This window comes from Oncorhynchus mykiss, chromosome 12, assembly GCF_013265735.2.
Source record: "Oncorhynchus mykiss isolate Arlee chromosome 12, USDA_OmykA_1.1, whole genome shotgun sequence".
Taxonomy (NCBI): Eukaryota; Metazoa; Chordata; class Actinopteri; order Salmoniformes; family Salmonidae; genus Oncorhynchus; species Oncorhynchus mykiss.
This window is the reverse complement of record NC_048576.1, coordinates 26,741,169-26,799,522: the sequence shown is the minus strand read 5'-3', so window position 1 is coordinate 26,799,522 and position 58,354 is coordinate 26,741,169. Positions and strand designations below refer to the sequence as shown.

The window sequence follows — 58,354 nt, the reverse complement described above, 5'->3', positions numbered from 1 at the left end:
TGTATCATTGACATCGAAGTCTCCCTTTTCTCAAATTCTGACAAAGAAAATCCCTCTTAGAAAAAAATACTAAAAGGACATTTTGGAGTAACTTTACACAGTATTCTCTTGCCCTGCATTTGAGTTATAGTTGTTTTTCTGTGATGTGGATATGACCACGCTAGTCCCCTTACGCTCAACTTATTAACCATTCTTATCACGCTTTCAACGTTTTTGAGAAAAGGTGGAAAGTTGATTTATTTTACTTTTCATGCTGATACATCTGGGCATGTTTCTTGATAAATCTGTACAACACAGAATGCATACAAGGGAAAAAGAAAAGCTGACAATTAGTTTAAGACAGGACATTGAAGAGCATATTTGTTTTATACAATAAGACAATTAACATAAAAACATCAATACAGCTGTTGCTGTTAAATTTTTTGTTGACAGACAGGATCAAGCAGGTAAGAGACACACAAGACAAGGAATGTTTCTTTGTCCAAATTTTCACAGAAATCAAATGGGAGTGAAGACAAAATGTTAAGATGAGCCAAAAACCTCTGGGAATTCTAATGACGAGCTCTTACCTGCGCTGTCAATCATTCACAAAATATTCTGAGACAGAAATCATTGAAGACAATTTTTTTTAATGCTATACATATTAGCTTTTCATAAACCTCCCTTCACAATATAATGCTTTCTTAAAATGACACAGTATTCTCCATTGTGAGGTCATCTGCTATGGTGCAAGCCACAAACAGGTATAACAGTTGCTAGTACTATGTAGCAATGTGTACCCACACTCCGTACAATGTACAGTAGCTGCCAATGTAATTACCACGTAAATGATGGCCTTAGTGACACTACATACGAAGTAGGACCAAAAGAAACATTCATGTTGGAGTGTTGTATGAATGACAGTACCCACATGGAAATAGAGAGATGCCAACAAACGGTTTCAAAAAACAAAACAAAAAAAAACTATTGCAAACATTTGAACTGCTGATCATTCAAAATAAACCAGTGGTTATTTGGATTCCACAATCTAAAATAATTTAGTTAAGAGTCCTTAAAGCTGAGCTCCGCATTAGGTGAAACAGCGCCACTGGTCGCCCCCAGGCGCATTCGTTACATGTTTTGTTTATGAAGAAGAGGACATAAAAAAATGTATTACATACTCTGCTGTTCTATTGCATGTGCAATGATGTCCTAGAAAATAAATGAAACATGTTTGAAGTAACATCTTCGTTGGACGTGGCAGTATCACCGCTACGTATTCCAGCTTTAAGGATTCTTAAGAACATGGGAATGGTGAAATACATCTAACTAGATCTAACAAAGACACAGCATTCTGTAGTGTGACAGTGTGGATAATTATTTGTTACTTATCATTGTTATCATGGTTGGTATAGTAGGACTAACCTCAAGCTTAACCAAATGTATTATGGTATTCAGCACATTAGAATTTCCGTGGTCTGTTTTCATTCATCAAAGTGCATCATGAACAGAAGGAGTAGATAGTAATGCATATAACTCAACCTTTCTTAGAACCTATACCTTTTGTTATCAGTTTTGATTTAAGATGCTAGTTAACAATATTGTGCTACCGCTGAGCCACTTGGGGTGCTTTAATTTCAACCTGGTACAATAGGGTACATTATAGAATATGTGAATTCCAAATGGTATCAGGTAGCTACAGTAGGTTTTTTTTTTTTTTTTTGCAATTTGAAATTTAATGTGAAACGTGTCATAATATTGTGTGTCAAATACCTGGATACTGGAACTAGCCACTTGGACCAGGATTAATTTAGTTAACACATTATATAGAGTTGATCCCATATAATATCGATCCAGATGCCAAAAGCTAAAAGCTACGGATCAGACGGAGACATATAAAGGCATCCTATCTAGACCGGAGCTCCTTTATCACAAGTTAAACAACATGTTAATTTGGTCCCTTATAACAACAAGCAGGAGGATGTCCACTGACAGGACAAAAGTGCTGTCATTCCGAGAGCGCGCCTCCATTCCACAACAGGACAGTGTGTCCAGATACTCACTGCAGTTCCACAGGAGTAGAGGCCATGGTAACAGACTAATCAACTTAAACTCTAAGGGAAAATAAAGATTGGTTTTGATTACAAAGTGCAAAGCAAATAGTTTTTGTAAAATCTATTTAAAGATTTAAGGGCCAAATAAGTTCATAAAAGCTGAGCAAGGCCTATTTCAAACCATAACGTGCATCTGAAATACAGTTTCAGGTACATGTATGACGCTGAGCTATTATCTCAACTACCTCTAAATCACCTCTGCAGCATCTCACTCAAACCATTACCCTCCCTCTGTCTGCCTGTTCCCAAAATGGAGCAGGTGGGGGAGAGAAAGAAACTATAGGGACATCATACCTCTTCTTTCACATTGAGCAAAGTAGATGCTGGAGGTGAGACCGATGAGCTACATGAGGGAAGCAGAACAACACATTACACATGAAATATGCAACAAAGTCAGATGCAAATACCATTTTAAAAATACATTTGTATTTCTCCAGTTACAGTTTGCAAGCACAACTATTGTCTACATTAACCTGTTAGCTTGAAAGCTTCTACTTCATTATTCTGTATGTGCTTTACTGTCTGGCTTGAAATGCTCTTATAATTGATGGAAGTTTATCATTATAGTACATAACAGCATACAATAATTTACTAGATTTGAATCAAACAGTCAATGAGGCTACAAATAATTTGACATTTGAGGTTGGCCTCTATGCTTAATTTGAGACAAAACAACAGCTGTGCAGTGTGTGCTCCACTTCTTTATTTAGTCTGAAACTCAAGGAGGCTCTTTCAAGGTTTTACTCAGAGTTACCAGGTTACACCTGACACCAGGAAGCCACAATATCACTGCATGTAACATCAACTCAATCCCTTGTTTAAAGCTTTTAGTGGGAAAAAATGTATGCCTGTGACAGGTATCACAAGCGCATCACGTCAGTCATACAAGCATGGACATTGTCTGATGATCAAGATTGGTTTCAATATTCACTTGAGCTACTTCAAAAAAACATCTCAGCTCCTGTTCAATTGTAAATCGTCAAACAACCTGAGATCAGTGACAGGGACTACTTACATTTTTAAGAGCAGGATACTTTCAATAGTTCATAATTAAAGTGAACTGATCGATTTATTTCTCAGCCATCACAGGGAAGCATTATGTTTAAACAACTTGGCTTTGCAGCATGTTGAGGCCTTGCCTACCCTGACTGTATCCACTGCCACATCATCTAACATGCATATCTCACTGATTTCTTCTATATAAGCATTTCATGGGGCAAAGGGGCGTGTGGAGATAAGAGTTTCGTTTTGAACCTACCTTCCAAATTTCCTTGAAGCATTCTCAAAAAACTTGGCTTTGGAAGCAACGCTGGAGAAAGAGAAAGACAGGGATCACCTGGGATGAATTTGAGGCATGTTGGGCTTTACAGCACACCAAACACTCTTTTGGAGTACAACGACAAAACTTTATGGGCAACATTTTCTGCCCACTAAATAGCCCTGGCAATGTGAAAATGGCATGTTACTTAGGATGTTACAAAACAGTAGTATTTAAAATAGACAGGATGGCCTTGTAATACAAAAGGAGTTTGGAACAGTGCAGCTTGTGATCTCATCTGTTGTGCACACAGTTTACTTGAGATGCACGCACATTATTGCCATTATCTAATTAGCTACATTTTTCCTTCTCCTTCCTTTGTACTTTTATTTTATTATGTTATGATGTCAAGCACTTTGTTACTCATATTGAAAAGCGGTCTAAAAAAAATTAAGTGCTTATTACTGTAAAAGAGAGCTTTTGAGATGCACCAGAGTGCAAGTATTATGACTAACACTTTTCCATTTGTGCATTTTGTTGGTGTTTAGCAGGCAGAAAGAAAAGAAAATCACCCTAAATATACACTGAGTATACTAAACATTGGGAACACCGTACTAATATTGAGCACCACCCATTTTGCCCTCCGAATTGCCTCAATTCGTTGAGGCATGGACTCCGCAAGGTGTCGAAAGCTTTCCACCGGGATGCTGGCCCATGTTGACTCCAATGCTTCCCACAGTTATGCCAAGTTGGCTGGATGTCCTTTGGGTTGTGGACCATTCTTGATATACACGGGAAACTGTTGAGCGTTAAAAAAAAAAACAGCAGCATTGCAGTTCTTGACACAAACCGGTGCACCTGACACCTACTACCATACCCCGTTCAAAGATGCTTAAATATTTTGTCTTGCCCATTCACCCTCTGAATGGCACACATACACAATCCATGTCCCAATTGTCTCTAGGCTTAACAATCCTTATTTAACCAGTCTCCTCCCCTTAATCTACCCTGACTGAAGTGGATTTAACAAGAGACATCAATAAAGCATCATAGTTTTCACCGGGTTAGTCTGTCATGGAATAGCAGGTGTTCTTAACGTTTTGTATACTCAGTGTATTATGGCATCGCACTGCATACCCCTTGTAAAACAACAGGAGCAGGCATGTACAGAGTACACGACTGGTCATTGGGGAGTAGCAAATTGTAAGTTATTTTGTTGCTACAATGTGATAAATGGACACTGAAATGGGGAACACAGTGGGGAACATCTGAACACACTAGTGAAAGAGTAAAATCTTTGATCTAAATGCAGCCAATGGAATTAGTATGTTGTGAAGGGTTCAAAACAGTACATTTAATAAGAGACTTACAAGGACTGGAGAAAGACCAAAAGGAAACTCAAGGCTAAACACAGCATTTTGTGATTGTTCTCTTGATTAAGATTTTAATCAGTCTGGATGGAATGTCTGGGTCTGGCTGAGTTCTAAGGTCTACTCACTACGACGCCGGGGTGTCCTCGCTGGGGGTTGCAGTGGGGCTCTTGTGGGGTGCAGGGTATCGGCTAGGGGGGTCAGGGGGTCTGGTTGGAGGTCTGCAGATGGCAGGCTTCTCAGCTGGAGACCTCGTTTTGATCACACCGTCATTTTCTGCTGCAATGCAAGGAACGAAAACCTTAGCGTCCATAACAGAACCAAGAGCTAACACAATGAAATCCACTTTCAACCTTCTTTCTCATTGAACATGATATCAGTACCACAGAGCAGCTAGGTACTGTACTGCTGCACTATTGTTAAGCGAAGTATAAAATGCAGTCTAAAATTCATAGCATGTTTGTATAGGCTACAGGTTGTTCCGCTACCTTCTCGAATGACCGCAACACTTCGAGGTGGTCTCCTGCCTTGGAAGGACTGCGCTCGGTTCACAGTGACTCCCGTCTCTCCATTGGCTGTTGCATCTGGCCTCTGACCTCCATCCGGTAGCTTAGCAACCAGTTTGACGATGTTAGAGTCTGAGTGTCTGTCCTGGCGGATGGATGGCCTGGGCAGGAGGGCCTGCCTCTGAGGAGGTTCCCGAGGGAGCCGTGGAGGGGCAGTTATGGGTTTGGTCCTTTGGAGAGGTGTAGGGCTCGTTGGGGTGTCCCCACCAGCCTCCACTCCCTCTGGTCTGCTACCATTCTGATCATCTGTGAGACAAACACAGGAACATTTTCAAATCAACATACAAAGAGAGTACACATTCAGCCCAGGCATATCCCTGGTTTACCTTCTTGTGGTTGGGTTTAGTGCAGAGGTTGTCATTTTAACTGATTTTGAACTTGATATCATTACTTCTCCTGAGCTCCTACCTACCACGAGTAGTATACTTATACTTACAGAATGTTATGTCTATACATGTAGTATGAGTGATCATAGCATATTTTAATAGCATACCTATTAGAACATTTATAAAACCAATAAAAAAAAATTAACCATTATAAAAATAAATGAAACATTCTTTATATGATTTTATTTGTTTATATGGATCCTATTAGCTTTTGCAGAAACCTCTGCTACTCTTCCTGGGGTTCCTAGAGTATTATAAAAGCAAGTCTAATGTTGGCATTTGGGAGGATGCATTGGCAGAAAGCACAAACCCTTTACAGTTAAATACATTTGTGGATTAATAGTCTAAGCTGGAGAAAAATATGGTTTTAAGAAAAGTGAATTGTGTATCACAATGATCTATTAATCTTGGATAATAAACAGTCAGACTACTAGGTTGCATTCTTTTATCTAGAGTCATGATGTTGGCCAGGTTTCCAGTGGTACATACACTATTCAAATGCTGTGAGGGATTTAGACAGGTGGTAGTTTGTCGTCAAGCAAATCGGAGCTGGTTATTTGGTAACTCCAAGCAGGAACCAAGAAGAGTGATAAATAAAATACCACACAATGAGGGGAGGACACGCTGCAAGTGTTCCACATCTTTCCATACCACAGTAAATGAAAGGCATGACTCACACAGACATTTAACAAAGTTACAAGAGATATAAATGACATGATTTAGCCTGAAGCAATAACTTCCATTCAGTGATCACGGCCTAAGCAAGACCTCCAATTGCCTTTCTTTAAGCACAGTTAACAAAAACAATTAATGGTTCAACTTGGCTGAGGAGGTCGTAGTAAGCCAACATCTGGATTTGCCATTGGCCACTATGCAACAAATGTAATGCTTATTGTTTCCGAATCAACAAAATGGCTTGATAAAACGTCCCACCAAAAGGCTTGCGATTAATGTAAAGATCAAACATTTAGAAAGAAAAGTAAAAGCACTATTCTATTTTAGCAATTCACAACGAGTACTTAAGATTCACACTTGCAGTAATACAGTGCCCAGAATAAACATCAGCCACCTACTGTATAAATCACCTTACCCATACCAAGTGTACACTGTAATAATCCTAATATAATTATTTGCATTCACAGGACAAGGGATGGTAATGATAATAACGGTGATGGTGATAATGAGATTGATGATTAAATCAGAGGCTGATAATTACTCTCAATGTTCTGGAGCTGGCCATAATTAACTGCTGGGTAAACGCGGGGCGTGCGCTTGGAGATGGTGATTGGTTGCCGTTTCCTTGGGGTAATCCTTGGAGGCGGCATGGGTGGGGCTGTGGAACTCTCCTCTGGCGCAGTGCAGAAGATCTGTAATCACCCCAGCACGTCCAAAATGACTTACATTATATAGACATTCAACTTGAGAATATACATTTAATAAAATCTAGAATGTAGTGTACATGGAATACTTGAATGTTTATGACGCCACAGTGCATTAAATAACAATCACATGACCCCCTAATGACATTTTTCAAATTCACCTTGGTGTAGTCCTCAATTAGAATCTCAACAACAATGTTCTGGAACTTTATATCCAACATGGCTGCCACAGTCTCTTCCTCTGCCCTCATGAGGGTGGGGCCAAAGATCACGCCCATGTTGGAGGGAGTCATCAGGTTGTCTCCACTGTTGCTGCAGACACTGCCAACAGGAATCCAGACGGGTTCGTAAACATAATTCTCTAAAGACATCTCCAACAAGAACAAACACCTCTCAAATAGGGGATAGGGAAGTTAATGCCAGTTAATGTCAATTTATAAATTGCACAACTACTATTAATGCATTAAATAAAAGTATTATTTTAGGAAGATTGGACAGCTATTACACTATGCATAGATGCATGAGTCTCAGTCAGATACTTTACCCATCTGAACAGATGCCACTTAATCCCTTCACTGACGCACATGCAACACAACACCACAAATGCAATTACAAAACAAGAAAAGGCCTAAATAAGCATAACTTGTATAACTTCATCAGTTAGGAGGCACACAGAGACTGAAGCACAACAGTGGCATGTCATATCAGGTTAGCTCTTACTTCACCAGGTGTTCGATCAGTAGGCTTAACATTTCTCGATTCTTCTCTGGGAGTTTGTATGTTAGGGAGTGGATTGCACCCAGTCGATCATCTAGACTATCTGATTCTAAGAAACAAGATACATTTATTTTTTACATGAGCAATAACTGACACATAAGTTAGATTGAGACCTATTATGTTAAGAGCAATGTGAATGTATTCATTGGTAATTAACACAATCCGTTACACACACACACACACACCACACAACCAGTCAAACGTTTGGACACACCTACTCTTCAAGGGTTTTTCTTTATTTTTACCTATTTCTACATTGTAGAATAGTAGTGAAGACAAATAACACCTATGGAATCATGCAGTAACCAAAAAGTGTTAAACAAATCAAAATCTATTTTATATTTGAGATTCTTCAAATAGCCACCCTTTGCCTTGATGACAGCTTTGCACACACTTGGCATTCTCTCAACCAGCTTCATGAAGTAGTCACCTGGAATGCATTTCAATTAAAAGGTGTGCCTGGTTAAAAGTTAATTTGTGGAATTTCTTTCCTTCTCAATGCGTTTCAGCCAATCAGTTGTATTATAACAAGGAAGTAGGAGTAGTAAACAGAAGATACCCCTATTTTGTAAAAGACCAAGTCCATATTATGGCAATAACAGCTCAAATAAGCAAAGAGAAATGACAGTCCATCATTCATTTAAGACATGAAGGCCAGTCAATACGGAAAATGTCAAGTACTTTGAAAGTTTCTTCAAGAGCACTCGCAAAAACCATCAAGCGTTATGATGAAACTGGCTCTCACGTGGACCGCCACAGGAAAGGAAGACCCAGACTTACCTCTGCTGCAGAGGATAAGTTCATTGGAGTTATCAGCCTCAGAAATTGCAACCCAAATAAATGCTTCAGAGTTCAAGTAACAGACATCTCAACATCAACTGTTCAGAGGAGGCTATGTGAATTAGGCCTTCATGGTCAAATTGTTGCAAAGAATCCACTACTAAAAGGACACCAATAAGAAGAAGACTAGCTTGGGCCAAGAAACACGAGCAATGTTCTTGGTCTGGAGTCCAAATTGGAGATTTTTGTTTCAACCGCCGTGTCTTTCTGAGACGCGGTATGGGTGAACGGATGATCTCTGCATGTTTGGTTTCCACTGTGAAGCATGGAGGTGGTGGTGTTATGGTGTGGGGGTGCTTTGCTGGTGACACTGATTTATTTAGAATTCAAGGCACACTTAACCAGCATGGCTACCACAGCATTCTACAGTGATACGCCATCCCATCTGGTTTGGGCTTAGTGAGACTATCATTTGTTTTTCAACAGGACAATGACCCAACACACCTCCAGACTGTGTACAGTATGGGCAATTTTAACAAGAAGGAGAGTGATGGAGTGCTGCATCAGATGACCTGGCCTCCACAATCCCTGACCTCAACCAAATTGGTTTGGGATGGTTTGGGATGAGTCGGACCACAAAGTGAAGGAAAAGCAGCCAACAAGTGCTCTGCATATGTGGGAAGTCCTTCAAGACTGTTGGAAAATCATTCCAGGTGAAGCTGGTTGAGAGAATGGCAAGTGTGTGCAAAGCTGCCATCAATATAAAATATATTTTGATTTGGTTAACACTTTTTTGGTTTATATGCATAGACATTGTGCATGAGAAAGTTCATCAGCAAAGCCCAATCCTCATCCCAGTCAAAACATTTCAGGTGTCGAATGCAGAACCCGCTGCTACATTGCTGTGTAATGTGAACCTCAAGAAGTTAAAAGATCGGGCTCCTGGGGCATGGGAGCTTATTTCAGTTAAGAGGTTTAGAACTGGTGTATAACATGCTTTTACAATGGTTTTACCATTTAATTATGGCATGTTCAAACGCAATCTGGAGTTTTTCACACCCACTATGATACTGTGGATCCAGTCTGGAGAAACGGACCAAAATAAAATTACATTAGGAGGCAAGGGACTAGGATCCCCCGCAGGAGAACTGAATAAAATATCCAGAGGTAGGAACTTTAATTGACTGGATCTAATAAAAGAAAATGCCTGATGCTATTATATCCTTTTTCTTTGTTATTGCTTTTTTCACAGGGAACACACAGATAGTGTGTATTTTTTATTTTTTTAAATGTATAAAGAAAATAGGGATTTTACTTTAAATTTACTGTACTGAACAGAGAGAATGTTTTTTTTCCCCCTTCCCTTTTATAGCTGTAACCCAGCCTGTTGAACTTGAGAGTGAACTCAGTCTGATGGAGAACAAATGCACAATTAACTGTAGAAAGACCACTTGGAAGACATAAAACAAGATGTGGAAGTAAACCACCTGTTGCTCAGCTCCCAAAGCCAACCTTAAATGTAATTTTACATTTTAGTCATATCCAGAGTGACAGTAGTGAGCGCATACATTTTTATATTTTATTTGTACTGGTCCCCTGTGGTAATCGAACCCACAACGAGCACTGCTCTACTAACTGAGCTACACGTTACTTCTAATGACTTGTACGATACCCAAACAGTGTTCGACAAAGACATGCCCTCGCATGAGAAGGAAATGTAAATGTGCCATGAGACTATCCTAAAGATCTAGAAATCTGACCTACTACTGTACATGTTCTGATGACAGTTTAGTGGACTGGTGCAGCTTTTCTTTTTAAAGTGTGTAAGCAAATAAAGTGTGCAAATAAAATGTTGATCTTGAGGTGAGTCTGAGTAATTGTCTTTATATCAGTAAGTGTGAAAACACATCTTACTTGCTGCTAAGATGAGGTCCCTGTTGAGACCGTAGGTCATCAGAGGCTCTGTTAAACTCCTGTGGATGAACACACGCGATCAGGTAAACAAGTACAGTACAAATACTCCAACACTCACGTCATACCCTAAAACAGCCTTTTTAATAACTGCTACTGAATTGTTGCTCATGCACTTTCAGCATCAACAAGTGCTACAGTACTCATTCTGAATGAATTTAAGAGTCCACTGACAAATGTCTCCTTATCAAAATGTTCCTTCCTAGTCTGAAATTAGACTTAACAATGCAGTGTTAAAGCACGAGTGACCAAAGGCCTAATGTAAGCCTTCAAGCAGCTGCCTGGCCTCCTCAAAGTGTGGGGAGACAACCTGTGAGTAAATCATTATGAGGGGTATTGGGGGAGGATAAAAACCTGGCCTTGAAGACAAGAGGCCTTGAAGACAAGAGGCCTTGTCACTGAGCACTTTAAGCAGCAAACAATTATACTAGGCTCATGGAGCAGAGAGAAACCTCTCATCCTTTGCCAGCATAGATGATTACAACTTTAATATGTAGTATATCTAATCACAGCACATAACTTATTTCAAAACATGGCATTATATTTTCTCATAAAACATAGAATATACAGTCTGGAAATGGCAGAGCGCTGTTTCGCCCTCTTTAAATGTCTCTAATTTAGAAGCTGAGTGCTAATTGGCATCAGACAAAGCTTGGTCTAACATCATTCTATAGAACATGTTGTTCCAGAGCAACTGGCTCTTGTATGTCACCTGCTAGATGATTTAAGACAGAGGTGTCAAACTCATTTCATGGAGGGTTTAGTGTCTGCAGGTTTTTTTTTTCCCTTTCAATTAAGACCTAGACAACCAGCTGAGGGGAGTTTTCCACTAATTAGTGACCTTAATTCATCAATCAAGAATAAAGGAGGAGCCCACAGACACTCGGCCCTCCGTGGAATGAGTTTGACAAGATTTAATAGGACGGGAACACACCGGAGATAAAACTTCATGGCACTTGTGATGGTTTTAATGTCCCAGTCGCTGCTGTGGAAATCCACATCCCCTGGGCATTTCTGGTCTACAGGAAGAGGAGAAAGACAATTAAAAACAAACAAGAAAACACAATTCTGAAGAGTGACAACAAGTACAGGTTAAACTCAAATAAAGCATACTATTTAATAGCAAACAAACCTGATAAAACACCTTGCAGCCCTCCCAAAACAAATAAACAGCAAACCAGTTATAATTTCCCAAAAATAAGGATCAATGCTTTAATTAGAAACACTATTCATAACAATTTTAAACACTTCTACAAAAATCTGAATTAAACAGTTGGACTGATCCTACAGCCTTCTTAGACTCAATAACTTTGAAACAATCAGCAGCAGCAAGAAAAATATTACAAATTTAAATCCCCCAAGAAGAAATATTGGACACTTAAAACATTAGCGCGGAGAAAAGCACAATGGGCATCTTTCCTATGTCATTTTATTTGATATTCTGGGACAAAGTAGTGCCCCTATTTACTCAAATGACAACACACGTCACTCAATTCAGCGCTTCTGAGTTTCATGTATCAAACAGTTATTTCAGTTATATTAAAACCAAGAAAATATGGAGTCCCGTCAGATTACAGACCCATAAATGTAATAAATTGGGACAAAATAATAACAATAGTCATAAGCAACAGAATGGCAGAAGTATTACCAGACTTGATACATATTAAGCCAACATGGTTTATTAGAAATATAGACTTACAAATGAAAATATGTTTCAGTATAATACAGTACTCTAAAAAACAAGATGTATCAATAATGGCTGTTGATAGCGAAAAGGCTTTTCAGTCGAGTGGCCTTCTCTATTCAAAACTTTGGAAGCCTTCAACTTTCCACCTGAAATAATACATTTCATAAAAATATCCTGTATCCTTCCACTTTTTTTCTCTCTGCTCCATGAGCCCCCACCCACCAAGAATTACATGTTAAAAATCACCACTGGGTACGAGACTGGGATGTCCTCTCTCCCCCCTCATGTTTGCACTGACAATACGTGAAAATAGTCTGGGATTAGCATGCGCATCTCCCATATGTAACCATTGTTCCTCTTTAGTGCATTTAACAATATGTCGCAAGTAAAAGCCTTTGGTGACGAGTTGATACAATCTCAGGATATAAAATTAAACGTGAAAATTTAATTTATGGCAACAGGAAAAATACAACTTAATTTATGATCTACAGCAATCCTTTAAGTGGACCACAAAACATGTAAATACTTAGGATATTTAAGTGATAATAAAACAAATATATTAAGGTACTAGATCTAATTCAATTGAACAATCTCCCCATAAATTTAACAAGTAGAATAAACCTCTTTAGAATGGCCTGGCTCCCAAAGTTTGTATGTTTATTCTCAGTAATACCAATTTCCCCACTAAACCACAGCCTAGTGGTTAGTACTAGTAACCGGAAGGTTGCAAGTTCAAACCTCCGAGCTGACAAGGTACAAATTTGTCGTTCTGCCCCTGAACAGGCAGTTAACCCACTGTTCCTAGGCCGTCAGTGAAAATAAGAATTTGTTCTTAACTGACTTGCCTAGTTAAATACAGTGGGGAGAACAAGTATTTGATAACCTGCAAAATCGGTAGTGTTTCCTACTTACAAAGAATGTAGAGGTCTGTAATTTGTATCATAGGTACACTTCAACTGTGAGAGACGGAATCTAAACCAAAAATCCAGAAAATCACATTGTATGATTTTTAAGTAATTAATTTGCATTTTATTGCATGACATAAGTATTTGATCACCTACCAACCAGTAAGAATTCCGGCTCTCACAGACCTGTTAGTTTTTCTTTAAGAAGCCCTTGTCACGCCCTTGTTGAAGTATTTTGTGTTTATCTTTATTTATTTGGTCAGGCCAGGGTGTGGCATGGGTTTTTGTATGTGGTGTGTATGTATGGGGATTGTAGCTAGTGGGGTGTTCTAGTTAAGTCTATGGCTGTCTGAAGTGGTTCTCAATCAGAGGCAGGTGTTTATCGTTGTCTCTGATTGGGAACCATATTTAGGCAGCCATATTCTTTGAGTTTGTCGTGGGTGATTGTCCTTAGTGTCCTGATGTCCTTGTTCTGTGTTAGTTTACACAAGTATAGGCTGTTTCGGTTTTCGTTACGTTTATTGTTTTGGTAGTGTTTGTGTTTAGTGTGTTTCTTCATTAAACATGGATCGCAATAGACACGCTGCATTTTGGTCCGACTCTCCTTCTTACCAAGAAAACCGTGACAGAATCACCCACCACAAAAGAACCAAGCAGCGTGTCAACAGGCAGGAGCAGCCCAAAGAGGAGATGAGTAATAAGGATTTCTGGACATGGGAGGAAATCCTCGACGGGAGAGGACCCTGGGCTAAACCAGGGGAGTGTAGCCGCCCAATGGTGCAGCAGGAGAAGAGGCAACAGGAGCAGCCCAAAGAGGAGTACAGTATGGACTATACTTCTTGGGAAGAGATAGACAGGTGGGCGGTCGACCCAGGGAGAGTGCCGGAGCCCGCCTGGGATTCGCTGGAGCAGTGCGAGGAAGGTTATCGGAGAATGGAGATGGCGAAGCGAGCACGGCGGCGCGCAAGGAAGCCCGGGAGTCAGCCCCAAAAATGTCTTGGGGGGGGGGGGGGGCTAACAGGGAGTATGGCTACGCTAGGTAGGAGACCTGGGCAGACTCCCTGTGCTTACCGGGGGGCTAGAGAGACCGGACAGGCACCGTGTTATGCAGTGGTGCGCACGGTGTCTCCAGTGCGGGTGCATAGCCCGGTGCGGTATATTCCAGCTCCGCGTGTCGGCCGGGCTAGATTGAGCGTCGAGCCTAATGCCATGAAGCCGGCTCTACGCATCTGGTCCCCAGTGCGTCTCCTTGGGCCGGCTTACATGGCACCAGCCTTGCGCTCGGTGTCTCCGGTTCGCCTGCATAGCCCAGTGCGGGCTATTCCACCTCGCTGCACTAGCAGGGCGACCGAGAGTATTCAACCAGGTAAGGTTGGGCAGGCTCGGTGCTCAAGAGCTCCAGGCTTCCTGTGCGTTCCTCGGCCCAGTACCACCAGTGCCAGCACCACGCATCAGGCCTACAGTGCGCCTCGCCTGTCCAGCGCTGCCGGAGCCTTCCTCCTCTCCAGCGCTGTCGGAGTCTCCCGCCTGTTTAGCGCTGCCAGAGCTTTCCGCCTCTACAGCGCTGCCGGAGTCTCCCGCCTGTTCAGAACTGCCAGTCTGCAAGGAGCTGCCAGTCTGCAAGGAGCTGCCAGTCTGCAAGGAGCTGCCAGTCTGCAAGGAGCTGCCAGTCTGCAAGGAGCTGCCAGTCTGCATAGAGCTGCCAGTCTGCATAGAGCTGCCAGTCCGCAAGGAGCTGCCAGTCTGCAAGGAGCTGCCAGTCTGCAAGGAGCCGCCAGAGCTGCCAGTCTGCAGGATGCCGCCAAAGCTGCCAGTCTGCAAGGAGCCGCCAGAGCTGCCAATCTGCATGGAGCCGCCAGAGCTGCCAGTCTGCAGGATGCCTCCAAAGCTGCCAGTCTGCATAGAGCTGCCAGTCTGCAAGGAGCTGCCAGTCTGCAAGGAGCTGCCAGTCTGCAAGGAGCTGCCAGTCTGCAAGGAGCTGCCAGTCTGCATGGAGCTGCCAGTCTGCATAGAGCTGCCAGTCTGCAAGGAGCTGCCAGTCTGCAAGGAGCTGCCAGTCTGCAAGGAGCTGCCAGTCTGCAAGGAGCTGCCAGTCTGCAAGGAGCTGCCAGTCTGCAAGGAGCTGCCAGTCTGCAAGGAGCTGCCAGTCTGCAAGGAGCCGCCAGAGCTGCCAGTCTGCAAGGAGCCGCCAGAGCTGCCAATCTGCATGGAGCCGCCAGAGCTGCCAGTCTGCAGGATGCCTCCAAAGCTGCCAGTCTGCAGGATGCCTCCAAAGCTGCCAGTCTGCATAGAGCTGCCAGTCTGCAAGGAGCTGCCAGTCTGCAAGGAGCTGCCAGTCTGCAAGGAGCTTCCAGTCTGCAAGGAGCTTCCAGTCTGCAAGGAGCTGCCAGTCTGCATGGAGCTGCCAGTCTGCATAGAGCTGCCAGTCCGCAAGGAGCTGCCAGTCTGCAAGGAGCTGCCAGTCTGCAAGGAGCTGCCAGTCTGCAAGGAGCTGCCAGTCTGCAAGGAGCCGCCAGAGCTGCCAGTCTGCAGGATGCCGCCAAAGCTGCCAGTCTGCAAGGAGCCGCCAGAGCTGCCAATCTGCATGGAGCCGCCAGAGCCGCCAGTCTGCATGGAGCAGCCAGAGCCGCCAGTTAGCATGGAGCAGCCAGGGCTGCCAGTTAGCATGGAGCAGCCAGGGCCGCCAGTTAGCATGGAGCAGCCAGGGCCGCCAGTTAGCATGGAGCAGCCAGGGCCGCCAGTCAGCATGGAGCAGCCAGGGCCACCAGTCAGCATGGAGCAGCCAGGGCCGCCAGTCAGCATGGAGCAGCCAGAACCGCCAGTCAGCATGGAGCAGCCAGAGCAGCCAGACTCTTCCAGATCTGCCAGTCAGCCAGACTCTTCCAGATCTGCCAGTCAGCCAGACTCTTCCAGATCTGCCAGTCAGCCAGACTCTTCCAGATCTGCCAGTCAGCCAGACTCTTCCAGATCTGCCAGTCAGCATGGAGCAGCCAGAGCAGCCAGTCAGCATGGAGCAGCCAGAACTGCCAGTCAGCCAGACTCTTCCAGATCTGCCGATCTGCCAGTCGACCAGACTCTTCCAGATCTGCCGATCTGCCAGTCGACCAGACTCTTCCAGATCCGCCAGTCGACCAGACTCTTCCAGATCCGCCAGTCGACCAGACTCTTCCAGATCCGCCAGTCGACCAGACTCTTCCAGATCCGCCAGTCGACCAGACTCTTCCAGATCCGCCAGTCGACCAGACTCTTCCAGATCCGCCAGTCGACCAGACTCTTCCAGATCCGCCAGTCGACCAGACTCTTCCAGATCCGCCAGTCGACCAGACTCTTCCAGATCCGCCAGTCGACCAGACTCTTCCAGATCCGCCAGTCGACCAGACTCTTCCAGATCCGCCAGTCGACCAGACTCTTCCAGATCCGCCAGTCGACCAGACTCTTCCAGATCCGCCAGTCGACCAGACTCTTCCAGATCCGCCAGTCGACCAGACTCTTCCAGATCCGCCAGTCGACCAGACTCTTCCAGATCCGCCAGTCGACCAGACTCTTCCAGATCCGCCAGTCGACCAGACTCTTCCAGATCCGCCAGTCGACCAGACTCTTCCAGATCCGCCAGTCGACCAGACTCTTCCAGATCCGCCAGTCGACCAGACTCTTCCAGATCCGCCAGTCGACCAGACTCTTCCAGATCCGCCAGTCGACCAGACTCTTCCAGATCCGCCAGTCGACCAGACTCTTCCAGATCCGCCAGTCGACCAGACTCTTCCAGATCCGCCAGTCGACCAGACTCTTCCAGATCCGCCAGTCGACCAGACTCTTCCAGATCCGCCAGTCGACCAGACTCTTCCAGATCCGCCAGTCGACCAGACTCTTCCAGATCCGCCAGTCGACCAGGATCCGCCAGTCGGCCAGGATCTGCCAGATCTGCCAGTCAGCCAGGATCTGCCAGTCAGCCAGGATCTGCCGAAATCACCAGCCAGCCAGGATCTGGTAGATTCATCAACCTGCCTGAGCTTCCTCTCACTCCTGAGCTTCCTCTCACTCCTGAGCTTCCTCTCACACCTGAGCTTCCTCTCAGTCCCGATCTGCTCCTCAGTCCCGATCTGCTCCTCAGTCCAGTGGGGTTCTGGGTGAGGCCATGGTCGGCGGCGAGGGTGGACTATCCAAGGACACGAGGAGAAGGGACTAAGACATTGATTGAGTGGGGTCCACGTCCTGCGCCGCAACCATGGACAGACGCCCACCCGGACCCTCCCTATTGTTTTGAGGTGCGTTCGGGAGTCCGCACCTTAGGGTGGGGGTTCTGTCACGCCCTGGTTGAAGTATTTTGTGTTTCTTTATTTATTTGGTCAGGCCAGGGTGTGGCATGGGTTTTTGTATGTGGTGTGTATGTATGGGGATTGTAGCTAGTGGGGTGTTCTAGTTAAGTCTATGGCTGTCTGAAGTGGTTCTCAATCAGAGTCAGGTGTTTATCGTTGTCTCTGATTGGGAACCATATTTAGGCAGCCATATTCTTTGAGTTTGTCGTGGGTGATTGTCCTTAGTGTCCTGATGTCCTTGTTCTGTGTTAGTTTACACAAGTATAGGCTGTTTCGGTTTTCGTTACGTTTATTGTTTTGGTAGTGTTTGTGTTTAGTGTGTTTCTTCATTAAACATGGATCGCAATAGACACGCTGCATTTTGGTCCGACTCTCCTTCTCACCAAGAAAACCGTGACAGCCCTCCTGTTCTCCACTCATTACCTGTATTAACTGCACCTGTTTGAACTCGTTACTTCCAACCTCTCCACAATGGCCAAGACCAGAGAGCTGTGTAAGGACATCAGGGATAAAATTGTAGACCTGCACAAGGCTGGGATGGGCTACAGGACAATAGGCAAGCAGCTTGAGAAGGCAACAACTGTTGGCGCAATTATTAGAAAATGGAAAAAGTTCAAGATGACTGTCAATCACCCTCGGTCTGGGGCTCCATGCAAGATCTCACCTCGTGGGGCATCAATGATCATGAAGCAGGTGAGGGATCAGCCCAGAACTACACAGCAGGCCCCTTCAGGCCCCAATGACCTGAAGAGAGCTGGGACCACAGTCTCAAAGAAAACCATTAGTAACACACTACGCCGTCAAGGATTAAAATCCTGCAGCGCACGCAAGGTCCCCCTGCTCAAGCCAGCGCGTGTCCAGGCCCATCTGAAGTTTGCCAATGACCATCTGGATGATCCAGAGGAGGAATGGGAGAAGGTCATGTGGTCTGATGAGACAAAAATAGAGCTTTTCGGTCTAAACTCCACAAGCTGTGTTTGGAGGAAGAAGAAGGATGAGTACAACCCCAAGAACACCATCCCAACCGTGAAGCATGAAGGTGGAAACATCATTCTTTGGGGATGCTTTTCTGCAAAGGGGACAGGACGACTGCACCGTATTGAGGGGAGAATTGATGGGGCCATGTATCGCGAGATCTTGGCCAACAACCTCCTTCCCTCAGTAAGAGCATTGAAGATGGGTCGTGGCTGGGTCTTCCAGCATGACAACGACCCGAAACACACAGCCAGGGAAACAAAGCAGTGGCTCCATAAGAAGCATCTCAAGGTCCTGGAGTGACCTAGCCAGTCTCCAGAACTGAACAGGAAAGAAAATCTTTGGAGGGAGCTGAAAGTCCGTATTGCCCAGTGACAGCCCCGAAACCTGAAGGATCTGGAGAAGGTCTGTATGGAGGAGTGGGCCAAAATCCCTGCTGCAGTGTGCGCAAACCTGGTAAAGAACTACAGGAAACGTATGATCTCTGTAATTGCTTTTCTGATGTATCAAATACTTATGTCATGCAATACAATGCAAATTAATTACTTACAAATCATACAATGTGATTTTCTGGATTTTTGTTTTAGATTCCATCTCTCACAGTTTAAGTGTACTGTTGATAAAAATGACAGACCTCTACATGCTTTGTAAGTAGGAAAACCTGCAAAATCGGCAGTGTGTCAAATACTTGTTCTCCCCACTGTAGGTAAAATAAAATATAAAATAAAGTAAATATAAAATGCCAGTGTCTTTTGCACTGTTTCCACGCATGGTGATATCTAGATTAAAAAATAAATGTTATATCCGGTCACAGTCATCTGCCGTAGGGGCAAGGGAATTACTCAAACTACTTCATAAATATGCATTTGGTGCTTTTTAATATTGCTTCAAAATCTGCTGTGTGTTTGCCTGGCTACCCAAAATACTTGCTCCGCCCAAACGCTACGCCACACCCACGGACGTTACTTTGTTCTCCGCAATGAGTCTGGATCAGTGTAGCTCCCCGACAACTTCTAGAATGCAAACACATTCTAACCGTTCTGATTGGTCCAAGAAAAACTGCTGAGTTGGGCCAGAGTCAGAACACACATGGGTAAAGCAGATTTAAAAAAAATTGTCATTGGCTTTGATACTCTGATTAGTTAGAAATTATCCAATCACAAAGGTCTTTGTTTTGCACAACCACCATCTCAGAATGATGTAAAAAAAAAAAAAAAAAAAAAAAAAAAAGAAGCAGAATAATTCAGTTTGAGTTCTCAGGCAAGCTGTGTGTGCCAGTAAAACAGGGAAATGTAACAGTTTAATCTCTGTATTGTGCTTCAAACAGCCCCTCTGTTTCATGCATTCTTCAATCCCATCTATCTATCTATCTATCTATCTATCGAGAGAGGGAGAGAGAGAGAGAGAGAGAACATGTTGACTGGGTAATTTCCTCACCAAAGAAAGCATTTAAAAGCTTCTGCACTTGGATGTTACTCCCAACAGTTCTGTATACTCCTTCTTGTGTGAGTCCTGTAAAAGAGAGAAGGAGAGAGTGGGTGGGGTTTAGGTAAAAGGAAAGAAAAGGGGGAGTTTCCTCCAGAGAAATTCAGAGCAGTGGAAATGTACAAGCTGTTCCTCAGTGCAGGCCTGTATCAACTGGAGTGAAAATAAGGACGTAGCAGACAACGCCTTCACAATGCTAGCCTACTTCCCAGCCTCTTCCAAATGAATGATTTGCTTCACTGCTCCAGTGGATGGCTGGAGTTTATGTTATTATACGATGCCTGTATAATTTAATGTATGCCATTTAGCAGACGCTTTTATCTAAAGAGACTTACAATCATGCGTTAACACATTTAATGCATGGTTGGCCCCGGGAATCGAACCCACAATCCTGGCTTTGGAAGCGCCATGCTCGACCACCTAAACCATACAAAATCAAAGTGCCGGTGCCTCACCAAACTCGTAAATAAATTGGACGAGTGAATTAGGGAGGGCTGAAGTGAGAAAGCCTATGGAATCTAAAGAATTTGAGCTGCTTGAGAGATAGGAGCAGTTGAATGTGCCCACACATTTAACCGTTTTCTGATGCCACATGGTAATATACTCTCTCTGGAGTAATACTTTTGTTGCCTACATACTGGTATGATTCTTAAAAAACTATGTATAGTACTAGTGCGTTGTTATTAGTTATATTGCTGTAAACAAAGCAAAACAGCAAATGTAGTATGGACTGAAGTGCTCTTCTATAAGGACATTTATTGTGGTGGGCTAAATGGCAAAGTTAAGCTCTGGACGTCATAATGCAGCCGTTGTGTTTTATTTACTGCTGCCCTCTGGTGAGAAAGTTCATTTAGGATAGCAGTGAGGCTTCAGAGTCCATTTCAAACAACTCATCTCTGCCCTCTAACGGGCAATATGGAAAACTGACTAGACTATGACGAAACTGGCATGATATCTGATAGGCGGCATACAAAGACAAAACGCATGGTATGGACTAGAACTTTCTGGTTACTTTACCTTTAGTTTCAACGAAGTTAATGCATTTTCTTACAAACTTGAATCCAACTTCATTCAATTCCACTGTGGAAGACAAATAACATTTAGCAGATTTCACAAGCAGTGGAATGACAAACAAATGTGTCTTTATGGATGTTCAGTGAGATTAATACGGTTTAATTTACTATATTATACTGCAGTAAAAAACAACAAATAATGAACATTGGTAATGGTACATACTTTCAGCTTGCTTGTGAATTGGGGAATGATAAATCTGGAATGAAATAACAAATGTAAAACACCAAAAACTAATATCTGTGGAGCTTTCTGTGGCACTCATAAAAATAACCCTGAATATATGATATTATAAAGAGATCCGACTTTCATTATCATATTTCATTATCATTACCAAAGAAAAACAGCAATATTAGGACTATAAAACACAATGCCTTTACAGTACAGAATAACATTTGGACCAAGGGGGCTGTATGGACCCTCCAGTAAAGAAACTCACAGGCTCTTTTCCATCCATGGCCTCCATCCATAACTTCCTGTTGGCCTCCGAAACAGCCTGGAGAGTGACAGGTATGTTTCTATTGTGATAGGAACAAGTGCCACAGTTAGTGCATAGACAATATTGCATGTTTGACTAATATATATATTTTTAATTGGATGGTGTCTGAGCTCCCTTTTTTAAGTTAAGTTTATTAAATCCACCATTAAAAAACCCAAAAGAACAAGCACACATAAAACGTGAAAAAGCCTTTACATGCACATTAGTAAAATCCTCGAAGATATCACAATAAAGTCAGACTTATTTCCATTGTGGTCCCTCTGTCTGATAAAAAAAATACACCTTATGGAACAGCAGGGACTGTGAAGTAACAAACATAGACACATGCATGCACACACGATAACATACGCACCATACACACGTACACATGGCTTTTTCGTTGTAGATATGTGGTAGTGGAGTATGGGCCTGAGGTCACACAATGTGTTGTGAATTCTGTAATGAATGTTTTTTAAATTCTATAACTGCCTTAATTTTGCCGGACCCTTGGCAGCAGCTAATGGGGATCCATAATAAATACAATGAAATATCAGTGTACGGCTTGCGTCCCTCTGCTGTAAATATTGTAAAGAATGCCTTGCTTGTATAAATATGAGTTCATGGTGTTCCCTTCCCCTGAAATCACAGAGTTTGCCATCTGCTTCCAGCAGGAAGTAGGCTCCTGCTGCCAACTGATTGTTTGGGCTATCATCCACTCTGTACATGCACACACTCAGTGTCCTTGTAGACCACCTGTTCACCTCACTCAAAATTGTTTATACCACAAGGCATGTATGATCTTATACGAAGTCTACCTCATCTCGAAGTCGTAAAGTGGCTTGTTTGTACTAACCTCTCGTAAGTTTCGATATCAAAGCAGAAGCGCTTGTCTATGGACTCTGTCTTTCGGCGGAAGCAGGATTTAAGCTTCAGCTCTGTGGGGCCCTGGAAGAAAGCATCACAGTGTGTGAGTAAAAGGAGGGTGGAGAGGCCTAAGAGAGATAATCTCTACATTACAGCTTTGGAGAAAGTAAAAAAATATATATATATTTTTAAATCATTATATGAACACATGTGCATTTGAATAATTCCATTGACATATCAGAGATGAACAAATAGTTGTTCAAGTGTCTAATCAAGATTATATGACCAATTTTATGACCTACCTGTTTGGTTGCGGGTTTTGGTTCAGCAGGGACCATGACAAACAGCTTGCTGGCTTTGTGATACTTGCAGTAGTACTTCACCCATGACACACCCAAGGCCCCTGGGAGAGCAGGGTGATAGGATATCATGTCAGGGCTCATTCAATACAACATGTTGAGAGGAATATAGCAGGTTCTTTCCACCAATTAGGTGCCTTTTGAGAAGTGTAACTTGGTTGAAATGCACTTTTGATTTCACCTAATTTTAACATTGTCATAAAGAGTGCATGTTAAACCTAAAAAAAAAAAAAGACTTTCCAATCTCAATATATAATAATACTATAGTAACCATAGATATAATAATACTATAGTAACCATAGATATAATAATACTATAGTAACCATAGATATAATAATACTATAGTAACCATAGATAATAATACTATAGTAACCATAGATATAATAATACTATAGTAACCATAGATATAATAATACTATAGTAACCATAGATATAATAATACTATAGTAACCATAGATATAATAATACTATAGTAACCATAGATATAATAATACTATAGTAACCATAGATATAATAATACTATAGTAACCATAGATATAATAATACTATAGTAACCATATATATAATAATACTATAGTAACCATAGATATAATAATACTATAGTAACCATAGATATAATAATACTATAGTAACCATAGATATAATAATACTATAGTAACCATAGATATAATAATACTATAGTAACCATAGATATAATAATACTATAGTAACCATAGATATAATAATACTATAGTAACCATAGATATAATAATACTATAGTAACCATAGATATAATAATACTATAGTAACCATAGATATAATAATACTATAGTAACCATAGATATAATAATACTATAGTAAGTGCCTATATAGAGCCAAATAAAGTAATAGGTTGACGATAAATAAATCCCCTGAAAGGGGGAATGGAAGCTTATTGTGTGCAACAGGGAGTGGCAAATGTATGAATTTTTTTTTTTAAACATGAACTTGATAAATAAATTCTAGCCTGTCTATCTATGGGTAACAGGGTTGATGTGTTTATGCTCAACCTGCTCAGTTTTCCACCATAAAATGGCCAAAAAGCGTAGAACCAGCTCACCTACTTTTACGCTATGATTTGACTTTTAGATGTTCAATGTTTCTTTTTGTTTCTTTTAATGGAATAGTTTTTAACTCACTTAATCCATAGTTAAAATCTTAAAAATGAGGGACAGACACATGAATCACTAACCACCTGAAATAAATAATATTCAGAAATTACTTTGTCAAAGGAACAAAATAATTAGGTCTTTACAATGATTGTGAAAGTGACATTTATGGATTAAGTGAGTTAAAATCTTTCTAGAAGTGACAGAGGGTTGATGAGGGACATGTAAAAATGCTGAATTTTGGCACTTTAGCAAGCCTTTATAAAAAATCTGATTGCTTGAATTTTCCATGTGGTCTATATTAAAGAGCACTTCATTTAATATAACATGCTTTTAAAATGCAATATTGGTGCACAATTTCTACTTAAAATATCAAAGGGCACTCACTTCGTGGGAAGACAGCAGGTTTACAAACTAACATGAATACTTACACTTCTCCTGAGAGTACAGGTAGCCCTCAATGGTTGGTTGGCCGTGCATTTTGCCGATCTGGGTTGGATGCTTCATTCTCTTCATCAGCTCCTCCATCTCCTCACGAGTGCTCTCGAAGTGGTTCCGCGTCTGCAGATCACAGCAAAACAGTCCATGTTGGATGGTTATAAGAAAGCCCTATTACAGCTTCCTGAAGTCCTAACCAGACCCATCACTACCATTACCACCCATCGCCACCATCATCATTGAGTCTCATTATCATCGGTAGCTACTCACATTCTGCAAGCTGAGCTGCAGCTCCTGCTTATAGGGCATAAAGTCCTGAGTCATCTCCACCGTCAGGTTGTTGAGTGTTAGGATACTGTGAAGAAATGCCAGCACCTGTCCATTGAAAATGCAACATACATATAATTATTAGTATATTGATAATCATTCAGAAAATGGTCCTGTCACTATATTCTTCTAATGGGCAAATGTATTTCATAACACTTAATGAAGTGAAGTGTAAGAGTTCACCTCCAAACCTGCCTTGAGTAACAGATTTCTAGGCTCTCACAGCTGTTCAAAGGCTGTTCTTAACACTCACTCATAATGTACTCGAACACTAACCTATTTCTACTCTAGCATTTGAGTCCAATGAGAAATCAATGCAATTGTGAGTAATTGTTTCCTAGTGCCATGCTAGACTTGCCTTCCTTAATGTGCAGGTGTTCAGAGGTAACTATAGTTAGTTCAGGATGAGGGCTATTGATCCACTGTGGACATATCATATAATAGGTTACACAGGCAGCATCTATAGCCTTGTGAGTGAGTGAATGAGTGAGTGAGTGAGTGAGTGAGTGAGTGAGTGAGTGAGTGAGTGAGTGAGGATAGCCATGCAGCAACACTGGGAGGCGTAAACAGGAAGTGTGGGAGACTAGAAGAAAGCACTTACAGGCTCCACCACATCAAACTTCTTTCGGTCCTGCACCTGCTGGATCTGGTACACATACTCCACTGACGACTCATAGAAGTTCAGCCTCTCTTTGTCCAGCAGCTCGTCAGCCTGTGGAGGAACCACATGGTGATTACAAAAGCAGCTTATTTCCAAATAGTCTTCATAAGTGTTATTAGCTCATCTTTAAGCCATTGAGCTAGTTGAGTTATCCAATTAGGGAGCATTATAATACAATAAAGACATTTGACAAACAAAACTTTGTAAAAACAATTCCATTGAACTGTTTACAGGAAGCCTATGTTGAGGGATTTCCACCAACCTCCTGCAGCTGAGTTTCCTTCTTCTTAGCAGACAAATTCAGATGTTTATCTAACTGAGAGTAATATTTTTCGCTTTCTTTCTCAAACTTCTTCCTTCTTTCCTAAAAGAAGGAAGTTTATTAAATTACACCATAATTCAACAAAACATTAACAATCTTTTTTTCAGTGTGAGACTTCATCATGAGTCAAGAAGAATAATAGCAAGATCTTAATCACAACAGTTTGTACATGCACATGTTGCTCCACACAGCCATAACTGGTCTTGATCTGTTGAGATCAGAGTTTCCCCCAACCCCCTCCTGGGGGACCACAAAACAGTCCACATTTTTCTTCTAGCTTTGCACATCTGATTCAACTACTCAAGGGCTTGGTTATTACTTGAATCAGGTATGTTAGTGCAGGGCTATAACAAAACTGTGGACTGTCTGGGAGGTCACCCAGGACAGAGTAGGGGAACACTGGTGTACATAGTCCTGCCAACACATTTGGAAGGCCTAGAATTGGTTTAAGATCATGTCTCAGCTGAGGTCATCTGTAGATGATTACAGACGTCAAAGCACTCCAGTCCACAACCCATTTTGGACTCAGACACAGCTGCCTTGGCAGAGAGGACAGAGGCACACAAAGGGTGAGTTGGAGAAAGGGAAGCTAACACTTTTTGAAAGCAAATTCCATGGTTTTCAGTACAAACACTGAGCCTAATACAATATGTGCTAGATAGATCTCAAATCAATTGTAGTCAAAAGTAGGTCAACAGACCAAGGGTATGTGAAAAATGGATATCCAATCCAGAAGCACTAGGCAGCTCCAGTTTTCCATAGGCAGCTTTCAAAAACTCAGTTGATTTATTTAGCTTTGGCTTAGCGATTATACATTTTCCACTGAACTTTCCACATGTTTAGTGTGCAGTACAACACTAGCGGTGTTTCTACACCCCATCTGACTTAGTCACAATCTAAAGGCGCAATTCAGTCAACCTGCATTGCAGCATAAGCATTCATAGAACTAGTACATTTGAATAGTCTTTGCAATGGTAAAAAAGTTTAACGTTGATCAACTGGGGCAGTTTATGGTGGCACTGGGTAAGTATACAAAAGAGATACATTTAGTTTGACTGAATGCCTTGCTGAATAAGGTTGGCGTCATGGTGAGCTTCCTGCTAAATTTTCACAGCAAGCAAATCTGGAGGATGACATCTCAGCGACACATGAGAATTGTTTATATGTACTGCCAAAACGTTGATCCTCTTTTCTCCCATCAAGTGCACACACTTGTTAGAAGGAAAGAGTGCTGCTTCAGCTCATGAATGTCTAATAGAAAGTGAGTATACTCAACAATCCAACAACCCATAATTGTAAAATGTACATACTGACTCACTTTTGTCACTCCTATTTGCTCCTTGCGAAACTTCTCCAGTGGCTTGATAAGCAGATCACAAGCATTCTGAACCTGAACCAGGGAAAAAAAAAATACAAAAAAATTGCGTGACATATTTACAGTGCCGTCCGTAATTATTGGGAAAGTGATGCATTGCTTTCTTCTTTCGACTCTATACTCCAAAGTTTTGTTTTTGAAATCAAACAATGACTATAGAGGTTAAACTGCAGACTGTCAGTTTTCATTTGAGGGTATTTCCATCCATATCGGAGAACCGTTTAGACATTTCAGGACACCAAAAATATTGGGACAAATTCACTTGTGTATTAAAGTTGTGGAACGTTTAGTATTCGGTTCCATATTCCTAGCATGCGATGATTGCACCAACAAACTTGGATGCATTTGCGTTTCAGATTATTTTGTTCCCAATAAAATTAAAATGGTAAATAATGTAGTGTAATTTTGGATTCACTTTTATTGTAAATAAAACACTTCTACATTAATGTGGATTCTACCATGATTACAGATAGTCCTGAATGTATCGTGAATGAAGAGTGAAAAAGACGCACAAATATCATAACCCCAAGACATGCCAACCCCTCACCTTTACAATAAGAGGGATATGATATTTGTGCATCTATCTCACTCAACATTCACGATACATTCAGGACTATCCATAATCATGGTAGCATGCATATCAATGTAGAAGTATTTAGAAACGTATTGTCATTTACAATAAAATGGACTCAATATAACACAATTCATTATTTAGCATTCATTTATATTGGTCACAAAATAATCTGAAACACAACCAAAACAAACAGCAAATGCATCCGTCATGACATTGGCCTGTGGGTGAGGTTTATGACCCCCCTCTCTCTCTTGACTCTACAGAAGGACTCTTGAAAAGCCTTTGTTAAACATAAAGTCTGGGAACATCAAAAGGTGGGGGGAAAGGAACCATATTTCGGTAATCCAACCAGCTGAAAATATGCATTGGTACTAAATGAATATGATGCCAGATCAGTTGGCGTCTAAGATATATTACTGATGATAGGACGACATAAAATGTATCTTGGAAAGTCTACACATTATAGTTTTCAGATTCACATGGAATTGTTGCGCAATTTAAAATGTTTAAATATGAAACTATTTGTGAAAAGATGAAATGTAATTTAGCTTCTTAATGAGAAAACAGTTTGTCATAGAGCTCAACTCAGTGGCCCTGCCCATGTGAACAGACATTGGTTATAAACTATGAAACACACCCTTCTCTCCCCTCCTATATAAAGCCCTTGACGATAATGTAACTTTCTGTTACGAGGACATTAGGGCGACAGTCCTACATTAAAAGATAATAAGCTGTTCCAAGGACGTGTGGACTTGAGATCCCCACAATGAAAGGACAAGACCACCTACAGAACTAAGCCAACCTGAGAGAACCTAATGAAATTAGCATCGAATTTCAATGTGAAGGTGACGACCTACATGCCGGAAGGATGAATTGCGACAATACCAGCCAGAATATAGCATGAGCATATAATATGGCAACTTGGTATGAACTTTGAACTCTTATTCACTAAAGAAGTGATACCTCCTAGCCGTTGCGTTAGCACCCGCAGCTGTAAACGTGGGCTAGGAGAGGACGGACAGAGTATCCATTCTACCACGCTCCAGTTCACCACTAGACAGTCTTCAGAGGACCAGAGATCCATGCTGGACAACCGGCTTACGATCTACGACCAATCTACCGAAGCGCAGCTCAGAGTAAATATTTATTGCATTCTCCTTTTTCAAATGGGCGGTCATTTAGAATGCATAAAATACTGTATTTAAGATAGCATAGCTTCTCCCTTTGTTACTCAGTCTTCCCGCTCTGTCACTCAAACCCAACCCCCTTTCCTTTGAGTAACCAGCCGTCATGTCGGCTCCGTCCACCAGTGATGTTCTCTTTATGACATAATTTGTAATCAATGTATGATCCATTCGGTGTATATGTAATTCAGTTTGATTAGTTAGGTACTTAGTAAATAAATTATTAAACCAAATGTTGTATTGCTGATTCAACTTGTTAGCCAGGGTTCGAGAAGACAACCAAGAATTTAACACTTCCAGATGAGACTAACCAAGGTGTGGATTAAATATGGACTGTTATTTATGTAAACGTTTACTTGGTCTTTAACCTGTTGAGTGTAGGGGGCAGTATTTTGATGTTTGGATGAAAAACATCCCCAAATGAAACTATTTCTCAGGCCCAGAAACTAGAATATGCATATAATTGTCAGATTAGGATTGAAAAATCGAAAGTTTCCAAAACTGTCAAAATATTGTCTGTGAGTATAACAGAACTGAAGGCGAAAACCTGAGGAAAATCCAAAGAGGAAGATCCTTTATTTTGAAAGCTCCCTGTTCCATTGCATGCCTTCACTCCATTTAAAAAGGGATATCAACCAGATTCCTTTCCCTACGGCTTCCACATGGTCTGAACAGACTTTAGACATAGTTTCAGTCTTTTATTCTGAAAAATGAGCGAGAAAGATCATATCGCTTCAGTGGATGGCTGGGTGCCAGCAGAGTTCTGCATGCGCGAGCAGCTTGAAGCAGACATTTTCACTCTCTCTCCTATTGAAAAAGCTACGGTCCGGTTGAAATATTATTGATTATTTATTGTAAAAACAACCTTAGGATTGATTATAAAAAACGTTTGACATGTTTCTATGAACTTTACGGATACTATTTGGAATTTGTCTGCCCCGTCGTGACCGCTCGAGCCTGTGGATTTCTGAACATAACGCGCCAACCAAATGGAGTTATTTTGGATATAAAAATCATCTTTATGGAACTATGTACAAAAAGTGCTGTAATTTCTAAACGGTACACCCGATATGGATGAAAATAACTAAAATTACAAGCTGACCGTCCACACTAACTTCATAGTCATTGCATCTTTTCAAATAATAAAGTGTACTCCTGCAGAGTCAGAATAATAAAAAATGCTTCACTGTCCCAATAATTACAGAGGGCACTATATGTTCTGGCTGAAAAGATTTGGGATGGGCCCTCGGATCCTCAAAAAGTTCTACAGCTGCAACATCGAGAGCATCTTGATTGGCTGTATTATCAATTTGCATGGCAAATGCACCGCTCTCTACCACATTTGGCAAACTGTCTAAACCTGTTTTCGCTTTGTCATTATGAGGTATTGTGTGTAGATTGAAGATTTATTTTTTTCATTTCATCAATTTTAGAATAAGGCTGTAACATAAAAAAATGTAGAAATAGGGAAGGGGTGGTCTTAATCCTTTCCGAATGCACTGTATACACACACCAAACCCACACAATGACAACACACAGTTTTACACTCATCATATGCTGCTGGTACTCGGTTCTTTATTTTACTCGTATTATCTATCCTGATGCCTAGTCCCTTTAGCCTGCCTTCATGTACATATCTTCCTCAAACACCCCGTAACCCTGCACATTGATCTGGCACTATGTATTTTACTCCTATTTACATTTTTATTTGTATTTTTTTTTAACTCTGCATCGTTGGGAAGGGCTCGTAAGCCTGCATTTCACTAACATTTACACCCGATGTATTCAGTGCATGTAACAAATACAATTGTATTTGACCATTTGGCAAAAACATTCATGCATTTCATTAAACACACAAGGTGAGTTATGATAAGAATGTGTGAAAAGGGGAAACCAGCAACTATAAGCCTAGAAATCAAACAAATAAACAGCGAGATCTCTTGCACTCCAGCAGGTGTTGCTCTTCTTCCCCTCAAAAAGAGCATCAGCTGTAATCAGAGAGCAACTGTGTTTAAAAACATCCTTAAAGCATCCAGAAAGCCCAGTATAACAGGATCTGCTGCTTTTCACTGCACGCTGATAATGCAGTGTCATGACATAATGACTTCAATAGCACAAAGCAAAAAACTAGAGTTCACTCCAGGGCCCAGATCTTCACTACTTTTTAATCTGGATCAGAACGATCCAGATTCTGTAATCCTATTTTTTGCAATCCAGGATCAGATCAATTTGGCCGTTAAGTAATTAAAAACATTTTTTTTTTTAAGAAAAAACAAATCAGGCAGGATCATTCTGATTGAGACATCAAGATCACAGAATCCAGATTTTCAGTGCTTTGAAAAGTCCTACACCTTGCCATAGTGGACAGGTTGTGCTACTTCTGGACCATTTGCATTGTGTCCCCCCCCCCTCTTTTACACTGCTGCTACTCTGTTTATCATATATGCATTGTCACTTTAACAATACCTACATGTACATGCTACCTCAATTTGCCCGACTAAGCAGTGCCTGTATATAGCCTCGCTACTGTTATTTCACTGTCGTTTGATTTTTTATTGTTTTTATTTTTACTTATTTATTGTTCACCTAATACCTATTTTTGACTTTAAAAAACTGTACTGCTGTATTTGGCGCAAGTGGAAGAGGGGGAAAAAAAGTTGTAGAAACAAAGAATGATCAATGGAAACAGGATACACCTGAGCTCAAATTCAAGTCTCATAACAAAAGATCTGAATGCTTATTTACATTAGGTATGTTTATTTGTAATAAATCTGTCATAAATTTGCTTTGTCCCTATGGGGTATTGTTTGTAGATGGAGGAAAATGTTTTGTTTAATACTCTAAAATGTAAGGCTGTAACGCCTTATTCTAAAATGTGGAAAAAATGAAGGGTCCGAATACTTTCCAAATGCACTGTAGATTAAAATAGAGCCTGCCTTCATATCACTTATAAATAAGTAGATGCATCTATTTGACACCTCTCAATATAACTGCACACATGCCGACAGTACCAGTCAAAAGTTTGGACAACTACTCATGCAAAGGTTTCTTTATTTTTACAATTTTCTACATTGTGGTATTAGTATTAGTGAAGACGTAAATTATGAAATAACACACATTCAATCATTTAGTAACCACCCCAAAAACAACTTGTTAAATCAAAATATATTTTATATTTGAGATTCTTCAAAGTAGCCACCCGTTGCCTTGATGACAGCCTTGCACTTTCTTGGCATTCTCTCAACCAGCTTCATGAAGTAGTCGCCTGGAACGCATTTCAATCAACAGGTGTGCCTTGTTAAAAGTTCATTTGTGGAATTTCTTTCCTTCTCAATCAGTTGTGTTGTGACAAGGTAGGGGTAGTATACAGAAGATAAACCTATTTGGTAAAAGACCAAGTCCATATTATGGCAGGAACAGCTCAAATAAGCAAAGAGAAAACAACAGTCCATCATTACTTTAAGACATGAAGGTCAGTCAATCTGGAAAATGTCAAGAACTTTTAAAGTTTCTTCAAGTGCTGTCGCAGAAAACGTCAAGGGCTATGATGAAACTGGCTCTCATGAGGACCACCACAGGAAAGGAAGACCCAGAGTTACCTCTGCTGCAGAAGTTCATTAGAGTTAACTGCACCTCAGATTGCAGCTGAAAAAAATGCTTCCGAGTTCATGTAACAGACATCTCAACATCAACTGTTCAGAGGAGACTGTGTGAGTCAGGCCTTCATGGTTGAATTGCTTCAAAGAAATCACTACTAAATGACACCAATAAGAAGAGACTTGCTTGGGCCAAGAAACAAACAATGGACATTAGACCGGTGGAAATCTGTGCTTTGGTCTGATGAGTGCCAATTTGAGATTTTTGGTTCCAACCAGTGCCTTTGTGAAACGTGGAGTAGGTGAACGGATGATCTCTGCATGTGTGGTTCCCACCGTGAAGCATGGAGGTAGTGGTGTGATAGTGCTTTGCTGGTGACACCGTCATTGACTTATTTAGAATTCAATGCACACTTAACCAGCACGGCTACCACAGCATTCTACATCGATACGCCATCCCATCTGGTTTGCACTTAGTGGGACTATCATTTGTTTTTCAACAGGACAATGACAACACACCTCCAGGCTGTGTAAGGGCTATTTGACCAAGAAGGAGAGTGATGCATCTTATGACCTGGCCTCCACAATCACCCGACCTCAACCCAATTGAGATGGTTTGGGATGAGTTGGACCGCAGAGTGAAGGAAAAGCTGTATACTAGTGTTCAGTATATGTGGGAACTCTCAAAACGGTTGGAAAAACATTCCAGGTAAAGCTGGTTGAGAGAATGCCAAGAATGTGCAACGCTGTCATCAAGGCAAAGGGTGGCTATTTTGAAGAATCTCAAATATATTTTGATTTATTTAACACCATTTTTGGTTACTACATGATTCCATATGGGTTATTTAATAGTGTTTATGTTTTCCCTATTATTCCACAATGTAGAAAATAATAAAAAATAAAGAAACACCCTTGAATGAGTAGGTGTGTCCAAACTTCTGACTGGTACTGTATACTGTGATCAATTCAACATAATTAACCTTTGGTTTTCAGCTGTAAGAAAGTTCTTTAAACCTATAGATACCTTGACAGTTCTTGGTTGTAGTGCCATTCAACTTTTTAAATCAATTTCAGTGGGATCAAGATAATCCTTATTTTTAGCATCAAAACACTACCTTTGAGTTATGAAAAAAGCAAAAACGACATACAATCCTGATTAAAGTTCAGATTGGATTACCACATTCTTATCCCTATATGGAGGATAAGAATCTCATTTTACAGTCTTGAAAATCCCAATTCTATCATTTAATCCTAACTGATTGTCGGAATCCGGTCAGATATCTTTTGAAAATCTGGGCACAGGAAGCCAGTTCCAGATGGGGTTTCTCTTATTTCCACCTCTGGTTCTAAAAGAAGTGCTGCTGATAACCCACCAGCATCATCCGGTCATCCTCCACTTCCTGTAGGAGACCAGCAAACTCTTGGAAAGATTCCGCTGTGGACAAAAATAAATATGTTATCCATGTTTAGTGAGATAATTGGGCAAAAATGATGCTCATGGCACTGTACAGGGGAGGATGTGAAATCAATACAGGATAGCATAAGATTTGTGCCACAACATGAAAATATGTTTCACATCCTAATTCCATGAAGTAAATTACACTGAAACATTGAGAAACATCAATACATCTGTTGCTGCACAGACTCAATGCTAGGGGGTAAAGTAATGAGGCGGACTATAGCCATATACTGATTAAACTCAAAAACCATATACAGTCGTAGCCAAAAGTTTTGAGAATGACAAATACTAATTTTCACAAAGTCTGCTGCCCCAGTGTCTTTAGATATTTTTGTCAGATGTTACTATGGAAAACTGAAGTATAATTACAAGCATTTCATAAGTGTCAAAGCCTTTTTTGACAATTACATGAAGTTGATGCAAAGAGTCAATATTTGCAGTATTGACCCTTCTTTTCCAAAACATCCGCCCTAGCATGCTGTAAATTAACTTCTGGGCCATATCCTGACTGATGGCAGCCCATTCTTGCATAATCAATGCTTGGATTTTTTCAGAATTTGTGGGTTTTTGTTTGTCCACCCGCCTCTTGAGGATTGACCACAAGTCCTCAATGGGATTAAGGTCTGGGGAGTTTCCTGGCAATGGACCCGAAATATCTATGTTTTGTTCCCCGAGCCACTTAGTTATTACTTTTGCTTTATGGCAAGGTGCTCCATCATGCTGGAAAAGGCATTGTTCGTCACCAAACTGTTCCTGGATGGTTGGGAGAAGTTGCTCTCGGAGGATGTGTCGGTACCATTCTTTATTCATGGCTGTGTTCTTAGGCAAATTTCTGAGTGAGCCCACTCCCTTGGCTGAGAAGCAACCCCACACATGAATGGTCTCAGGATGCTTTACTGTTGGCATGACACAGGACTGATGGTAGCGCTCAGCTTGTCTTCTCCGGACAAGCTTTTTTCTGGATGCCATAAACAATCGGTAAGGGGATTCATCAGAGAAAATGACTTTACCCCAGTCCTCAGCAGTCCAATCCCTGTACCTTTTGCATAATATCAGTCTGTCCCTGATTTTTTCCCTGGAGAGAAGTGGCTTCTTTGCTGCCCTTCTTGACACCAGGCCATCCTCAAAGTCTTCGCCTCACTGCGCATGCAGATGCAAGCTCTGTACTGGTGATGCCCCAATCCCGCAGCTGAATCAACTTTAGGAGACGTTGCTGGACTTTCTTTGGCACCCTGAAGTCTCCTTCACAACAATTGAACCGCTCTCCTTGAAGTTCTTGATGATCCGATAAGTGGTTGATTTAGGTGCAATCTTACTGGCAGCAATATCCGTGCCTGTGATGCCCTTTTTGTGCAAAGCAATGATGAAGGCACGTGTTTCCTTGCAGGTAACCATGTTTATGTATCGGCCTCACGGCCTTTTGTGAATTTTCTGAAATTAGCACCCTTATGTAGACCTAGCCCCACCCACATCCGTTCCACACATCGAAAGGGGTTGGAGGCAAAGGAAAAACAAGTAAGTGCTACCACATAACATGCATTTCATAAATATTACAAAAGTGTGTAAATAAGACATTAAACAGGCACATAATTCATGTTAAAATTCACAACATACAGTGCCTTGCGAAAGTATTCGGCCCCCTTGAACTTTGCGACCTTTTGCCACATTTCAGGCTTCAAACATAAAGATATAAAACTGTATTTTGTTGTGAAGAATCAACAACAAGTGGGACACAATCATGAAGTGGAACGACATTTATTGGATATTTCAAACTTTTTTAACAAATCAAAAACTGAAAAATTGGGCGTGCAAAATTATTCAGCCCCTTTACTTTCAGTGCAGCAAACTCTCTCCAGAAGTTCAGTGAGGATCTCTGAATGATCCAATGTTGACCTAAATGACTAATGATGATAAATACAATCCACCTGTGTGTAATCAAGTCTCCGTATAGATGCACCTGCACTGTGATAGTCTCAGAGGTCCGTTAAAAGCGCAGAGAGCATCATGAAGAACAAGGAACATACCAGGCAGGTCCGAGATACTGTTGTGAAGAAGTTTAAAGCCGGATTTGGATACAAAAAGATTTCCCAAGCTTTAAACATCCCAAGGAGCACTGTGCAAGCCATAATATTGAAATGGAAGGAGTATCAGACCACTGCAAATCTACCAAGACCTGGCCGTCCCTCTAAACTTTCAGCTCATACAAGGAGAAGACTGATCAGAGATGCAGCCAAGAGGCCCATGATCACTCTGGATGAACTGCAGAGATATACAGCTGAGGTGGGAGACTCTGTACATAGGACAACAATCAGTCGTATATTGCCCAAATCTGGCCTTTATGGAAGAGTGGCAAGAAGAAAGCCATTTCTTAAAGATATCCATAAAATGTGTCGTTTAAAGTTTGCCACAAGCCACCTGGGAGACACACCAAACATGTGGAAGAAGGTGCTCTGGTCAGATGAAACCAAAATTGAACTTTTTGGCAACAATGCAAAACGTTATGTTTGGCGTAAAAGCAACACAGCTGAACACACCATCCCCACTGTCAAACATGGTGGTGGCAGCATCATGGTTTGGGCCTGCTTTTCTTCAGCAGGGACAGGGAAGATGGTTAAAATTGATGGGAAGATGGATGGAGCCAAATACAGGACCATTCTGGAAGAAAACCTGATGGAGTCTGCAAAAGACCTGAGACTGGGACGGAGATTTGTCTTCCAACAAGACAATGATCCAAAACATAAAGCAAAATCTACAATGGAATGGTTCAAAAATAAAACATATCCAGGTGTTAGAATGGCCAAGGTAAAGTCCAGACCTGAATCCAATCGAGAATCTGTGGAAAGAACTGAAAACTGCTGTTCACAAATTCTCTCCATCCAACCTCACTGAGCTCGAGCTGTTTTGCAAGGAGGAATGGGAAAAATGTTCAGTCTCTCGATGTGCAAAACTGATAGAGACATACCCCAAGCGACTTACAGCTGTAATCGCAGCAAAAGGTGGCGCTACAAAGTATTAACTTAAGGGGGCTGAATAATTTTGCACGCCCAATTATTCAGTTTTTGATTTGTTAAAAAAGTTTGAAATATCTAATAAATGTCGTTCCACTTCATGATTGTGTCCCACTTGTTGTTGATTCTTCACAAAAAAATACAGTTTTATATCTTTATGTTTGAAACCTGAAATGTGGCAAAAGGTCGCAAAGTTCAAGGGGGCCGAATACTTTCGCAAGGCACTGTACATAGGCATTTCATCATTAAGTCCATTAGGAAATAATGTCTGGAGGGTGAAAATCCCAAAACATTATCCTTTACTCAGAGTATTAGTTTTTAAATTTATTTTTTTTAAAAGGTAGAAATGTCATTATTTAGGTCATTAAAATGTACTGCGACTGGATAATCCCTGTCGTTTCTCCTGATTGAACTTTTATGTTCACCAATTCTCTGTTTGAGAGAGCAGGAGGTTTTACCGACATAGCAGAGCCCACATGGGCATTTGATAATGTAAAGAACATGGGTGGTGGAACATGTCAAAATGTCATTTATTTGGAACCATTTTCCTGTGTGTGGTTGGCAGAAATATTCACACTTCATCATATTGTTGCACTGTGCGCATCCTCTGCATTTATAGCTAGCTACCTTTTGGTAGAGGGCGTAAAAGAGCCTGGCTGATTTTCTTTTGTGGCTAGCAGTTGGCATGAACCAATTTATAAATTGCGACCTCTCCTATACACAATAAGTGGTGGATTTTTAAATTCAGCCGGCAAAGCTGAGTCCGATAATAAAATATGCCAGTGTTTCTTGACCACACCTCCCACTTTTCGCGAATTCAAAGTATATGTAGTTGTGAACATTACGGAGGGTTCTTTAGCGGGTCTTTTTTTGTAACAGTTCATCTCGTGTTTTTCCCAATGCCAAATTAAGAGCTTCATCCACACATTGTGGCGAATAGCCTCTTAGAAACCTAAAGCGCATCTCCGCTGCTTTTTCTAGATAATCCTCTGTGGAGTGGCATATACAGCACAGTCTGAAAAACTGGCTTCTTGGAAGTCCTCTTTTTAATGGCTCAGGATGGAAGCTGTCCCCTTGTAAGAGTTTCTGTCCGTTTCTTTTCTATACAGAGTTGTAAACTGGGTTCCATTTGATTTCTCAATCTACATATCGAGGTAATGAACACGTTGAGTGTCACACTCAATAGTGAATTTGAGATTGGGGTCAATGTCATTGAGTAGTGCCATAAAATCTGACAGCTCTTTTTCAGTTCCTTCCCATATGCAAAATATGTCATCAATATATCGATACCACTTCAGGACTTTATTCAAAAATTAATTTTTGTTTTGTTAATAATAATTTATTCAAAAAGGTTAGCATAGCTCGGAGCGAATGTGGAGCCCATCGAAACCCGTTATTGGGGAGATCTTGTTTATGAATTCTATATCGTCTTTTACATATGATGGCAATGCTTGCATGAGTTTTAATAAAATAGTCTACGAAGTTCAACAATGGCTCTAGCATTTAGCCTATTCCTGCAACCACTGGTCATTCTGGATAATTGCCTTGTTGTGTTTTAGGTATGTGTATTTTCTGTAAAATGCACAGACATGGACGTATGGCACATTTACAGCAAAGATATTCATATTCAGGTTTTGAGATAAGGTGGTTTAATAGGGCTTGCTCCAGATTAGAGCATATATCCCTTTGGAACACCTGTGTGGGATCAACTCTCCAGTTTTCTATAGAAACGTTCGTTACTGAGTAGTCTCGATATGTAAGCTTATTAAATGTCAGTGATACTATCAAGAGCAGTGTGCGGTTTCCCTTTTCCTTAATCTTGTTCAACTGTTGCCATGCACCTGCAAAAAGATTGCTCAGATGTGTGAGTGCCTTTAGAATTTAGGTAACCATGGTTGACAGGGGAAGAACAATGATTCCAAGCACCACCCTCCTTTTGAAGCTTCCAGTCTGTTATTCGAAATGAATCAGCATGACATAGTGATCTCCAGCCTCGTCAACACTCACACCTGTGTTAACGAGAGAATCACTGACATTACGTCAGCTGGTCCTTTTGTGGCAGGGCTGAAATGCAGTGGAAATGTTTTTTTGGGATCTAGTTCATTTGCATGGCAAAGAGGGACTTTGCAATTAATTGCAATTCATCTGATCACCCTTCATAACATTCTGGAGTATATGCAAATTGCCATCATACAAACTGAGGCAGCAGACTTTGTGAAAATGTATATTTGTGTCATTCTCAAAACTTTTGGCCACGACTGTATTTTAAGTGAGAAGTAGGCAGGTCTGAAGTCGAAAAAGGACATTTACATGAGCATCACAAGGCCTACTTCACCCACCAAGGTTTTCCAGCACACAACTGTGACATACAGCAGCTATGTTCGTCTATTTAAGTGATAATGCCAGAGAAGCCAGTGTTGAGGATATATTGGCAGAGGTGTTAGGCCCGAGATGATGTCAAGGGCTGATGTACCCAGTCATTCTAAATGTTCCATTGCCATACTGACTGGCAACGTTCTAGTAACATTTATTTCGATACATCCATAACAATATGTTGATAACCCGTTAGGGCTCCCCAGTGGTGCAGCGATCTAAGGCACTTCATCTCAGTGCTAGAGGTGTCAATTGGTTCGATTCCAGGCTGTATCACAAACGGCCGTGATTGGGAGTCCCATAGAGCAGTGCCCAATTGGCCCAGCATCATCCGGGTTAGGGTTTGACCGAGGTAGGCCGTCATTGTAAATAACAATTTGTCCTTTAACTGAATTGCCTAGTTAAATACATTTTAAATTAAATTCAAATTAAAAAATAAGCTGATGAGGGGATTGAGAGGAGCTAGCCAACAACACAGCTACAGTAACACAATCACGTCAAATAGAAGAAAAGACAGCAAATTAGCTGCGTTTAGTTTTACCTTCCTTCAATTGATAGATAGATGAATATAGATATCTATCTATGTGTGTGTGTGTGTACACACATACCATAGTTTTGACAAAACTATACATTTGAAAATTTGTGGAGTGGTTGAAAAACGAGTTTATGACTCCAATCTAAGTGTATGTAAACTTCCGACTTCAACTATGTGTGCACACACACGTCCTTAAAACTCGTTTTTCAACCACTCCAAAAATGTATTGTTAACAAACTATAGTTTTGGCAAGTCGGTTAGGACATCTACTTTGTGCATGACAAGTAATTTTCCAACAATTGTTTACAGACAGATTATTTCACTGTATCACAATTCCAGTGGGTCAGAAGTTTACCTACACTAAGTTGTCTGTGCCTTTAAACCGCTTGGAAAATTCCAGAAAATTATGTCATGGCTTTAGAAGCTTCTGATAGGCTAATTGACATCATTTGTGTTAATTGGGAGTGTACCTGTGGATGTATTTCAAGGCCTACCTTCAAACTCAGTGCCTCTTTGCTTGACATCATGGGAAAATAAAAATAAATCATCCAAGACCTAAAAAAATAAAAATAAAATATGGTGGCCCTCCACAAGTCTGGTTCATCCTTGGGAGCAATTTCCAAACACCTGAAGGTACCACGTTCATCTGTGCAAACAATAGTAAGCAAGTCTAAACAACATGAGACCACGTAGCCGTCATACCACTCAGGAAGGAGACACATTCGGTCTCCTAGAGATGAACGTACTTTGGTGCGAAAAGTGCAAATAAATCCAGAAACAACAGCAAAGGACCTTGTGAAGATGCTGGAGGAAACAGGTACAAAAGTATCTATATCCACAGTAAAAGGAGTCTTATAACGACATAACCTGAAAGGCCACTCGGCAAGGAAGAACCACTGCTCCAAAACCAACATAAAAAAGCCAGACTACAGTTTGCAACTGCACATGGGGACAAAGATTGTACCTTTGAGGAATGTCCTCTGGTCTGATGAAACAAAAATAGAACTGTTTGGCCATAGGACCATCGTTATGCATGGAGGAAAAAGGGGGAGGCTTGAAAGCGGAAGAATACCATCCCAACCGTGAAGCACGGGGGTGGCTGCATCATGTTGTTGGGGTGCTTTTCTGCAGGAGGGACTGGATTTAACGCTCGTCGAAATGGGTAGACCAAGGCGCATCATAATTTATTTGAATGAGAACCAGCAACAAAAACAATAGAGAAACAAACAAACGTACAGCCTAATAGGGCTCAAAAGCAACAATACAAAAACAAGATCCCACAAACAACAGGTGGGAAAAGGCTACCTAAATATGATCCCCAATCAGAGACAACAATAGACAGCTGCCTCTGATTGGGAACCATACCAGGCCAACATAGAAATACAAAAACTAGACTACACATAGAAATAATAAACTAGAACACCCCCCATTCACACCCTGACCTACTCCACCATAGAAAATAAAGGCTTTCTATGGTCAGGACATGACACTGGTGCACTTATCAAAATAGATGTCATCATGAGGGAGGAATATTATGTGGATATATTGAAGCAACATCTAAGACATCCGTCAGGAAGTTAAAGCTTAAAGCTTGGTAGCAAATGGGTCTTCCAAATGGACAATGACCCCAAGTATACAACTTTATACAAAGTTGTGGTAAAATGTCTTAGGGACAACAAAGTCAAGGTATTGGAGTGGCCATCACAGAGCCCTGACCTCAATCCTATATAACATTTGTGGGCAGAACTGAAAAAGCATGTGCACGCAAGGAGGGCTACAAACCTGACTCTGTTACACCAGTTCTGTCAGGAGGAATGAGCTAAAATTCACCCAACTTATAGTGGGAAGCTTGTGGAAGGCTACAATTTAAAGGCAATGCTACCAAATACTAACTAAGTGTATGTAAACTTCTGACCCACTGGGAATGTAATGAAAGAAAGAAAAGCTCAAATAAATCATTCTCGCTACTATTATTCTGACATTTCACATTTTTTAAATAGTGGTCCTAACTGACCTAAGAATGTTTTTGGCTAAGGTGTATGTAAACGACTGACTGACTGACTGGACTGACTGGACTGACTGGATCCATAAAAATGATGCACGCTGACTTATGATTTCGACTGGCTTAAAAACGCTGCCTGCCTGGCTGTCTGTCCTGACATGTTCATTACTACGAGACAGTAGGAGATCGAATTTGAATACTGAAAGCAATGTTGCAAATGTCAGTGAGACAGACAGCAAGGTTCAAACAAATCTCTGGTGTTGGAAACTAAAATGTTAGCCTTAAAGAAATGTGAGATCATGTCTACATGCTTTTTAATAGTGGATGTCAAGCTTATACGTTTCTTGACTGAGATGAGACGGTGGATTGTGTAGTCAGATGGAACAGAGTAAATAGGACTATTTAATGTCATAGCTTTAGCCGGTGGCAATTTGTGGAATGCATTTTTAACCAATCAGCATTCAGGATTAGACCCAACCGTTGTACAATGTCCTTCAAACAATGTGTAGGCAGGTTGCTTCGGATTCACACCATCTCAAGCAACCTAATTCATACTCTTTGAGGAGGTACCCCCACAATGTGATTTTTACTGCATACAAGGTAATGTATTGCCTGCTTTCCACCCCACACTAAGACATTATTCCCATATGGTCTTAGGTTGACCAATGAGGTAAGTGTTTGTGTGACATCACATCCCTGTATGAACTTACCAATATTAATCTCGTCATCTGTCAGGGAATCACCAATGAAGTCGAACTGGAAGACGTTGAGTGTCTGGGAGAACTTATGAACTGCCACAGAATAACCTTAATAAAAATAAAAAAACATATTGCATATTATCAACACAATCTACATAATTTGGTAACAAAAATATAGTGGATGTATTAGGAATTTATAAATTAAAACTGTGATTGTTATTTTGATGATTGCCAAATATTGGGCTTAAATGTGTATGTTAATCCTACAGCTATTGGATGCAGTAATCATGAGCCCATGAACCAGAGTTACACTGTTAGCACTGAGGCGGTGTGCCCTAGTAGGGAGATTTTTGTGCAGTGTGAGCTGCACAATCAAGTCGATTTCTGATAAGCTTCACAGTAAAGTATTAAAAACAATCAAGAAACCCAGAAGTGCCAAACATAGGCTGCAAATGTTAATATGGGCTAAGAAACAACGTTCATGAAGTCAATAACTTGCTTGTAACAGATGACATTCATATTCTAGTTATAACTACTAATCCAGTTTAGCAGGCAATATTAACCAGGTGAAATTGTGTCATTTCTCTTGCTTTCATTGCATGCAGAGTCAGGGTATATGCAACAGTTTGGGCTGCCTGGCTCATTGTGAACTAATTTGCCAGAATTTTACATAATTACATTGAAGGTTGTGCATTGTAACAAGAATATTTAGACTTAGGGATGCCACCCGTTAGATAAAATACCGAACGGTTCCGTATTTCACTGAAATAAACGTTTCGTTTTCGAAATGATAGTTTCCGGATTCGACCACATTAATGACCAAAGGCTCGTATTTCTGTGTGTTAATGTTATAATTAAGACTGATTTGATAGAGCAGTCTGACTGAGCAGCAGCAGGCCCGTAATCGTTCATTCAAACAGCATTTTGGTGCGTTTTGCCAGCAGCTCTTCGCAAGCACAGTGCTGTTTAAAAAAAAAAAAAATATATATATTTTACCTTTATTTAACCAGGTAGGCAAGTTGAGAACAAGTTCTCATTTACAATTGCGACCTGGCCAAGATAAAGCAAAGCAGTTCGACAGATATAACGACACAGAGTTACACATGGAGTAAAACAAACATACAGTCAATAATACAGTATAAACAAGTATATTTACAATGTGAGCAAATGAGGTGAGAAGGGAGGTAAAGGCAAAAAAGGCCATGGTGGCAAGGTAAATACAATATAGCAAGTAAAACACTGGAATGGTAGTTTTGCAATGGAAGAATGTGCAAAGTAGAAATAAAAATAATGGGGTGCAAAGGAGCAAAAATAAATAAATAAATAAAATCCAGTTGGGAAAGAGGTAGTTGTTTGGGCTAAATTATAGGTGGGCTATGTACAGGTGCAGTAATCTGTGAGCTGCTCTGACAGTTGGTGCTTAAAGCTAGTGAGGGAGATAAGTGTTTCCAGATAAGTGTTTTATGACATCAAGCCTATCAGCCTAATGGCAGGTGTAACCAATGTGAAATGGCTAGCTAGTTAGCTGGGTTTCAAACGTCACTCGCTTTCAGATTTGGAGTAGTTATTCCCCTTGCGCTGCAAGGGCCGCGGCATTTGTAGAGCGATGGGTAACGCTGCTTCGAGTGTGGCTGTTGTCGATGTGTTCCTGGTTCAAGCCCAGGTAAGGGTGAGGAGAGGGACGGAAGCTATACTGTTACACTGGCAATACTAAAGTGCCTATAAGAACATCCAATAGTCAAAGGTATATGAAATTCAAATGGTATAGAGAGAAATAGTCCTACAAATACTATATTAACTACAACCTAAAACCTCTTACCTTGGAATATTGAAGTCTCATGTTAAAAGGAACCACCAACTTTCATATGTTCTCATGTTCTGAGCAAGGAACTTAAACGTTAGATTTTGTACATGGCACATATTGGCACATATTGCTTTCTTCTCCAACACTTTGTTTTTGCATTATTTAAATCAAATTGAACATGTTTCATTATTTATTTGAGGCTAAATTGATTTTACTGATGTATTATATTAAGTTAAAATAAGTGTTCATTCAGTATTGTTGTAATTGTCATTATTACAAAAAAATAAAAAATAAAAAAATGGCAGATTAAGCGGTATGGGCTTTTTTGGTCCTCCAATAAATCGGTATAGGCGTTGAAAAATCATAATCGGTCGAACTCTAGTAGCAATACATGGTCATAACATTTACCGAAAAGACAGAAATGCCAACGGGGGCGATGTTGCGGTCTATATAAAGAACCACATTTCTGTAAAGCCTAGAGACTTTCTAATGTTAAATACTGTTGAAGTAATATGGCCACAGGCTCATCTACCTCACCTAAAGCCCATTCTCGTGGGAAGCTGTTATAGACCACCAAGTGCTAACAGTCAGTATCAAATCAAATTTTATTGGTTACATACACATGGTTAGCAGATGTTATTGCGAGTGTAGCGAAATGCTGGTGCTTCTAGTTCCGACAGTGCAGCAATACCTAACATGTAATCTAACAATTTCACAACAACTACCAAATACACAAAAATCTAAGTAAAGGAATTAAATAAGTATATATACAGTGGGGCAAAAAAGTATTTAGTCAGCCACCAATTGTGCAAGTTCTCCTACTTAAAAAGATGAGGCCTGTAATTTTCATCATAGGTACACTTAAACTATGACAGACAAAATGAGAAAAAAAATCCAGTAATTCATTTGCAATAAAATGCAAATGAATTACTTAAAAATCATACAATGTGATTTTCTGGATTTTTGTTTTAGATTCCGTCTCTCACAGTTGAAGACCTCTACATGCTTTGTAAGTAGCAATACCTGCAAAAATCGGCAGTGTATCAAATACTTGTTCTCCCCATTGTGTGTGTGTGTGTGTGTGTGTGTGTGTGTATATATATATATATATATGAATGAGATGAGTAATGCAAGATATGTAAACAATAAAAGTGACATTATTAAAGTGACTAGTGATCCATTTATTAAAAAGCGGCCAATGATTTCAAGTCTGTATGTAAGCAGCAGCCTCTGTGTTAGTGATGGCTGTTTAACAGTCTGATGGCCTTGAGATAGACGCTATTTTTCAGTTTCTCTGTCCCAGCTTCGATGCACCTGTACTGACCTCGCCTTCTGGACGGTAGCAGGGTGAACAGGCAGTGGCTCATGGTTGTTGTCAATTATTGTTTTGGCCTTCCAGTGACATCGGGTGTTTTAGGTGTCCTGGAGAGCAGGTAGTTTGTCCCCGGTGATGCGTTGTGCAGACCACCCCGCCCTCTGAACAGAGCCATGCAGTTGTGGGAGGTATAGTTGCAGTACCAGATGGTGATTCAACCCGACAGGATGCTCTCAATTGCGCATCTATAAAATGTTTGAGGGTTTTAGGTGACAAGCCAAATTTCTTCAGCCTCCTGGAGGTTGAAGAGGCGCTGTTGCGCCTTCACCACACTTTGTGTGGATTGACCATTTCAGTTGTCCGTGATGTGTACACAGAGGAACTTAAAACGTTCCACCTTCTCCACTGCTGTCCCTTCGATGTGGATAGGGGGGTGCTCACTCTGCTGTTTCCTGAAGTCCACGATCAGCTCCTTTGTTTTGTTGACGTTGAGTGAGAGGTTGTTTTCCTAACACCACACTCCAAGTGCCCTCAACTCCTCCCTGTAGGCGGTCTCGTCGTTGTTGCTAATTAAGCCTACTAATGTTGTGTCATCTGCAAACTTGACGATTGAGTTGGAGGTGTGCATGGTCACACAGTCATGGGTGAACAGGGAGTACAGGAGTGGGCTGAGCACACACCCTTGTGGGGCCCCAGTGTTCAAGATCAGCAAAGTGGAAATGTTGTTTCCTACCTTCACCACCTGGGGCATCCTGTCTGGATAATGTGTGTGAAATGCTTGATAATGTATGTGATAGAGAAATATATATTCTGGGTGATTTAAATATTGACTGAATCTCATCAAGCTGTCCACTCAAGAAAAAACTTCAAACTGTAATCAGTGCATGCAACCTGGTTCAAGTTGTCAGTCAACCTACCAGGGTATTTACAAACACAACAGGAATTAAAACATGGATTGATAACATCTTTACTAATGCTGCAGAAATTTGCTTTAAAGCAGTATCCAAATCCATAGTAGTGATTACAATATAATAGCCATATCTAGGAAAACCAAAGTACTAAAGGCTGGGCATAATATAGTGTATAAAGAGGTCATACAATACATTTTGTAGTGATTCATATGTTGATGATGTAAAGAACATTTGCTGGTCTGTGGTGTGTAACGAGGAGCAACTAGATGCTGCACTTGGAACGCCCCTTTTGCCAGAGTGCATAAAACCCCTCGTGAAGAATTAACGTATCAGACCAAGCAAGCGGATGGTGTTGAACCGGATGTCACGAATGGTTAGAATCTAGGAGACCAGAAAAACATGGAGCGTGGCTGTACGTTGAAATGGTAGGAATTTAAATCTCTAGAGATCAGTACATTGCAGGGTTGCTACAGGTGTGTAAAATGGTTCTAGCTCTACATTAGACCAATGTGACAGACCGTGTGAGCTGAAAGGTACGAAATGGTTAGAAATGCTGAAACTCTCTCGAAGAAGACTACACAGGAACATTCAGTGTGCAGCTGTTTAAGTACTTTAGTCTAGTAAACTCGACCAAGAACCACCGGTTGGGACTTAGAAAGATCCATTCTAACAAACACTTCCTCTGGAAGAGCTGGTCTAACATACACTCTGAGACAGAGAAGCTACAGCTTCAAAGGACATGGTGACCTCTGGTGGACAACCAGAAACTCTGGAATTACTCCCCATAGATGGAACGAGTGTTTTCAACAGACACAGCAAACCCATACACACGTAAATATGTACATTGCAATTATTTCGAATGAGTAGCCGTTCATATGCAAAGTATTTGCATTAATAAGCTTACTTATTAAAGATCAGTGATACTATCAAGAGCAGTGTGCGGTTTCCTTTTTCATTCATCTTGTTCAACTGTTGCCATGCACCTGCAAAAAGTTTTACTTAGATGCGCGAGGGCCTTTTCAAAGTATTTGCATTACCATGAGCATAGTTATCAGCTGTATGTACGTGGAATTCCTTTGTCTCTCCCTTTCCCTCTCTTTTGAATCCGACATTTTGTGTAACAAGCAGTAATCTCCTTTTAGTCCACTAGGGACTTTTCATTGCATTGTGTAGTAATCAATGTGTAAGCTATCCTGTTTGTAATTATGTGTGATTATTTAGTTAGTAAATAAATAACTAAGCCAATTTGTATATTGCTGATTCATAATTTATGCTAGGGTTCGTGCAGTTATCCAAGAGTTTTGCGACATTCAGAATGAGACTGATAAGGTAAATAAGAATTAATGAATTGACTGTGACTGATATAAGATAAATATATATCTTTAGAGTTTAGTCAGGAGATAGTAACTCGTTAAATAACTTTTCCCGTGGTGCCCCAGATTACTACTTCATTGTTATATGATTCATTTAATTGTGTAATAATTGAATGTGGTATGTCACAATCAACCACATTAATGATTGTCACGACGGCAAGTTGAGGTGACAAAACTGCTTGGAGTTACCCTGGATTGATCAAAACATATTGATAAAAATAGTAGCTAAGATGGGGAGATGTCTGTCCATAATAAAGCGGTAGTGTGCATTCTTAACACTATCAACAAGGTAGGTCCTACAGGCCCTTGTTTTGTCGCACCTGGACTACTGTTCAGTAGTGTGGTCAGGGACTTGGGAAAATTGCAGCTGGCCCAGAACAGGGCAGCACGGCTGGCCTTTAAAAGTAGTAGAAGAGAGATTGACATCATTATTAGTTTTCGTAAGAGGTGTTGACAAGCTGAAGGGACTGAGCTGTATGATTAAAATACCCATGCACACCCCACAAGACATGCCACCAGAGGTCTCTTCACAGTCCAAGTCCAGAACAGACTATGGGAGGAGCACAGTACTACATAGAGCCATGACTATATGGAACTATATTCCACAACAGGTAACTGATGCAAGGAGTAGAATCAGATTTAAAAAGAAAGTAAAAATACAACTTATGGAACACTGGGGACTGAAGTAACACAAACATAGGCACAGACACATGCATACACACGATAACATACACACTGTACTGTATGTATTTTGTCTAGTAGATATGTGGTAGTGGAGTATGGGCCTGAGGGCACAGTGTGTTGTGAATTCTGTAATTTATGTATTGTAATGTTTTTTTAAATTGTATAGCTGCCTTAATTTTTGCCGGACCCCAGGAAGAGTCGCTGTTGCCAGGGATCCATAATAAATACAAGTATCGTGTAACGTGGCAAGGAAACAAAGAACTTAGTAGATTTATCTTCTTCAGGAAAACAGCTATAATGTAAGAAACAAATATCCTTATGTTGTCATCGGGTAACAATGATTTATTTTCTAAGCTACAGAACACAATATACAGCAGGTTTTTAAAAGGAACAAAGAGTTTGTGTACTTCGTGTTTTCATTTTTCTCCAGCTAACTAATTGGCTAGGCGTCAAGATCAAGCTTAGTTAGAGCAGAGACATTCAATCCCCTCCTGAATCAGGAGCCCTGTTGCCTAAATGTTTTTATTTTATAGCGCTCCTTGTGTGCACATTCGGATACAGAAAAGGTATGACAATCTGGATACCTCCCAACCCTATGCTACCGACGTAAATCATCGTAAATCGTAAATCTAAGTGGTTTCAACAGGCTCTTCCGTTGCGCCGCCGCCGAAGGCCCATCTGCTAGCCCCGGCCTGCTAGATGTCTGAATCGCCGTGTCTTCAGCTCGCCTAGTGTAGTAGTGACTACCGAACGACTCCCTGACTCACCTATTGCTACTCATTGGACCCTATGATCACTCGGCTACACATGAATCTTCCGAATGTCAATATGCCTTGTCTAATGCTGTTATGGTTGGTTATTATTGTCTTATTTCACTGTAGAGCCCCCAGCCCTGCCCAATATGCCTTAGGTTGCCTTTTTGTCCCACCCCCCACACACGCGGTGACCTCACCTGGCTTAACTGGCACCTCTAGAGACAAAACCTCTCTCATCGTCACTCAATGCCAAGGTTTACCTCCAATGTACTCACATCCTTCCATACCCTTGTATCTATTCTTCCACGCCCAGAAATCTGCTCCTTTTACTCTGTTCCGAACGCACTCGACGACCAGTTAACCTTTAGCCGTACCCTTATCCTACTCCTCCGTTCCACTGGTGATGTAGAGGTTAACCCAGGCCCTGCAGCCCCCAGCACCACTCCTATTCCCCAGGCACTCTCATTTGTTAACTTCTGTAACCGTAAAAGCATTGGTTCCATGCATGTTAACATCAGAAGCCTCCTCCCTAAGTATGTTTTATTCACTGCTTTAGCACACTCCGACAACCCTGATGTCCTAGCTGTGTCTGAATCCTGCCTTAGGAAGGCCACCAAAAATCTAGAAATGTCGACCCCTAACTACAACATTTTCCAACAAGATAGAACTGCCAAAAGGGGCGGAGTTGCAATCTACTGCAGAGATAGCCTGCAGAGTTCTGTCATACTATCCAGGTCTGTCCACAAACAATTCAAGATTCTATTTTTTAAAATCCACGTTTCCAGAAAAAAGTATCACTGTATCCGCTTGTTATAGATCCCCCTCAGCCCCAGCTGTGCCCTGGACACCATATGTGAATTGATTGACCCCCCCCCCCCCATCTACCTTCAGAGTTCATACTGTTAGGTGACCTAAACTGGGATATACTTAACAACCCGGCTGTCCTACAATCTAAGCTACATGCCCTCAATCTCACACAAATTATCAAGCAACCTAACAGGTACAACCCTAAATCCGTAACCATGGGCACCCTCTTAGATATCATCCTGACCAACTTGCCCTCTAAATACACCTCTGCGTTCTTCAACCAGGATCTCAGCGATCACTGCCTCATTGCTTGCGTTCATAATGGATCCGTTTGACCACCCCTCATCACTGTCAAACACTCCCTGAAACACTTCAGCGTGGCCTTTCTAATCAACCTGGCCCGGGTATCCAGGAAGTATATTGACCTCATCCCGTCAGTAGAGGATGCCTGGTTGCTCTTCAAAAGTGCTTTCCTCACCATCTTAAATAAGCACGCCCCTTTCAAAAAAAATTGAGAACTAAGAACAGATAGCCCTTGGATCACCCCAGACTTGACTGCCCTTGACCAGCACAAAAACATCCTGTGGCGTTCTGCATTAGCATCGAATAGCCCTCGCGATATGCAACTTTTCAGGGAAGTCAGGAACCAATATATACAGTCAGTTAGGAAAGCTAAGGCTAGCTTTTTCAAACAGAAATGTGCATCCTGTAGAACTAATTCCAAACATTGTTGGGACACTAAAGTCCATTGAGAATAAGTGCACCTCCTCCAAGCTGCCCACTGCACTGAGGCTAGGAAGCACTGTCACCACCGATAAATCTACGATAATCGATCATTTCATTTCAATAAGCATTTTCCTACGGCTGGCCATGCTTTCCACCTAGCTACCGCTACCCCGGCCAACAGCTCTGTGACCCCTGCAGAAACTTGCCCGCCCCCCTTCACCAAAATCCAGACAGCTGATGTTCTGAAAGAGCTGCAAAATCTGTCTCCATACAAATCAGCTGGGCTAGACAATCTGGACCCTCTCTAAAATGATCCGCTGAAATTGTTGCAACCCCTATTACTAGCCTGTTCAACCTCTCTTTCATATCGTCTGAGATCCCCAAAGATTGGAAAGCTGCCGCGGTCATCCCCCTCTTAAAAAGGGGGAGACACTCTAGTCCCAAACTGTTATAGACCTATATCCATCCTGCCCTGCCTTTCTAAGGTCTTCAAAAGCGAAGTTAACAAACAGATCACCGACCATTTCGAATCCCACCGTACCTTCTCCACTATGCAATCCGGTTTCCGAGCTGGTCATGGTGCACCTCAGCCACGCTCAAGGTCCTAAACAATATCATAACTGCCATCGATAAAAGACAGTACTGTGCAACCGTCTTCATGGATCTGGCCAAGGCTTTCGACTCTGTCAATCACCGCATTCTTATTGGAAGACTCAATAGCCTTGGTTTCTCAAATGACTGCCTCCACTGGTTCACCAACTACTTCTCAGACAGAGTTCCGTGTGTCAAATCAGAGGGCCTGTTGTCCGGACCTCTGGCAGTCTCTATGGGGGTGCCACAGTGTTCAATTCTCGGGACGATTCTTTTCTCCGTATATATCAATGATGTCTCTTGCTGCTGGTGATTCTCTGATCCACCTCTACGCGGACGACATCATTCTGTATCTATCTGGCCCTTCTTTGGACACTGTTAAACCTCCAAATGAGCTTCAATGCCATACAACACTCCTTCCGTGGCCTCCAACTGCTTTTAAATGCTAGTAAAACTAAATACATGCTCTTCAACCGATTGCTGCCCACACCTGTCCGCCCGTCTAGCATCACTACTCTGGACAATTCGGACTTAGAATATGTGGACAACTACAAATACCTAGGTGCATGGTTAGACTGTAAACTCTCCTTCCAGACTCGTATTAAGCATCTCCAATCCAAAATCAAATCTAGAATCGGCTTCCTATTTCGCAACAAAGCATCCTTCACTCATGCTGCCAAACATACCCTCGTAAAACTGACTATCCTACCGATCCTTGACTTTGGTGATGTCACTTACAAAATAGTCTCCAACACTCTACTCAGTAAACTAGATGTAGTCTATCACAGTGCCATCCGTTTTGTCACCAAAGCCCCATATACACTACCCACCACTGCGACCTCTATGCTCTCGTTGGCTGGCCCTTGCTTCATATTCATCGCCAAACTCACTGGATCCAGGTCATCTATAAGTCTTTGCTAGGTAAAGACCCGCCTTATCTCAGCTCACTGGTCACCATAGCAACACCCACCCATAGCACACGCTCCAGCAGGTATATTTCACTGGTCATCTCCAAAGCCAACACCTCGTTTGGATGCCTTTCCTTCCAGTTCTCAGCTGCCAATGACTGGAACGAATTGCAAAAATCTGAAGCTGGAGTCATATCTCCCTCTCTAACTTTAAGCATCAGCTGTGCATCTTTTTTGACCTTTTATTTTTGCACTCTCTATATGCACACTCACAGGGCCCTACACACTCACTCGATCCTCTGCTTACTCACACATAATATGCACATACATTTATACTGACTCTACACACACCCACTCACATACAAGCTGCTGCTACTCTGTGCATTTTATATCCTGTTGCCTAGTCAACCCTACACATTTCTACCTCCATCACTCCAGTATCCCTGCACATTGTAAATATGGTATTGGAACTGACCCTGTATATACTAAAGTATGCTTAAACTTGTGTTCTTCATATTTCTTGTGTTTTCTAGTATTACATAATTGATTATTGCATTTGTCATGTCTTTGGCTATGCCGGATTATGTGATATGACATGCTATTCTATAAAATAATTTATCCGTAATTACTATTACCTGATTAATCATGTAAATGTAATTAACTAGAGAGTCGGGCACCAAAAAATAATATTTATAGAGCTGTTATCTTCTGAATAAACTCTTAAAGACCTAGTAATATTTTACATCCATAGTAGTCAATATCAATCTGAAAGTTGTAAATTATTTTATCTGCACGAACCCTGGCTAACAAGTTGAATCAGCAATACAAAATTGGGTTTAATTATTTATTTACTAAATACCTAACTAATCACACAGAATCACACATGCACACAATTAATCATAACTTGATTACAAATTACATCATAAAGGAAAACGTCTCTAGCAGGCAGAACAGATATGACAGCTTGTTACACAATGGAAAAGGGTCTGGGTTGAGTGAAAGAGCGGGAGACTGAGGAACAAAGGGAAAAAGCTGTGCTATTGTAAATACAGTATCTTATGCATTCTAAATTACCGCCCATTTGGAAAAGGAAAATGCAATAAATATTTACTCTGAGCTGTAGGTTGGTGGTAGATGGAAGACCGTGTTGCCTGTTCCTTCCTAACCCTCGTTTGCAGCAGCTGTTGCTAACTCAACGACTAGGAGGTATCACTTCTGTAGTGAATAAGAGTTCAAAGTTCATACCATTCTCAACCAAAGCTCACGCTGATGTTGGCTTCGTTCTGTAGTTAGTTGGATCGTCGTCCTCACATCATCGGAACAGGAAGTTATGTTGTCATCAAGGGCTTATATAGGAAGGGAGAGGAGGGTGTGTTTGAAAAGTTTTATAGCCCTTGTCCCTTCACAGGAGAGGGCCCCTGATTGAGCAGCCTATCTTATGAAAACCCAAATGTCACATTTTAGAAGCTAAAATCACATTTCACCCCATCACAAATCATTTTATATTCAAACATTTAAATTGAACCACAATTCCATGTGAATCCGATAACTCCGATGTGTAGACTTTCCACTGTAGAGTTTATGTCATCTTATCATTGATGAAAATGTCTCAGATGACAACCGAACTGACATCATATTCATTAAGTACCACCGCATATGTTCAATTGTTCGGATTTCCAGAATATAGTTCATTTCCCCCCACCTACTGACGTTCCCAGAATCTCTATGTTAACCAAGGGTTTTGCAAATGTAACCTCAGTAGGGTAGAGAGAGGAAAAAAGGGGGGGAGAGGTATTTATGATTGGCCTGGGGGGTAGGTTTATGACAATGTCATGACACATTGTTAGATTTTGAGTTAGCAAAAAAGGCATTTTTCTGGCCCACTAATGCTTCCCACAGTTGTGTCAAGTTGGCTGGATGTCCTTTGGGTGGTGGACCATTCTTGATACACAGGAAACTGTTGAGCATGAAAAACCCAGCAGTGTTGCAGTTCTTGACGCACTAAAACCGGTGCACCTACCATACCCTGTTCAAAAGGCACTTAAATATTTTGTCTTGCCCATTCACCCTCTGAATGGCACACACAATCCATGTCTCAATTGTCTCAAGGCTTAAAATCCTTCTTTAACCAGTCTCCTCCCCTTCATCGACACTGATTGAACTGGATATAAGAGGTGACATCAATAATGAATCATTGCTTTCAGCTGGATTCACCTGGTCAGTCTGTCATCGAAAGAGCAGTAGGGCTAGGAATTGCCAGGGATCTCACGATATGACATTATCACAGTACTTATGTGCCGGTACAATATATATTGCGATTCTATACTGCGATTTTATTGCAAATTGACGTAACAAACATATTGCTCAGTATGTGTATGCTGCAGACATACAAGAAAGCATGAGAAAACAAGTTTTGATCAGTCAGGTAAATAAAAGTGCTGAAAACCTATTGGCTCACTATTTAAAAAGAATCTGGAGAACAAGCTATAGGATGAAAAATACTGTTTTTACTCAGGTACAGCAGACTAGCGCTAGCAAACGCTACCTACAGTACTTACATATATCATTAACTCCACTTCAAAAAGATAAGATAATATTTTCAGGATGGTAAAACAGTGTGAACATCAAATGACTAAAACCAGATATAAAGTATGAAGAAACGATAATGGAGCAATTTATTGGAGCCCCCACTGACTTTGCTATAATGTTTTAGTCACTCAAACATAACACGGCACAAGCCATTGCAAAATGTGTGGAATTGCAGAAAATTAGCTTTTAAAATAAAAAAATAAGTCTCTCTGCCCCATGGCAAAATGTGTAAAATTGCAGCTTTAAAACAGCAACATTATGTCTCAGCAACCAAGAGTATGGTCGGAGACTGTGCCATTGGCCACGCCCACTACCACACGCCCCCCCACACTAACTTTACCACCGCTGCTAAAATAAATCTTAGGGGACTCACTGTGGACTTGTTTGCACCACCAGATGGGTGTTGTTAGGCCTATGACTTATGATAAATCAGTATATCATAGGGGGGGGGGGGACTCTTATTTGAGACCCATCCCTTGTACATCGACAATGAACACTCTTCAAGTGACCCCCAGTTATCACCAAGACTGAATAAGTGACATATCCCCTACTCAGCACTTCATCTCTCTTTACAATGGCAGTTTCTGTTTTCAAGATAAAAAGCTTGACATTGGTGAATTGGGCTACGGAATGGAATCTTGGTGGGTCAAACAATTCAAATACTGTTCCAGTCATTTGGTCCTATACCAAAAGGCAGTGGTACTCATGGAGAATGTCCAAGAGCTGACGTTTGGGATTAGCACAGTGGTACTTTGGTGAAATACTGAGGTTAGCCTTCAGTAGCCTAAGTAAGATCAACTCCAACAGTGCAAAAGGCATCAACCAAGTTTCTGTAAACACAAGGGCAAATACACTGGTCAGCATACATTATTTGGTTGATGAGTTTTACATTTTTGCTTCCTTGAGACCTGCAAAGGCAGCACTCTCGCTTTATATGTAGAGTAGAATATCATATGGCAGTGGTTTTGGTGGAGAGAAAACAGGAAGGAAAAGAGACAGGACCATGGCATGGATAATAAACGCAGAGCACGACAACATTGACAAAAACATGGTTATAACGTATGCTACAAGTTCATCTTGTGTATAATAAGGAATCACTAAGGGCTTTCATTGTTTACTTATGCTTGTTTAGCACGTGGTTTGGGTGTGGTTATAGACTGTGCTGCAAACATCAGATCATATTTTTCTAATGATTGAAACATTTATTCCTACATAAGGACTCTAAATGATTCCTGATCTTGACTCCATAGGCTATCCACCATCAGTGCTCTGTGGATTTGGACTGACTTTATGAAGTATAGGATAGAAGGTGCATGAGTCACATGTGGGGCGGCAGGTAGCCTAGTGGTTAGAATATTGGACTACTAACCGAAAGGTTGCAAGATCGAATGACTGAGCTGACAAGGTACAAATCTGTCGTTCTGCCCCTGAACAAGGCAGTTAACCCACTGTTCCTAGGCCGTCATTGAAAATAAGAATTTGTTCTCAAATGACTTGCCTAGTTAAATAAAGGTAAACATGCACAAGTCAGCATGGGATGAGTCATACCAGAGTTCAGAGTTAATTTACAATGTAGCTTTAGGTTGTCTATCAGGTCATGTTTTTGACATCTTAAATAGGTTGCATAAAGAATATTCTGCTGTCACAGCCCACTGCCATCCACTCAATTCTTATCAAGAAAAGTAACATGTTAGGCTGATAAATTGGTTGAAATTGTGTTCTCATAATTCAGATGCAATTCAGCAAATTATGAACGTGTGGTTGAAGTGCATTCACACATGTATTTTTACAGTAATCCATCAGAACAACAGATGGGGGGGGGGGGTCAGATGGGTTTAATTTGGAGAGGGCCAGCCCTCTCCCCTTTTCACACCACTGCTCAGTGTGCATCTTTCAAATTGGCTAGAGTAGATTCTTTCCATCTGTCAGGCTCTGCTTCACCATATCTAATCAGATTATCTGGTGGTCAAGTGAAAGCATCAGGCAGGCTTTGTTTTTGGAAACAATTGCCCAACAATGAGGTTCCTCTCCTACAAACAGTGGGTAGGCTGTCTCGTGAGCCACAAACAGCCTATAAAGTAAAACATTAAAAAGGGGAGAAAGAGAGAATCTTACCCTTGATTGCATTGATTACACTGTTGCCATCTTTGATGACATCTTTGAGAAATTTGCTTGTTCTTTCCAATTCTAATTCATAGCATTTTAGTCTTTCTCTAAAATCCGGACTATCCCCATAGCAGTCGCTGAACTCAAGCGGAGGATGCCCCATTACTTATTTTTAGAATGCTGTGCAGCTGCCTAGATGTTAGAACGAGAAGTCTTCGGATTAAAACAACATATTGCAGAACATTGTTGATCAATTTTCCAAGTTGAGATTTGGTTAGCCCGCTCCTCAAAAAACGAATGAAGTCGAACCGGACCCGTGAAACGCAGTAATTCTTGAAGAGAGATTCTTGATGCATTAATTCATCAAATAAACAATGTTAGGTGATTTTTGTTACAAAGTATCTTCGAGTATATCTGGGTCCCGTTTTTTACATCTCATAAATGTATTTTTCCGTTGGATACTTTTTCCTTTTTGCGGGGGTTAAAATAGTGACTTGCGAAAAGCGGGTTTGGCCAAGCACATCCTCCTTTCACACCCATAGTAGAATTCTTAAAGGGACAGCTACACAAAATATTTTCCATATGCACGATTTTGATGATATAAAATTGTAGATATGTTAATACATTGTGATATTTGACTGCCTTTGTCTATTAATTTGTGCTTACTTCGTGTCAACTTGACAAGGCAAGACAATATACGTTTTTGTTCTCTGAACCACTTCAACCATAATAATGCCCAACGCCCATGCTCTTGAATAGTCAAATGTTCCATAATTTGCTAATATGCTGTGTTCATAAATGGTCAAAATAAACGACTGGGAAAAATCCAACTGGTAATTAGTAACGAGTGGGAAACTCCTCTATCATCTCTGAGCTCCAACTTCTCCCACATGCTGACCTCCCCTAATAAGGATATTACCTCTACAACAGCATTTTCCACAGTTAAATGCAACAACAAAACATTATTTATAAAACGCAATCTATTAATATAGATTTTGAACATATAATCTGTTTAAAAGCATGATAGCTGTACCTTTAGTGTATCGTTGACGAAGCTTGTTGGCCATTAGCCAATCAGCATTTCTCAACAAGTTCAAAGCAAGTAAATGCATACAACTGGTATTTACGAGTTCACAACTAGTAATTACCAATTTGTTATGAATGCAGCATTATTATTTACTGCTGCTGGCAACACATTTTCTATAAAAATGTCTATACACACCAGCATATACATATATATATTTATATTCCAGACTCTGACATTGCTCGTTCAAATTTTTCTACATTTCTAAATTCCTTTATTTTCTTTTTTGGGATTTGCGTGTGTAGTATTGTTAGGTATTACTGCACTGTTGGAGATAAGAACATAAGCAGTTCGCTACACTC

General features: G+C 41.1%; 1 protein-coding gene across 3 annotated transcripts; it reads right to left on the bottom strand.

The window, feature by feature from the left end:
* Positions 1 to 209: 209 nt before the first annotated feature.
* Positions 210 to 57,498, bottom strand: LOC110537286 (oligophrenin-1). 3 transcript variants are annotated; one of them, XM_021623213.2, is made up of 24 exons: positions 56,978 to 57,498; positions 42,412 to 42,507; positions 33,698 to 33,759; positions 26,914 to 26,985; positions 25,536 to 25,637; positions 25,214 to 25,324; positions 24,556 to 24,660; positions 24,279 to 24,408; positions 22,664 to 22,764; positions 22,351 to 22,442; positions 21,459 to 21,537; positions 21,185 to 21,218; positions 20,966 to 21,028; positions 19,901 to 19,975; positions 11,515 to 11,599; positions 10,524 to 10,582; positions 7,773 to 7,878; positions 7,214 to 7,373; positions 6,890 to 7,040; positions 5,210 to 5,533; positions 4,850 to 4,997; positions 3,352 to 3,402; positions 2,388 to 2,436; positions 210 to 2,093 (listed from the first exon to the last, which is right to left on the bottom strand). In XM_021623213.2, the coding sequence occupies exons 1-24, from the start codon at positions 57,129 to 57,131 to the stop codon at positions 2,082 to 2,084; spliced, it is 2,421 nt and encodes an 806-aa protein (XP_021478888.2). In that variant the 5' UTR covers positions 57,132 to 57,498; the 3' UTR covers positions 210 to 2,081. The 3 variants fall into 3 exon arrangements, with proteins under 3 accessions (XP_021478888.2, XP_021478887.2, XP_021478889.2); XM_021623212.2 differs by having other exon boundaries at positions 4,850 to 5,000; positions 56,978 to 57,497; XM_021623214.2 differs by lacking the exon at positions 25,536 to 25,637 and having other exon boundaries at positions 4,850 to 5,000.
* Between the last annotated feature and the right edge of the window lie 856 nt (positions 57,499 to 58,354).

Excerpts from the sequence above, each read along its gene's own strand:
- LOC110537286 (XM_021623212.2), bottom strand. The coding sequence starts at position 57,131 with ATGGGGCATCCTCCGCTTGAGTTCAGCGACTGCTATGGGGATAGTCCG. Across the intron at positions 19,976-20,965 it reads TAACTTCGTTGAAACTAAAG|GACTCACACAAGAAGGAGTA; the intron begins GTAAAGTAACCA and ends TCTCTTTTACAG. Across the intron at positions 11,600-19,900 it reads GCTTTTAAATGCTTTCTTTG|ACCAGAAATGCCCAGGGGAT; the intron begins GTGAGGAAATTA and ends CTCTTCCTGTAG.